Source organism: Channa argus, chromosome 3 (assembly GCF_033026475.1).
Source record: "Channa argus isolate prfri chromosome 3, Channa argus male v1.0, whole genome shotgun sequence".
Lineage (NCBI taxonomy): Eukaryota > Metazoa > Chordata > Actinopteri > Anabantiformes > Channidae > Channa > Channa argus.
This window is the reverse complement of record NC_090199.1, coordinates 15441784-15513872: the sequence shown is the minus strand read 5'-3', so window position 1 is coordinate 15513872 and position 72089 is coordinate 15441784. Positions and strand designations below refer to the sequence as shown.

At 39.9% G+C, this 72089-nt stretch overlaps 2 protein-coding genes across 6 annotated transcripts in view; one reads left to right on the top strand and one right to left on the bottom strand.

The window, feature by feature from the left end:
* Window positions 1-2221, top strand: part of melk (maternal embryonic leucine zipper kinase) — an 8300-nt gene extending 6079 nt beyond the window's left edge. The window contains exons 15-18 of the mRNA XM_067499313.1: window positions 595-691; window positions 932-1088; window positions 1267-1370; window positions 1467-2221. Of these exons, the coding sequence (XP_067355414.1) occupies window positions 595-691; window positions 932-1088; window positions 1267-1370; window positions 1467-1644 (536 nt within the window). The 3' untranslated portion in view covers window positions 1645-2221. The remainder of the gene's footprint in view (window positions 1-594; window positions 692-931; window positions 1089-1266; window positions 1371-1466) is intronic.
* Window positions 2222-11958: 9737 nt separating this feature from the next.
* On the bottom strand, window positions 11959-63576 carry pax5 (paired box 5). Of its 5 annotated transcripts, XR_010913918.1 has the most exons (12): window positions 56681-57785; window positions 49250-49415; window positions 46561-46758; window positions 45865-45929; window positions 43690-43815; window positions 37550-37734; window positions 29648-29780; window positions 25261-25362; window positions 22429-22515; window positions 20605-20691; window positions 18758-18969; window positions 11959-13837 (listed from the first exon to the last, which is right to left on the bottom strand). XR_010913918.1 is itself a non-coding variant. In XM_067498810.1 (11 exons), the coding sequence occupies exons 1-11, from the start codon at window positions 63163-63165 to the stop codon at window positions 18887-18889; spliced, it is 1278 nt and encodes a 425-aa protein (XP_067354911.1). In that variant the 5' UTR covers window positions 63166-63576; the 3' UTR covers window positions 11959-18886. The 5 variants fall into 5 exon arrangements, 4 of the variants coding, with proteins under 4 accessions (XP_067354911.1, XP_067354912.1, XP_067354910.1 ...); XM_067498810.1 differs by lacking the exon at window positions 56681-57785 and adding an exon at window positions 63120-63576 and having other exon boundaries at window positions 11959-18969; XM_067498811.1 differs by lacking the exon at window positions 56681-57785 and adding an exon at window positions 57792-57927 and having other exon boundaries at window positions 11959-18969.
* Between the last annotated feature and the right edge of the window lie 8513 nt (window positions 63577-72089).

Sequence of the window (72089 nt, the reverse complement as noted above, 5' to 3'; positions counted from 1 at the left end):
CTCTTGTGTGTCTGCACGTGTGTGTGTCTTTGTGTACACCAAAGGCTTGTTAACAACTTCAATGTCAGAACCAGGGCTTTTTGCATTTGATCTCATCCCATTCTATTCTTCCTTTTTTTATATTCTCATCAAATGTGATACAATATTATTATTACAGCTGTAACTTGCTGAGTAAAATATTCAAACCCATTTTCAAACCCATTTTTTTGTTTGTTTTAGTGGTTGAACCATTCTGTCAATTAAAATATTAGAGAAAGATATATCAGACATGATGCAAAGTTATTTGCTGGCAGCCAGTGTTTTTTTGTTTTTTATTGATTAACTTAATTGTTTTTTAATAAATTTAGTGTATAAGGTCAAAGTGTGAATTGATCAAGTGAAAGTCAACACTTTTACCAAAATATGGCAGAAATTACTTAAACAGTGAATTGAACAAATTTGTGCATACTTGGTTACGTTTGGATATTTTAAATAAATTAGTCATTGTTGGACTCCAATTCACAATTTTGTAATATTGCTGGCTGTGTGATGGGTCAGTGGGGTTTAACTAAATTGACTAAATGTGGTGTTTTGTGTCTGTTTCTTGTGTTGTAGGTGGAGGCAGTGCCTCTAAAGAGCCCAGTAAAAACAGGGGAGCAGATAACAGGGAGTCTGCAAACATGGGAATACTTACTTTCAGTCCTGAGAGAAGGTGAGCACCCTGCAGGATCGGTGAAAGCTCTGGATTAATGTTTGTCCAGAAGCCCACTCTCTGCAATTTATCTGGGCGATGATGATGATAATAATAATAATAATAATAATAATAGTTGATTAAATTATTGGACAGAAGTGCTACACAGACTGGCCCCTTTGGTTTCTGTGGTTTGGTAGTAGCTGTTTAACCCACTGACCTCCTTGTGTGTTTGAATGTGAGTATCTGTTTACTTTCCAGGTCTCGGTCTTTGGACATGGCTGTTACTGGAGACAGCGGGAAGAAAAAGAGAAGTGGGAAGATGTTTGGCTCCCTGGAGAGGGGCCTGGACAAGGTGATCACTATGCTCACCCCTAGTAAGAGACGAGCCCTGCGTGACGGCCCACGCAAGATCAAGGTACGAGCATGTAGAAATCACAGACCTCACATTCTGTTCTATATCACACAAAAACATGCTGTCTTTAAAATGTTAATTTTGTCTGTTCTCTCTCGTCTCTGTTGATGACTAATGGTTTTAGCAATACACAAATACAGTGTTTAGGTAGCATTTGTGATTGCTGTCTGTCTTCCTCTAGGCACAATACAATGTGACACTAACTAGTCAGACCAACCCAGACCAGGTGCTTAACCAGATCCTCTCCGTCCTACCAGAGAAAAACATAGACTTTACACAAAAAGGGTAGGAACACGTTAAATTAAGTCTATTTTCCAACTTTTTTGTCCAGACAACTTTGATTAAGTCTCGTATGTGTCATATTTATCACTCTTCATTCAGATATACCCTTAAGTGTCGGACGTGGGGTGATTTTGGCAAAGTTACCATGGCGTTCGAGCTGGAGGTGTGTCTGCTCCAGAGGCCTGAGGTCGTTGCGGTCCGCCGCCAGAGGCTAAAGGGAGACGCTTGGGTCTACAAGCACCTGGTTGAAGACCTTCTGTCTACATCCAGTATCTAAATACTGCACTTTTTGTGTCTGCAATATGACACCTCTCTGCATTCAAGAGTAAATGGTGATTGATTAGTAAGTGATGCGGAGATTCTTAGTGAACAGTCTTTTATTCTACTTTATGAATATTTAAAATTGTCCTTAGGCCAGCCTGCAATCCCACATGTTACATTACATTTATAAGCATTACATTTCAGGACTTTGTACTCTGTATCTTGTCTTATGTAGAATACTTTATTATCTTCCTTTTCATAATTATTAAGCTTAATAAAATCTCTGTCAGTCCTCATGAGATGAATGTGCACACAGCATACCTTCTGGCTGCTTATTATCGTGTTTGTTTTGATATTATTCTCCGCTGTAGGTGCAAAATGCAATTGAATAACACAAATAAGCAGAACATTTGTAGTTTTCTAGTTTGCTTGTTTTTTTAAATGTCTGTTTAAAATGCTTCCATCATAATGTTTTACATGGTTACATGAAGTGTCTTTTTATTTCTTAATGGTGCTTTTCCGGTTTTCTGTCTGTCACACAGCGTCTAAACTGACGATGTAAAAGGAACAAAATAAATGATTTATGCTAAGAACCATGACTGTGTTTATGGAGACAGATGATTCACGTGGAAGTTGGAACTTTTTGACATCAGATTCTCTTTAGTCCTCAGCAGTTTGATGGAGCAGTGGTGTGTTTACTCTCTGTCATCATCCTTCTGTTCATCTTCTAATCTAGTACAGAGATTGACAGTTTAGTTAAGTGACAGTGATTCAAAGTGGTTACCACTGAAACATGAGCATTGAAAAGTGTAAACTATGAATGTTTGTCACTTTAGATACTTTGAGTTTGTAAATAAAAGCAAACATCCTGCACTTGCATGTTGAATGCAGTTTTAATGGGTATAAAACAATAACATGTTTTTGTCCGTGAAAATTAAAAGGTATGTTGATTGAACAACAGAGTGTTCTACAGTAAAAGATTATTAATTAGCTTTGTTGCTGAAAAGTTTGATCATCGCTATTTTAAAAATGGCTGTGTGAGTGTGGTTGCTATGACTTGGTGACTAATTGATGATAATTACCTAAGAGTTGTGGGATTCTCTCTTTGATAAACCAGCACAGGATTCCATTTAGTCATGAAAGTGCTGCAGTCGATGGGCATTTATTTGTGGCAGGTTCTCTTTGGCATCTCAGCAGGGAGGAGAAGGGTAATGGTGGGTTGAAGTGGTGATAAGGGCATTTTAACCTTAATGAAGTCTGAGAGAGGGTGGGGGTGGGTGGGATGATAATTTAAGACAGAGGTGAAGGTTGAAGTTATAAGGGTATAAATATCCTCTCTGTCCCACATCATCTGTATTATTCCAGTGGTGGTAATGTCTCCTGCTGGGCTGAGGTTGAAGGATCAGGGCTGGACTAAAAGCCAGCTGTCACCAGCCTCACAAAGAAGTAAGACTGTCTTTTCTGGCCATTCCTGGCTCCACTTCTCTCCTCTTTAAAAAATGTTTTGATTCTGTGTTATAAAGATGGTCAACCTGACCTCTAAGAGTGTGCAACATTACCAATGGCCGTGTAACTTATGGTTTACATTTCAAAGTAAGACATTCTTAAACTCCTGAATAATGTGAATATTATGTAAATCATGTAATACTCCACCTGTAATGATTGTTTTCATTCTTCCTCCATTCAAACAGGGGGCACTGCACCCTAATCTCAAACTGGCTTAGGCCATGCCTGTTGGAACACTGAAGCTAACAGGCATGGCCTTGCACAATGTCCTGAAATGTGGATTAATGAATTGAAGCTGGAAAACATAACAGAATATAAAGCAGTGCTAACCTGAAGGTGGGGGCTTTTTGGACTCACGGTGCATCCAGTTTAGTAGCTTTGTTGGGTGAGTAGAGAGGTAATTCTCTGATTACTGTTGTCATCCAAGTTAAAATGTACAGATACGACCGTAGAATCGTGTGCATGCTGGAACCGATTAGAGCAGATTTGTGTTTTTCTTGTTTGTTGTTTTCAGTGTGTGAGTGGAGGTGTGTTGGAGAAATGAGGCTTCTGCTGGCAATCACTCTGATTCTCCTTTTCCTATGTGAGTTTATGTTTCTTGAAAAGTGCTATTATACTGATACGGTCCAACAGTTTTGCTTGCTGTTTTTTTGTGAGACAGTTGCAGGACACATCCGTTTATTTGTTTTCTTCTGTCGGCATATATCTGTACTTTGCTTCTTTTTCTAGGGCTTCACAAGGCTCAGATGTCTGGTGACAACTTGCATGGATATCCTTGTGAAGTAAGTAGGCCTAAATATGTACAGTGTCTAAAAACGTGGTATTAGGAGCACAGGAGTCCCAATGCAAAGTTCAGTCATCAAAAGACCAGTAAAAACAGTACAGTTACACACAAATGTCGTAACTGTTCTCAAAATTCTGTGTCAAATGTTAAAGGGAGTTTTTCCTCTCCACTGTTGCCTATGGCTTGCTCCAAGGGGAATTGTTGGGTTCTCTTTATACATCTTTATACTCTTGACCTTATTCTGTAAAGTGCCCTGAGATGACTTTGTTGTGAATTGGCGCTATATAAATAAAGTTGAATTGAAAATTGAATTAAATCCGTTGACATCTTTTTGGCTAAAATGAAAAATGTCAGTAAAATGTTATTTTAAAGCAGCTGCAATTCATTTAAAATGCTGTTTTTTAAATATTAACATGACACACTTGCTTGGGTTTTCTGGCCCACAATTTACTGTTTTGGTGACTTTCACGGCTGTGCTGTTTTTGGCTGCAGCAGGCAGCTCTAGGTTACTTACCCCACATTAAATGGCAGACAGACACATTTCTAGGATCTAGGTGGTATGAAGCAAAAGTGACAGAGGTGGAGGGGTTAGCGCTGCCACCGCACAGCAAGTACAAACACCTATTGCTTTTCATCACTATCATCAATTGCATGTTCTTTCTGCATTTGCTTTTTTAGGCTGTGTCCATGAGCAAGGCAGCAGTGTCTCTCCTCTTGTCTCCCCTTTCACTGTACTCCTGGCTGTCCGCCACACTGCTCAGGCTCATCCTGTCCTCCCCGGCTCTTGTCCTCAGCTCCTTCTATCACTCCCTCCTGCTTCTCCTGGCCTGGCCTTGGTGCATTGCCATCGTCTGCATCTCCGCGCTGCTCACTTGTCTCCATGTAGCTGTGTACCTGTTTCATCTGGCTCTGGGAGTTGGAGTGTTTGCCATTTTGATCCTCACACGTCATAAAATGGCTGACAGTGACAGTGCCAGTGTAAAAGGAATCTACCAGCAGAAGAAACTGGAGCACCGTCAGACCAAAACTGATGATAATTGGTTGGCTGTGCACCAAGGCTGAGTTCTGCACCAAGATGATGATATGGTGTGTTTCTCTAAGTAAAAATTAATCTCAATTTGTTTGGACCTGCTTTTACCTTCATTTATTGAATGAATGTGCAACTGCAATATTTTTATATAGATTCTGTGGTTAAATTAGCTTTGGGACACTTTGTAGGGAACACACAATTGGTGTGCATCCTCGCAACCTAAATGAGGGAGAAAATATTTCTGCTAACAAACAGCTAGCAGTTGTCCACTTATCTATCTCTTTCTCATTTTCTCTCTCCTAGATTTTAAACGTGGTCCCAATTATCTGTGGATTGTTGTGCTGTTTTCTTCCTATCTGCAAATGTTATCATTAGACATGTCTGTCAAGTGGAGATGAGTGGATAAGAGTAGCAGAAAGAGAAAATTTTCTGCACTCCTTGCATCTGTTTTTAAATTTGTGTTTATACAGTGCAGCTCAGCAGCAAGCCATACTCTTGGAAAAACACTAATAAAGGGAGTTAACAGTGAGAAAAACTACATGGGGGTATAGGCAGTGAGGCAAGTCAGCGAATGCTCATCCAACCAGTAAACAGTTGTCCTCACATGCTGTGGCTCTCAGCTCAAGAAAAAACAATTTTTTATGTAACTCCAGCCAAAGGGTGTAGCCATAAAGAGTAATGGGAACTTTCTATGCTGGTGTGTGTGAAAGAGACGGAGACTCAGAAGGGAAATGAGGCTGGATCATAGAGATTTATTACGTGGCCGTGGTATCCTAATTAGCATAAAGACTGGACCGGCCCACTCAAGCAGAGAATTAAAAACCTTAATTGTGCTGTCAGCCTTCCTCTCTCTTTCTCACTGTTGACTCTACATCAGTCTGCTCTCGTTCATCTCCTCTCCTGCTCTTCGCCCTCTCCTCTCTGCTTATGAAGTAGCCTGCGTCCATGCTGTTTAATTGTTGGTGATAAATGGGAAGCGGGATGTTTGTAATTGTCTCGGAGATGGGGGGGAAAAGAATGACAGAGACTATCTAGAGGAAGTTGAAGAGGACAGGCCCGAGTTTTTCTATTTTCAAAGTGGAGAGTGAGGCAGCAATTTATCAAATGTTTATTTGAATGAAGAAAATTAACTTGGCAGTCATCAGCGAAGAAGTGTTATTGGGATTTGATCCCAAGCCAGACTGAAGCGACATTTGCAGTTAAACGTTTGGTATATATCAGGGTTCATGTCGTACTGGATGAATAATAGTCATAGCAAAGGGTTTATGTTTAGTGCTTGAAACTATTTATGTGTTCAGATATCTTAACTTTTCAGGCATTTATATATCAATAAGTGGCAAGTTTGACTTATCTGGGCTTTGGGAAAGTACAGAAAACTTGAAAATGAATGTGTACAAAGTTGTAGAACTGTAAAAAAAAAAAAAAAAATCAAACTTTCTTCTCTTTATTGTGTATTTAGATTTGATCAGACTTGTAGCCTGGTATTTGAATACACACTCCAACACAAGTTTTGTCACCGCTCAATGCCTACATTATATCAGCCAAGTGGATGTGGCATATTGATTCAGTATTACTGTGTCCACATGACCTAGTTAAGTCCAGTATCCTCTGTCTTTGGATACATGACAGGGAGAGATTAGAAAAGATGTAATACTGACAAACTCCTCGAGACTATGGTAAATGCCACCACAAAATTATTTCTTTTCAAATAAATAAGCTAGATTAAGGCTGCATGGTGGTGGAGTGGTCAGCTTTGCTGCCTCACAACTTAAAAGTCCCCAGTTTGAATCTCCTCACTGACTGTGGCCTTTCCATGCTTGTGTATGTTTCCTCCCACAGTGGGAAGACATTCATGCTAGGTTTTGGTTAGGAATTGGTGACTTTAAATTGCCCAAAGGCATGCATTTCTCTCTGACTCGACCCTGAGACAGGCTTGTGACCTGTCCACGATGTATCCAGCCCTCACCCAATAACAGCTGGGATAGGCTTCAAGCCCGGACTGGATAAGTGATTATAGGTAATGGGTGCATGGTGTATTTACCAGTTATAACCTGTAAAGCAAAGCAGTGTGCATTTATTTTACATTTACTTTGGCATGTGCTGCTAACAATAACCTACCTGGTTTTTCTTCAATTGACAAACCCGCTGCTGATGCTGCCAGAACCATAAAATTTCACTTGTTTACCAGCAAAGCGTGTTTAGGATACCACTCATACATTATTCTCTGCATAGTAAAACTCTTAATGGTTTTCTCTATGAGCAGAAAAGGGCTATTTTATGCATTTAGGAATAGTAGGTAAACAGTTATAGAACATCATCACGCAAATTTAACTTATAAGCATGTCACTGTATCCTAATGTGCCTTCTCTGCTTTGAGAAAAGAGCTCAGCTTAAAGTATTAGGGGCTGAAGAAATAATCAGCAGGAGGAGGGAGGTAGGGAGGGCAGACCATGTGGAACAAGGAGCACAGAAGTGAAAGGTTTCTCTGGAGGAGGAGGAAGTGTTTTTGCAGGGGCCAGTCCTTTTTGTGATTCTCTGCTGTCAAAACCTCGTCTGCAGCAGCAGACGAGGTTACGACTTAAGAAGCCCGGCTCCTCTCACACAGTTGCTCCCTCAGCACTGACAGCTTGTCCACACACACACACACACACACACACACACACACACACACACACACACACACACACACACACACACACACACACACACACACACATACACACACAGAGACACACAGAGACACACAAAGACAACAGTACTTGCAACATGCTTTGTCTTAAACTTTCCACTTTACCCCAGTCCTCCTACCTTCTTTTTTACCTATCAGACCTCCCTCTCCAATTCTTCCTCCCTCTCTATATCTCGATTTCCCTTTGCATCAGTTTCTTTTACTGTTTTCTAGTTCTATCCTTTTTCTTCTTTCTCTTTTTCTCTAATTGGCCTCCGCTAGGTTAGCTTAGACAGGCCTATTCATCATAGCACTATCTGCAGAGACAAACCCTTAGGGAGTGAGCGGGAGATGGACAGAGTCAGACGGGAGGGCCAGAGGGTCCACCGCTTGTCAAACCACTTCTCTCCTCTTTTTCCTTTCTTTCTCTCTTTTCTCTGTCCCTCGTCTCTCTGCTCAGTACATAGATGTCAGTTTGGAGAGGGAAGAGGGGGCGAGGAAGGTAATGTGGGGAGAGGGAATGTAGACACATTAGTTAGGCTATTAGTTCAACAAGCTGCTTCCATGCCCGTCAATAGTGCAACGTCCACACAGAGACACACACACTGTGCTCGCGCTTGACATTTGTTATATGTAGTATCTGTGTGAGAGAGTGATTGTGAGTGATGGGCCGAGGAGGAAAAAACTTCACATGGAACTACGTGTCCTGTCATTTGTTGTGCCTGGTCTTAATGACTGAAACACAGCACATAAGCACTCTGTACAAGTCTCGCTCATCTTTACTACTGTCACTGAGTAATGTGTGTGTTTGTGTGTGTGTGTGTGTGTGTGTGTGTGTGTGTGTGTGTGTGTGTGTGTGTGAGAGATAGAGAACATTGACACTGCTGTAAAGGGCAATGAGAAGCATGTAAGGGCTCATTCTGCGAGGTCCAAATGTCTTCTGTGATAAGGTCAAACAACTTTTTTTTCCCACTGTAAGTGTGTCACAGAGTTTCTTATTGTTTGATGAGCCAACAGTCAGTCCACCAGAGGGCTGGTTTGCTTCTATTGAGCAAAAAATATTTGCTCAAGCACCAGTGCTTTGCAATCTTTATTATGGCCACTTAAAATGAAGCAATGTCAGCTTGCAGCCCCTCGCCACAGGGTAAATGTGTCACTGACTTATAAATATTTTTCTGCTTCTAGCTGAAAAATCCTCCAGATGACATCACCCGCATGAGTTTTTCATCATTAGGAGTTATAATATATAATAATAATAATAATAATAATAATAATAATAATAATAATAATAATAATAATAATAATAATAATAATAATAATAATAATAAAGCAGGATGGCCATGATTACAAACCCTATAGTAAGAGCAGTAAGATAAAATAATCTGAACTGAAGGTCCCTTTCAAGTGATGTCATCTGGAGGCGTTTATCGGCTAGAAGTAGAGAGATATTTTAAAGGAGGTAAGTTATGTACATGTACTACCCAAACTAGAACCAAAAGAAACAAGTTCAAAACGAGCGGAGGCGTCCTTTAAGGTTTAAAATGATCTTTTGTGTTATAATCATAAAGCAGTGATTAGACACAATGAGATAATGTTGAACTCCACTGTATAACATCATAACTTCACCTCAAAACAATAAAACACTGCCCTTCAATAGGAGTTTACCATATCTGTCATCCATGCTCATCAGTTCTATTAGCAGTGAGAGAAATGGGACTCTTGCAAGTATTTCTCAGCTTTTTCATTCTCTTTTACATATGTTTGACACACCTGTAGGCTTAGAAAAAATATATTCTCTCTGTGCATGTTTTCCCCACATGGGGGTAACATTAAGTGACATGAGGAGTTTCTATTTAATTTTTTAGAAGCTGGAAGGGTGCTTTTACACTCTCCTGCTGTTTAAGAATTGTAGCAGCAGTATGTGCTTTTGATATTGCTGCTTTATTAGAAAGACCAACAGAAGTCAAATATTCTTCCTACAACATGATGTGATCCATCTTATTGTTTTTTTATTGAATGAACTCTGAAAGCTGGAAAAAAAAATTCACCTGACTGAATGCATGTTTTTTGCATGTTGAAAAAGTTATTTGCTGATTAAATGTTTAGACCATTACAGGTCGGTAAATAACATATATAATCAACACTGCTTGTCTTTTTCCCATATTTGATATCTTTTAACTAAATGCAACACCATTACCTATTCTCAGGAATATTATTTGAAGATAGGACTCAAGCTGTAATAAACCCACTAAAAGCTTAAAATACGAGCTGGGTGTATGCACCTGTTTCACATCTTTCTTCATTTAGAATATATTTGATTCCAGCACAGATGCACTTGGGATAAAACAGTAAATAGAGCAAACACAGCAGCATTCATGAATATGCAACACATATATTAGTACTCTGCTCAATCCTTTGCTTCGGTAAGTTTTGTCAGTTTCTCTATTCACGCTCTCTCACTACTTATATCTCTTCAGTATCTCTTTTTCTCATCCCCCCTTCTGTAAGAGCCCCTCTTCACTAATCAACTGAGGCCCAATTAGACTCAGTTGGCCCCACATCTCCCCCCTACAGGGGCTCTGGAGGGCCAAAAAAATACCGATGCTGACTGACGTTAATTTGCATGACTTCTTGGCCTCCATAAGTACCACTGTTGTCTGTCTTCTGCTTTTGTATAGGAAGCCAGAGGAGGAGGAAGAGAAGAGGGGAGGTAGAGCATGTCAGTACCTAGTCATGTTATGTAATCTGGAGCAATAGGAGAGTAAAGAGGGCAGATGGTGTCACACTGCTTTCTAACTAACTAAGCACTGTCAAACCTTTATTTTCAACCAGACATTAATCTGACATATCATACACCTATTTTGCATCTGTCAGACAAGCATTGTTACTGTGACAGTTTTATGGTGACTTCTGGTATAGTTCAGCTTTTTAAACTGTGGCAGTGCAAAAACAAACTTCCCTTACACCCAGTTTCAATGCTACTTTGAAGATAAATGTCAATTTACATTATGGTACCTGGCATACAGGTCATCTGTCAAACTGAACTTTAGACTTAGGGAGCAAACCAAAATTGCACTGAGATAGCCATAAGAATCTAAGACTTTCTCTATCACATCCTCATCAAAACTGATTTCTGTAAAAGCAAAATAAAAATATATCATTCCTGTTTGTTTATCCATTCTTAACACTTTCAACAATTTCAGACTGGTCGTGTTAAACTGTGTAATATTTAGCTGTCACTGAAATCAGAAAGAAGAAATCAAGGCAGAAACAATGGCCAACACCAAAGTTGAAGATATCCTGACTTTGAAGTCCTATGAGTTCAGCTGTAAATTAGTAGCTGTAATTAAATAATTACCACAAGGCAACTATGTCAGAATGTATGAAGTTTCTACAGTGCCTTTGATGAAAACTGTAACTCTGTAAACCTCAGGAAAATTCCAGCATGGGAACACTATATTTCTGGAATTCTGGGAAAAATGGGTTTGTGGAAGATGTGTGTGTTTTTTTTAGGATAGACCCAATGTGGTTCTGCAGCTATTCTTGTTTCAAACTCGACTTATTTCCAGCTATCATTTCTAAAACAAAAAAGTGGAAGTTAACTCTCTCTTATGTGTTTGTCCTTTAGCAGATATTACGTTCTGAGACAATCCTACAGAATTTACTTGGCAAGTTGACAAGGAACCAAAATGAGCATGGATGCACACACAACGCACACACTGTGCAGTTATGGTGTCTTGGGCAGACACCCAAGCTGCGGACAGCCAAGTCTGTGTCTCAAGCTGGGTATGTGCTGTTTTCTGAGTGTGGCATGTTGTTGCCATGTCGTAGCTTTTGTCCTATTATCACCCCGCTCTCCATGCCTCCTCCTCCTTCCTCCTAATATATACACACACACACACACACACACACACACACACACACACACACACACACACACACACACACACACACACACACACACACACACACACACACACACACACACACACACCTCTGCTCCTCCTGGGCTCGGCTAGCAGCCAAGATTGCATCACTGGGATGCTCCATTCACTCAGATTGGTGGGGTGAAACAAGGGTTTAACTCTGCCCCCTACTTGCTTTCAGAGAGACACCCTGAGATGAGATCTGTCTCCCCAAGATGGGCGCAGTGCTGTGGGGTCACACTGAGACACAAACAACCTCCAGCTCTGGAAGTATCTGACTGACCAGGCTGAGGCTGTATGTCAAGAAATATGGCATTTATTCTTGAAGAATAAATATATGCATGCATAAGTGTGTATGTGTCATGTATGCATGAAATACAATCCACAAATGTGCAGCTAGGCACTCACGCAGAACATTAAATTCCAAAAATTATTTTTATTCTGAAGGACCAATAAAATTATGGCAAATATTTACAAATAATTACTTCTTAGCTTCACATTACAGGTACATAAATGGAATAATTCACCAACAACAGTCACTCAGGTGGACAGATGGACAGGTACACAGACTGAGTATGAAGGGATGCAAACAAGCATCAAGCAAACCGCAAATTTTATTTTTCACAGTAAACTTAAACTCATGAAATAAAATAGCAATAATATTAACAATAGAAATATTAAAACATAACATAATATCAAATTCACCATTTATTTCCAGTTTTCTAAACATAATTGGTCACAATTCAGAAAAAAAAAAGAAAGTAAAGAAAACAAATCAAGAGATATGATATCTTTGGCAAATTCCCACTGCAGTAAAATACATTCAAATATTAAGACAACACACAACACACAAAGAGAAAAACACCAAGTTTTGTTTGCAACTACTAGAAAATTGAATAAAAAACATACACATTTTCTTAAAGAAGCATATCTTTTACTTTTTTAAAATCCTCCCCTCCAGAATATTTGAAGGCATTTCTTATCTTCATTTTGTGTTTGTATCTGTAAGTCTTTTCTGCTATTTTATATGTTTTTGTACAAGAATCTATCATTTAAAACAGGCATCACAGGCTTTGGTGAATGTTACAGATATGTTTTCTTTTTGTTGCGTTTGAGTTTGAAGATGATTTTGAAACTAAACCCATAAAACCTAATTCCATATTTGCATCTGTCTTTGCATTCTGTTGTTTTTCATACTGTTTGTTCTTTTTTCTTTTTTTTTTCTTACCAAAATGTCACTGATATAAATATCCGTTAAACACCCCAGATAGGAAGCTATGGACGCACACACAAAAAAACCTCCAGATTGTTACACGAAAGGCCACAGTAAGGTGAAAAACCATGTTATCTATTTTTTATTGAACATCTGCTTAAAAAGCACAATCAATTTTTGTAGGCTGAGTCCTGTGTACTTCTCCTCTTCCACAGTTGAATAATATTAAGACATACAGAACACTGTAACACCTCAGTATGAGATCTGTCCAGAGCCTAGTTATATTAGCAAGCATGAAACAGATTGTGCCACTAATTGCTGTCAAGATGTGATACTGAAATCCCCTCAGGTTTACGAAGGCAGTAGCCATTTTGATGGATTCATATTGAGATACAGTCAGGCGGTGCACACTCTGTGAGAAATCATAATAAAGAAAAACACTAATTTGCATTTATTTCAGTTTCCTATTTGACTTAGAGCTGGGATAAAGATTCAGATGTGATTGTGTTTTCATGGACAGCAAACTGAAGCAGTGCTGCAAATAAAATGCCTTTAAACCTTTGCCTTTGTGTTTTCTTTTCTGTTTGTTTTACATGCTCCAAAGCTACAAGAAGAGAAAACAGAACATGAGAGGATGTGATCTCATGGAACATTCTTGGGCAAATAAAGATAAATAAAGATACCAGCAGCCATATTGCCATTGAAATGACCTCGCTGCGGCTCAAAACACCCTGCTTCATTCCTATGCAGAATTTCTGACAGGACAGTGAGCATCACGTCTGAATAGTCAGAGAGAAAAGTAAGAAAAAAGGATTAATAGGGCTGTCTGAAGTAAAAAGGATGACTTTTTGAGGAAGGTCACAGGTCTGAAATCAACAGAATAGTTTTAATACTCTTAATCTCAGTGGTATGCCAGTGGTACAGGAGAGGAGAGGATAGAGGGGGAAAGACAAGTGCATGAGATATGATGAGATTAGGGCTGAGGGAGGAGGAGAAAGAAGACAGGATGAGCTTCTGATGGCACAGCAGGTTTGGCCTCCCCTGGGGAACACAGTGGCATGAGAGGAGGGGCGATCACCACACTGCAAAGGACAAAGGGAGGGAGAGAGTGTATGTGTCTGTACTTATTTAAGTGTATGTGTGTGTGTGTGTGTGTGTGTGTGTGGCCTCTGCCCAATGTGCTTCTTACAGTACCACCCACAATGACAGTTCCCCCTCATCGCTGCAGTCAATGTCACGCCTGCCAATTGAAATGACTGTGGGCCAATCAGAACACATTCTCTCCATGTGTGAACCAATTAGGTCAAAGCAATGGCAAGGCAAGCTGTGTCACTATGACATGCATAGTCAACAAATAATGTATCGCTGGAGTCTCAGCTCCACCAAAGAATGGGTATCGAGGTTGGCCTGTTTGGCTTTGCACAAAGCGATAGAGGAGTAGCGGACTCTCCGCCTCAAGGAGAACAACTTGAAGTCAATATTTTACCAAGTTTACAGTAGTATGTGTGTATGTGTGTATATGTGTTTCTTTGTGTGTCTAAATAAGACACAAAGATGTACATTATTTTTAAGTTACTCTTGTAATAGACTTGTAATATGTCTATTGAGCCATTTTTCATTGGTCACTCCTTGTCATGCCAGTGGGTCTTATTCTCCCTGTTCCACAACCCTGTACCATATAGCAGCAGGAATGTTGAAAATCTCAACTCAGTGAATGACATTTCTTCAGGGGCTTTAAAGCTGGAGAAATCAACAGCAAGCTGTAAAGTAGCAAGACTAAGAGTGTGATCCTATGTGCCTCTATGAAGATGTACTTAGGTACACTGATGGTTCAAGAACAATGCTATAACAATATGCTCACAATGTAACATGGTAATGTTTATATATACAGTACAATGTTCACCATGTTTTTCATCTCAGCCTGGCAAAAATAAAAGTACCTGACAAATGGGAGAGGTGGAAGTATGCAAACACAATACTCAAATGAAAGAGTAAGTACTTGAAAATACTCCACTACAAGTAAAGTACCACTCAAAATTACTCATGTTGAAGTACTTAGTAATTGCTCTAAAATGTAGGCTACATAAAGTATAAGAAAACTAAGAAATCAGTGTAATTTATTATATAGAATTTGATGCTCCGGATAACATAAAAGTACAAGTCTAGCTCAGATGTATTTAGACAAACTTAAATAAATAAATAATTTGGCAAAGAAACATTTCTAATAAAGATTTAAAGACAACTTTTACAGTTTATTATAATTTAATCAGAGTTATACAGGCAAAATGTCCCTAAAGTTCTCAAATAAATGTAGTGTACAGTGTCCCCCCTTGATTATTAGTAGAGTAAAAATAAAAGTAACACAAAAGGGAAATATAACTGTAAAGTACAAGTACTTCAAAATTGTACTTGAGTGCAGTACTTGTAAATGTAGTAGATCACTTACCACCTCTGACAAAGTGAAAACTGACTACTAGATTTACATAGCCAAGGGATCATGAAATTGATTGTTCAATCTCTGAATAAACATTCATGCTGATCCACTGAATAGTTGTAAAAATATTTCTCCATAAGCTCAAAAAGTCAACCTGTTGTGAAAAGGTTTGGAATAACCAACGTCAGTATGATTTAACTTTTCGGGGCCATGAATGTTTGTGCCAAAGTACACAGCACTCCATCCAACAGGTGTTGAGAATTTTACATGGTGTTTATTAAATAAACTAAGATAAAATAAAGATTTAAATAAACAGGCTAATACTGGACATATTCTTTTGGTTTTTGCTACTATACAGCTAAGTGGCGTTGTTTTTGTCCAGCCTTTTAGACTAGAGACTTTACATCCAGCAGGAAAATATTTTCAATATTATCCCTGATACAAATTCTATAAACCATCCATGTGATGTGTGAAATCATTTAGGACTGTGATGTGTTAAGCATGGTTTTGGTTCACACAAATATCTTAATGTTTTTTGAAAATTATTATTTGTGTTTGATGTTCGTATAGAAATGAGTAGCTGTTACTTATTTATGGAAGGTTTTGTATGATCTACAACCTTGTGTTCACATGGGCAGACAGGCAAAGAGTTTTTTAAGGAACTGCCGGAAGGGACACTGAATCTTGTTTTAGTGACTCATGGTCAGTCAGGGGGGAGTTGACATATAAAACTAAAGGCACTGTCCTTGTTTTCAGCTGGTGTGGTTCAGGTTTAATAATGCCTCAGAAAGGTTTAGAGTGAGAGACAGAAATAAGGAACGGCTCCTGCTGCGGCGCATGACGGAAGCACAGCGGGTTAGCTGCGGTAAGAATCTTCTTTAGAGTTGCGTACACACAACTTTTAAGGTCTACAAAATGTAAAATGGTCCACGCTATCGCTATTCCAAGAACCAAAAGCAACAGATTGATTGACAAAATAACAGCTTCATCCAGTGTTTATACAGTAGGTAAATGTTTATATAGCTATATTTTATTTCTTACGCTGCAGATTTGGTGCGGTCAATCTGTTAGCAAGTAAAACTACACAGTAGCAATAAGCGCTACAATCAGTCACACATACCCAAAACGAACATATGTAAACACTCGCAGACGATGGCTATAACCACACACCTCTGAATCTTTTTATTTTCAAGAAAGCTTCATCACTAAAATCTAAAAAGTCAAATGTGAATAATTGAAATTGCTACTGACATTGTGACTTCTCTTTCACAGATTACTGTACAAGTCTTAAATGGACAGAAATGAGACAGGAAGATACGTACATACAGTATTTAGAAGGATATTGCCCTCTCACAAGATCAACATTGTGAGCCCTGGAACATTTGGGAGGGATAACACTGATTTCAGATCAGTGTCAAAGGGCAAACCTGTCCTACTCTGTCTGTACACTGAGTGAGTAAGGCCTCGACCCTGGTGTCATGCATTGTCACAGCGCAGAACTGATGTACGAGGCAAACAAACAGAAAACAGTTTCACTTGTTTTATCACAGAAGGAATGCTTTTATAGGAACCGTTTTCAGGATGTCAAACAGCACAAGGACAAGCACTGAAGAAGGGGAGCAGATGTAAACGAAAACAGTACTTCGTGGTTCAAAAGGAGCCACAAAACAAAAATTGCGCCTTTGATTGATGATTGAGTCTCTTTGTGCTTTTGTAGTTAGTCAGCCGATCCACTAGGGGGGGCCAATCTTTGGGGAGTTTAAAGAGAGAAATAGAAAGAGAACGACAGAGAAAGAGAGGCTGCCGCTGCTTCCCAATTCTTCTTTTGAATATACAAGAAGCAGATAAAAATGGTGTCATATTAAATGGCCCCTTTGTCAACTGATACCAGGCAACAAACTATAAACAAGAAAACTGCAATCGGATCACAATAATAAACAAAGACTTCTTTTCATATTGTACGATTTTAAGATTTCATATTTCACTGCATCGTCATCATCATCATCATCATCATCATCACTAGTCTAGCACAACAGCGTGACACATATTATAAATCATTACAGGCATTCACTCTCATCACGGAGTGCAGCGCAGAAAAGCTTCTTAATATATTACTCTGTGTCTCCTCCATTATAAATAGCTCTTGAAAATGAAAGTAAATCTTGGCTGGGGAGGTTGGATAGCACCTTCCTGTACAATAACGCTCCCTGGGTGATTTCATTTTGGTCTGATCTGAACACCTCTTTTTACAGTGGAGTGGTCAGATTTTGGGCTGTGCTTTGTCGGCTGTCCGGTGAAATTATTTTGAATGCAAATGTAGATGTTATGATACGGTTTTCATTATTTGAATACTGAAAGCATGCTGGGATCTGGCTACAACGACAAACCAAATTTGTTTGCTAAACACTGTCACAGAACAGCTACAGTATTATCAAATCATGGCTTAGCAACCATAGCAGACCGGTCAAGCTTTAGATTTCTCCCAGTGCCAAATGGATGTGCATGGGGCTGTTATTAAAGCAATACTCTGCATTTAAAGAGTGCAGAGAGTGCACTTTCCTAGTATCTCCAAAACAAAAAACCTGCATTAGTTTGTGAAGTTATAAATTACATTAGAAAACTTCCATGGTCCCCAATAAGATGAGGCTGATCCTAATACTGTGAGTGTTTAAATTGAACATTGTAGTTCAGTGTTGCTCGTTATTGAATTGAAAAATATGAACCATTACAACTCCAGCTAATGTAACCCAAGGTAAAATTACATTAATTTCAATTACTTTCATTCGTAAGATTAAACATAAAAAACACTGTTTGAAAATCTTAACGAGTATGGGTTAAAAGCTAAATTGGCTTAGGTTGTTTACATCTTTAAATATTTTTGCCTGAAATCAAGTAGCCATTTTTTTCAAATTGACTGCAATTTAAGTGGTTAATCTGACGCCATTATTACTTTAAACTAGACAAATGGCATTTTAGCACAGAAAACTTGACAGGCACTGCAATAGTGACTCGGGCAGCAGGGGATAGTGAACACTTGTGAAACTGAATACTCCCATTGGAAATGAACGTATCCCATTTAGTAAGCATTGTGATCCCAGGGGAAATCTGTTGAATCAACAGCAATGGCACAAGAAAGAATGATCATGATAATATGGATGATTTTGGTCTTTCAAAATTATGAGAATTGGATTGTCTTTACTTGACCGTATCATGGCATAGAAAATTGATTGATTGGTGTTGGGTCATAAAAAGACAGTTTGAAAAAGTGATTTTGTTCTAATCAGCAAAAATAATATATTGAAAAATATTCCCAATTAGAAAACTTTTTACCCAGAAGATCACAATACGGTACAGTCACAGCTGCACGTACTCCACTAATGTCTTGGATTTGTACATGATTGGTTAAAAACAAGATCAGGATACCAAGGCTTTATATAGTAAAGGAGGGTCTAAATTTACGTGCTTAAAAAAACACTGTCATGCCTGTGATCATCACAGTAATGCAATATCCTCACAATTTGTCTGTCTCAGCCCAGCAGTGGGTCAATCAAAGAAAAACTTCACTGACGTCAGAAACTGGAAATCTCCTCATTGTAGTCTGTGCGTAGGCAGGCTTGCACTGTGCGATGCTGGTGCTATCCGTCCCTCCCTCCTCCGTCTCTTCCTCTTCCTCCTCCTCTGCTCTCAGTAGAAGGGGTCAGTGGCGGTCATAAGCGGAGGCTGTTGCAGTGGCAGCAGGACCCGCCCCCCGTGATGTCGCACTGTAGTAATACGGTGATCCTGATAAGAAATATGTATGCATATATTTATTTCAATTTAGTTCAACTTGAATGGAATATGATGCAGAATTTAACTATTGCAGATTGGGACTTGTTTTTATAGTTTTTATAGTTAGCTTTATTTCTGTTGGGTATGACTACAGGGTACCAAGCAAAACTGCTCTGATTTGGGAATGTAGTGATATTGTTACAACAAGGCCCTGACCCTTTAACCAGACTGTCACCCTTCACAACCCTGTGTACATATAGTTGACTCCTGCCTACTAAATCACTAATTACAACTTTGTTTTTGTTTCTACCAACTCCTGAAAGAAATTATCTGGGTTCTTAATGGGTCAATGCTCCACATTGTGAAAGTGCAGGACGAAAAACCAAAACAGCCATATGAAAGACACTAAACTGCACCACGGAGCTAATGAGACCTGAAAACAGGTTGCTGTAGTAGATTTAGCCAATATTAGGAGGCCAGGAGTGAAACGCTAACATGGGAACACAATGAATTGTGAAACTGCTGAAAGAACTTACCTTCTACAAGTTTAGTTAATCAGTGTTTAACAATTGTCTCACTCTCCTGTTCCCGTTTCTGTTCCAATTGGACATCGTGTTCACAGATCTCAGCAATTAACTCGGTGTGTGCAATTTTTATTATAGATAGAAATGATGGTTAAAATGACAAAAATAAGGCCTAAGTTGTAATGAATCGTAATTATACTCCTGCCTGGAGTTACTGAAATGCAGTGTAAATGTAGAATGAGCAGCTTCAATTTTCTGTCAAGATTATATTTTTCTGTGAACGTGGGTAGTGAAATGAAGGGATGAGATGACATGAGTTGATGAATTAATGACAAAAAAATTAGTCTCTCTTTCATCTAAAACCAATAAAATGAACTCTGTCTACTTCATTTTAAATATTACCCTCTCACTCGCTCTTTCTCTCCCTGTCTCTCTCTCTCACACACACACACACACACACACATAATATCTAAGTGACAGTCTAGCTGACACACTGAGCTCTGCTACTACTGATCCCCTGAGTCTATTCTCTCCTCAGGGAAGAGGTCAATTCAATACTCTAACCCCACAGACGCACAGAAGCCCACACTCACACAGAAAGAAAACACCTCTACATACACACACACACCTTTCTCTGTCACTTCCATCAATCAGCCCAGCTGTGTGTTGACAGGTTATGTCTGTCCACAGTCCAGGTAATCTCAGGGGGCTTTTTGGGGAAGTGAGGCATTAAGCCGGCCTGACAAACTATTTAGTCTCACTCAGGACTTCAGACACCCTCTCTCCCCTTGTGCCTCTTTATTTAACTTCCCTTTCTTCCATTTGTCACCTTTTCTCTCATCCTTTCCCATCTTTCCTTTGTTGCACAGCCTCTCTCTTTTCTTCTACCATCAATCTAAAACCTTTCAGTTTCTCCTAATGTGCATCTTGTCCTCATATTATGTGGTCACTCATCCGTTATCATACTAAAGTCTCTTACAGTTTGTCCGTCTTGGCTCTGCCATCATCTTTCCTCATTGCTGCACCATTTCCTGTACAAACACTCAGTCCCCACACACATTTAATTTGCCTTGACTGCTTTTATTTGCTTCCTCTCTCGCTTTTGCTCTCTCTCACAACCTACCTTGCATCTGTCCTGCCTGGCTGGTGAAGAGACTGGAGGAGCAGCCGATTTCCGTCCCCAGGAGAGACCCATAATCCTGCTGAAACACTGGGGACAGAGGGATAGAGGGGAAAGGAGAGGTAAGGAGAGGAAAGGGTGGGAGGTACACTATAGGTCAGCACCATACTGACCCTTCTCACCTATTGACCTTTTACTCGTCACCCCTTGACTGTTTCACCCTTAAACATGACCCCTAAAATCGCTCCCTAAACAATGATTTTGACACTGATTGGTTTTTGCCTCTGGGCTAATTGTTCCTGTTGTGATGTTATTTTCTAGTTTGTATTTGTTTCTCATTGGGTTTTTGGTGGTTCAGTGTAAAGCTATTGATACACTGACATTATGAATATTGTCCATACTTCATAACATGTAAATCTATAAAATTTGTATGGCATAATTTAATTTAAAATAAAACGAGGCTAGGTACTTACCTAACTCAACTGCTGTTGTAACCAAACTCAGGTCTAAAAGGACTACATAATGCATTTATATGGGACTACATGTGGCAGAGACTCAAAACAAACCTATTGCCTATTGCTGTGAAGGAACAGCCAGTTAAACATTATGGCTCAGTGATATGAGATGAAGCTTTGTGACACCAAGTTATACCGTACATTTAGCTCTGGCTGCAAAGGAAATACTTTACCGAACACTCTACAGTATGTTGACAGTAAGAATAAGTATATCACCAGCTTAATCTTTGAGCTTAGAGTGTGAGTCATGTAAATCATATATTTTCAAGCTGGCACTGTGGCACAATGAAGAGAACACACAGGGTGAAGCTATAATACAGTTTAGAAGCATCAATACAAGTGGAAAATCGCTTAGAACATTCATATCCAAAGATATAGTTTTTGGTACTCCTGATTATTTTTCTCAGTCCTAATGTGATGCAGTGTAATGTATCCTCGCAGTGTGAATTAGCTCATGGGATTTAACCTAATGTTGCCTGCTGCTCATTGTTGTCCCACATGCCACTGCTGGTGGCAGCTTGAGACCGAACGAGCAGCATCCTGCCAAACAAATAAAGCAGCATTTATCTTTCTTGTTTGTTAGAGCTATTGTGACTTAAAGCGGCTCATCTGATTTTATTGTTGCTCACTTTTGTTGTTCTGTATGAGAGATCAAATTTATAAAATCAAATTCAAATCACTTTGTTTGTACAATATGAACACAGTTAAATGCAGTCATGCTAATGTAGGTTTTTTTAAGGTTTGCAATCAAAGTATACACAGAGAAGAAGAGAAACAAATGTTACTCAGTTGTACACTGTAAAACATAAACTTCCAATGACTGCTTCCTTGTCTGGCCACCACTGATAAACATGAGGATTAACATGAGGTTGATTGCATGAATAATGAACAATAAGTGGTACACTTCTTTCACAGTAACTACAAAACATCAAATCCTACAAATCCCAAAATGCAATACTGATAAAATGCAGATAAATTGCTCCTAATCTTTTCCTTCCTCTCTTTCTCTCTAGCGCTCTGACACAAATTCCTTCCAATCCATTCACACCTCATATTGCCAGTCTTTTTAAAAAAATTCTTCCACAGCACCATTAGTACGTCTATGATGTATTGTACTGTACGGTACAATACAGAATGAAATGTAATGCAATGAGAAAATGAACAGTGGAGCATGGAAGATACAGCCTATTACCAGAGAGTTTTAGAAAGGCTGGAACTGGGTGCGAGGTAAAATGAAATGAAATTCATTGATACAATTATTGATCCAGTTCTGGTAATCAAAACGGGCTGGGGAGATATAGGATTCACCTACCTAATAAACTGGGGTTAGGAAATCTCCACGATTCATTGTATGTGGAATACTGAGGATGGGTATATGGACTTCCAGAAAAATCTCCACCTTGGGGAGAAAAATAAGAAAAAACAGACATAGTGTTTAAAACAGCAGAGAATAGGATTAGGGTCGAATGGATTTTAAACATGATTGGTTCAACAATGACTGCTTCAACACTTTTCAGGTGTCTGATCATTATTGTTAATGCAGGCCCATATTTGAGCTTCTTGCTTTATCAATGGATCATGGAGCAACTAAACAGGAATCAGCTTCAAATTCATATCCTAATGATTATAAGATGGTTTGTTTAACTTAAGTGTAAATAGAGTTTACACTTTAACAGCACAGTCTCATGACGTTTCGCCTCCTGAACATAACTGGAACAATTCAAAAACATAATCATATTTGGCGCACTAATATTACATAATTGCACTTCTATTTTTATGACTGTCGTTGAACCAACAACTAAACCAACAGCATTAGTTTTGTAAAGGAAATGGGATGCTGCTGTTTACTGTTCCATATTTTATACTAACAGTAGATCTATTTCAATAATGAGTGAGCTCTTATCCTAAATCAAATCCATTGTGTCCACACTGAATCAAATGCCAACCATAGAAGTTGTTGGTGTGTTGTTTTCCAAAGAAATGATGAGCATCTGCTGCATTCTTTGCTACAGAATGGTTTGCAGGCTCATTGAGTGGGACTGAAGAGCTCAGTGAGGCTGTAGTGGTCCTGCCATACTGTGGATAACAGCGTAGCTTTTCTCCCTCATTTATTACTTACTGTCTGGGGTCTACGCTTCTTCTCGCCTTCCTCTTCCCCCCTTCCCCATACCTCTTTTTATTTTTCTCTCTCATGCTCCTGCCTTCCGGACTACAATCAGCTACTCACCCTTCACATCAAAACAACATTCTTCCCCATTTCTTCGCCTCTTTTTTCTATCTCTCTGCTGTCTTGCTCTCTTTTTCCCCACTCTTTTGGTCTTTCTTTCTTTTCTTCTGAACCTTCACTCCTCCCGGGGGATCCCTCTCCCATAGCTGACAGTCACAGACCCTGATGCCCCCTCCCTCCAACCTCCCCCGACCCATTCCTCCTCTCTCCCTCTCGTTCTGTCGGTTCTGCCTCACTGCTTTCCTACACCCCCTCTGAGTGTCAGCCCCCCTGCTGCAGAGAGAAAGACAGAGAGAGAGAAAAACAGCAGAAGAGAGTTGCTTGCTTAATGAAGGTATGATATTAGACAGAGCGGACAAAAAGGAGGATAATTTGCCAGAGAAGTGCTGAGATAAAACATGGCAAAGCCAGAGAAGCCAAGTTGGGAGATTATCTCCTCCACTCATTCTAGTCAGCTTGTGGATTCAGGCAGCTTTGAATATTCACTGAGAAGAATTTAAATGTCAAAACTGTTTATGTGTGGATTTGGATGTACAAGCTTTCTCTCCCACACGACCCTTCCTGCAAGTTTGTGTGTGGGTTTAGGAGTGTGTATATTTAGCTCTGTCTGTCAGGTGGGGTCGGGATGCGGTCTCCATGGCATCCTTGGGTGCGAACATCCTCCCCTTGTCATCACCGTAGTGACGGCAACGTGTCAGGTTGTTTAGGAGACGAGGAGGGGAGTGGAAGGAGGGGAGAGGAGAGCCCTGGGTCTCTCTTGTGTAGCTCAGTGTCAAGGTCACACAAACACACACACACATACACACATTGTCAAAAACAAACACACATGTATATAAAAAATTGCATACCACCACACACACAAAAACATACCCAAATACACACATGCACAAATATGCTGTCAAACCTGAGGACAGGACGGGGTGAGCGCAGGGGGACAGGGCGACAGGGTTACCCATCTTTAGACGTGCTGTTCCTACATGTCCACTGAGAGTGTGTGTGTTTATGCATGTGTGTGACAAACTGAATGATTGGGAATACACCAGACCAGAACTTGTAAATAGCATTGTTTTGACTTTGTTTCGCTGTTTTCGTTGCTTTTGTGTTTGTCCATCTATTTCTCTGCAGTATACCCCTCACTGACCAGGAGCACCACTGCAGGACCAAAAGAAAAGGGGAGAGAGACAGAGAGAGAGAGAGAGAGAGAGAGAGAGAGAGAGAGCGAGAGAGAGCGAGAGAGAGAGAGAGAGAGAGAGAGAGAGAGAGAGAGAGAGAGAGAGAGAGAGAGAACAAGAATGGCGGTCCAGGATTGAAACACAAAAGCGGCATAGAAGGCGAAGTGGAAGGGAATGAATGAATTAGTCGTGGGTCACTGGTGATTCTCATTAAAAACAAATTACTAATGTTGAGGAGGGACAGCTGTGCTACTGTGGCTGGTTTCTAATGATACACACACACATAAGGACAAAAACACACACCTAAAGATGTACACAAATCACACCCACCCCCATACACACAATAGCACAAACACACACACGTGCACACACACACATACAGCCCCTACGGGAGCATTGTCAGCTATAGCATAGAGAGATGTAGAAATGGGACGTAGCAAAGCTAAGTACATCCCCTAAAGACAGATACACACAGACACACACACTCCAATACACAAACACACACACGCGCACACACACACATACAGGATGTAGATGCTCATGCAATAGGGACATAAACAGATAAAAAGGTACAGTCTGCTGAGAAGATGATGAGAAATCACTGACTTACCATGCAGGAGTCTGGTGGCATTATTTTATTTTACTTTATTGAATTCCCTTTGCTTTATAGTGAATAATCATCTCCTGTTCGCTCTCTTTCTTCCTATGTGTGTGTGTGTGTGTGTGTGTGTGTGTGCATACTCACCAGGTACCATGCCAGTAAGTGAAGGGGTGGAGTAGCTGCCCTGTCCAGTAGGAGGAACATGAGGGGGGTAACCTGGCAGAGTGGTGCTGGCTAGGTCTCGACCTGTTATCACAAACACATATACACACAATGATTTGCTATTGTTCCACATTTAATTTTTTTTAATTAATAATAAAACAGCTGACCAGAACCAGTGAACTAGTGTTACTTATTGGCATTAAGATAGATTTCTCAATTTCAATATTGTTTAAAAAGGTACATATGGCATTAGTACAATGTTGCTTTGACAGGCACACAGTAAAGATACAATATAGCAGATTAGATTTTATAGTATTTTACTATCACTGACTATTTGGCACAATATCCATAAATGATGGACTATAGAGGGGGCAGTGGTAGAACATTGGGTTGGGATGCAGAAGGCAGTGGGTTAAAATCCCACCCCACCAGTTGTGGCCCCACCCAGATGCCGGTCACAAGCCTGGATAAAATGGTAGGATTGCGGCAGGAAGGTCACCCGGCGTAAAAACTCATGCCAAATCAATGTGCGGAACATGTTCCGACCCCCTGAAGGGACAAGCCATCATCTATTAAATTCTATTGTATTATGAGTCTAATAAAGGAAAAAGATTCACATAAATCCCCTCTTATGCAGTTTTTAAAGGTTTTAGTAATTGACAACACAGCAGGCGTGGCGTTGAAATAGTACAAAAAAAGTACAGCCACTAATATCATCAACAGTGCCTCCATTCCACTGAGTCATTTCAATGAGACAATCTTTACAACACCAGGGCACTGGCTGGGCTGCAGCCATCATTTATGTTATTAGTTCAACATGTGTTTTTCGATGCTATTAAAATGTCCTTTTACAGTTACTTGCCACTAATGACAGTCTTCACAGGGATAATTCAGAATTACATTAGTGGTTTGTGTTAAAAAGTTCCAATTACCACTTTAAAAATGCTTCACTTTATGCAGGATCTTCATTGAAAAATGCATGTCAGAGCACATTTAGGATTTTCTTTTGTTTCCTTGTTTTCCATCCTCTGGCATCTATTAATTTATCAGTTCCCCATTTCCTCAGTATCACCACCTTCCCCCCCCTTCCTCTGCCTGTCACCGGGTGGATAGGATATATAACTGCATTAGACTACATGACAGTGTGTCGGCCCAAATCATTTCTCTATGTTTGCTCGCAGAAGACACTGGGAGTGTATGTGAAGGAGCTCTCCATTCATCATCATACTCACATACACACAGACACGCACACACACAGGCACTGACGGCGTCTCCCACGCCCTGCACACACACATTTATCATCATCATAAACAGCTCAGACTCTAACACCATCAATCTCATTCACTTCCCCTCCACTTAACTACCACTAACTAAGTGAGAAGAGGAGGAGGAGGAGGAGGAGGCAAAAACGGAGGAAAATTGAGAAGAAAACATAAAAGACATAGAGAAGGGAAAAACTGTGTCTAAACAAAAAAAAACCAGGACCGCCAGGAGGAGATGGTTTAAGTGGAGGAGGCGAACAACAGCACTGGTGGAAGTAGTATTTCTTCAGTATTCTGAAAGTAATACTGCAATGAAAAATTAGAAATAAAAGTTTTACATTCAGAATTGTAACCTGACCCAATTGTGAAAAGTATTCATTATATGAACTGGCCAGTTTCAGACCGACTTTCAGTACCTACACTTAACTTTTGGCCTGTTATTACTGATTGAATAAAATTTCTATCAGTTAATTACTTCATGTTAGGTAGTATAATACTATGTTTTGTAGCTATCTTGAATGTAGAATCTTGCACAATATGAATAGTTATTATAGTTGGAAAATGGATAAAGTAGGATAAAAATGTATATACTTTATTGAATCCAAAACAGATTTTAGTACATGTACATGTATTTAGTTACTTTTCAATATATGAGAATAGAACTGAACCAACTGTTAATATATCAGTCAGTACTGTAGCTTTATCTTCGAAACCTAAAGAAAGGACTGCAGTACAGATGATTTTAAAGGTATTTGAATGTAGAAACCTCATTGTTTATCCAGACAAGTGAAGTAATATAATTTACTGCCTCTTACAAATTGTGAATACATGTCAGCATGTTAGCATGATCACAGTGACAACCAACAGAATGATGTGAATGTTTTTTGTTTATCTAATCAATACAAATATGTGAAAAATAAATTCTGACAAGATGGCACAGATTATTGTAAGTAATCATGACTTGTAATACTCTAACATGTTCATGGTGGTGCTGCAGTTAAATTTCCAGGGACCACAAAAGTTGTAAGGGTACATTATGTGGGGAACATGAATATCAGCACAAAATAGAGATACTGCAGTCTGGAATAAAACAAAGAAACAACCAGTCAAAATTGCCTTCCTTAGAACCACGGTGCAGCTAACAATTTAAATTGAGCGATCCTTATCAAAACTTCAACCTTTAATTAAAAAAACAATCAAAGGGAAACATTTTAGCAGAAGAAATTGAATTGATATAAGGGGACAAAATCAAAACGTGCTTACAAATTAACCCAAGGCTCTAACATCTCATATTTCTTTCTTCTTCATTTAACATTTGCTTCCCTCCCTCCCTACTTGTGTTTATCTCTCACAGATGCTTTCTCTACTCCAGCCTCCTCTGTCCCTTTCCGCCTCCTTTCTCCTGTCTCGGTGTAGTAAAGTTTTCCTCTGTGTTTGACGCGACAGCGAGGCATTAGTGCAGACGGGCTACTCATCCGCTCTGGGTCAGTGCACAGGGCAAATAGGAGAGGGAGGAAAAGGTGTAAGAGAGGAGAGATGGACTCTCTACAGCCTAGCTTAGAGGGGGCAGACAGGGCCAGATCCTCTGAGGTGTGTCTTTGTCTGTGTGTGTGTTTTTCTGTGTCTGCGCATGCTGTGTATTTGTGCATATGTATGCCAGTTGTGTTGATGTATCTGTTCTCCATAGCTTTGCCGTAGAGGTCAACGAACAAGTACAAGTCTCCTCCGTGCTCAGCTGCAGCTACAGATGAACACACATCCTCTGCCTCTCTTTCCCCCTTACTGTCTCCCCATCCTGCCCTTCTATATCAAACAGCCATCAGAGCAACACATGTCAAACCTGGAGGGACTGTGGGTTTACAGTGTGTCCCTTCGCGTGTTTGCAGTCAAACAGAATCTGTGGGAAAATGAACATGCCCTACAGATTTGGAAAGGCCTCAGAAAGAAACATTGTGTGTGTAAATGTTTCTTTCAGTGAGTGTCCAGAGTATCAACATTTAGAAGATGCCATTACATTCTATCAAACACACAGACGGCTGATCCCCTAGAGGGAGCCATATTCTGAGGGAAAAGACAAGCAAGGAAATGCATGCATAATATTCAGAAGAGGTGTGTGTGTGTGTGTGTGCGTGTGTGTGTTTGTGTGTGTGTGTGTGTGTGAATGCACGTGTTTGCATGCATAAGCAGAAATGGAAATGTTCTCTCTCTCTCTCTCAGTGTGAGCAGGTAATATTCCTCAGTGGTTTCAGAGGAGAAGAAGGAGGCCATTTCCAGATATCCCCAAATCCCAGCTCTATGATTTCCTTCATTATAGATGGGAAGATCGAGGCCTTGTCCAAGTACTCCCTGGTCTACTCTTAATTAACCACTCCTTCTCCTGGTGCCCCAAAATGGAGACAGAGAAAGAGAGAGACGAAGTCCTCACTTTTTTCTCTAAGCTTGCATCTTTCTTTTCCTACTTACCTCTGGGCTTCTCACCTCTCCTGAGATCCAAAGCACTGAGCTCTTTAAACAGGTTAAATCACACTGAATCCATGTAGCTCCCTGCACTGCTGAGCTAGGCCTTTTAAAACATCTGGTGTACAATGTATGGAAAATAAATTAATGTTTTTTCTTTCTTTTGGACAATAACTTAGGCATGCACAGGTTTTGAATGTAACTTTCCTTTGAAAATATTATGATGTGATGTGCCAGTGCTGCCAAAAACATTTTTTAATCAATTTCCAAATGATAATAAGAGAAACAAAATGTCTATCTTTAATTGTCTCAGAGGTTTAGTTTTATCAATCATTTTTTGCCAAGAGTGACTACTAAGAGGGATAGTGATCTCCCAACTTTTTTAGATTTGAAATGTAATGAATGTTTATAAAATAAAAACTTTGCTTTCTTTTCTATTTCTTTTAATCTCTTCACTATATAAAAATTGGACTGAGGGTTTAATAGCTACATCAGATTGTCTGATGAAGATGTGATGGTGCTGTCCTTAATAAAACACTTTTGAATCTATTACATTTGCATATGCATTTTTGTTGGTAATTATTGAAAAAATGAATCCATAAAGTCTATTTCAAAGCAGCAGTGTAGTATAAGTTGGACATCTTTCTTACCTGGAACTAGTGAATAGGACTGTGGACCGGAAACACTGGCTCCTAACTCCGCCCCTGTACCAGGATTTGCCAAACTGTTCTTCATCTCATCCAGACCACTGGCTAGTGAGGCCATGGCTGAATAATCTGATGTCTGGGTAAACACAGGATGTGGAGGCAGAATTTTAACAAATCAAAAAACCTAGAAGAAATCATGACATTTTCAGATCTGCCATCAATATACAGTATTGTAGCATGTTGTGATCAATATGTTTGCCAAACTCCTGTCACGCTGCCCATTCCTCAGAGCAGCATGATGAGAAGCTTTAGTATAGACAGACGCACACATACAGAATCACACCTACAGCTGAGAGTTTATTGATCTGTTTACAAAGACAGGGATTTACTGTACAACCAAGTCCAACAGTCTATAACTGCAGGATCAGCTTGCTCTTTCTCTTCATCTCCCTCACGCTCGCACACACACACACACACACACACACACACACAAATATACAGTATATACACATAGACACAGTGGCAAGACCATGGCTAACACAAAGCCTCTTGTCTCCCCAGACACCAACAACAATAAGAACTTTGATCATCTCAGCACACGTACACGGAGACTCCCAGTGCCATTAACCCACACATACACAAACACAGTCTACAGATGTTAAAACCCATAGAGAGAAGATGGAAATGACAAAGTGATTTCTGGTTTTTGTGAAGTTATACTGTTTTCATTCTCGGTGCATCTTCTGAGAATCATTACGTTGAAAGGTAAAAAAATAAAAATTAATAATAGTTTAGCCTATGTCAAAAAGAAACCCTGACTCTAACATACTGTCATGGATGAACCTGCACTTACCTGGACCTTAAACTACTTTTGAAGAAATTATATTCTATAAAGTACTAGAGATGCGGTTCATGCAGAAAATACACAAATATTTTATTCTTGACATTCATTATGATATTTGGATCGCCCCCAAGTAATCCAGAAAAATAATAGTTGCTTTTGACGCAGCTTCTATCTATATAAGCCTGATTAAGAATGGTCTCTCACTCCCGCCACAATGCAGACAGGTGGATGGATGATGGAAACGGTCCCCTCACCTGTTTCTGACCCCAGCCAAAAGCCTTGAGCCATCCATCTTCATATCTCTGCAGGTCTGTGTTTGTGTGTGAGATTGTGTGTGATGATTTACAGTGATGACACTGACCCCTGATAAACAACTATATATAGATTAACCACCATATGCTCATAATGAGCAAATGTCCTGTCTGCTGGCTGTACAGTGCATCTGAAAAGTATTCACAGTGCTCAACGTTACAGCCTTATTCTGAAATAGATCCAATTCATTATTTTCCTTAAAAGTCTACAAACAATACCTCATATTGACAACATGAAAGAAGTTTGTTTGAAATCTTTGCAAATTTATTAAAAATAAAAAATAAAAAAACGACAAAAATCACATGTACATGTACATAAGCATTCAACGCCTTGCCATGACACTCAAAATTGAGCTCTGGTGCATTCTGTTTCCACGGATCATCCTTGAGATGTTTCTACAACTTGTTTGGAGTCCACCTGTGGGAAATTCAGTTGATTTGACAGGATTTGGAAAGGTTCACACCTGTCTATATAAAGTCCCAAAGCTAACAGTGCATGTCAGAGCACAAACCAAGCCATGAAGTCAAAGGAATTGTCATTAGACCTCTGAGTTGAGGCACAGATCTAGGGACAAGTACAGAAAAATTTCTGCAGCTTTGAAGATCCCAATGAGCACAGTGGCCTCTATCATCTGTAACTGAAAAAAGTTTGGGACCACCAGGGCTCTTCCTAAACTGAGTGATCGAGAGAGAAGAGCCTTATTAAGGGAGGTGACTAAGAACCCGATGGTCACTCTGAAAAGGCTCCAGCATTTCTCTGTGGAGAGAAGAGAAACTTCCAGAAGAACAGCTTGTAGCGTCATATCAAAAAGACTGAGGCTGTAGTTGGTGGTGCTTCAAAGTATTAAGCAAAGGTGATGAATACTTATCTACATGTGATAAAGAATTTTTAAAGAGTTCAAACACACTTCTTTCACATTGTCATTATGGGTATTGTTTGTAGACCCTCGAGGAAAATAATACATTTAAAAAATTTTGAAATAAGGCTTAATAATAAAATGTAGAAAAAGTTAAGCACTGTGAATGCTTTCTGCATGCACGGTATGTGTGTGCTACTGAATTCTGTACAAGGGCTGTGAGGGTTAAACTAAGATCTCTTAGTGTTTTATTTTGCCATGTCTAGAAGTAAACAGCTATGAGCAGTTGACATTAAAAAAGTCACAGCCAAACAACTTTTGAAACTGTTAAACCAAATAAACTTGGATGTTTATGCTAGAGGCGAAAATTACAAATGACATTTCTGATTTTAATGTTTTGTTCAATTCCAATCAAGTCAAAGCTTCATGGCAAAGACTCCACAGCAGCTCTGCAGTGGCTGCTGATTCAGTCAGTGATTGTGGTGATTTAGTAAAAGATTATGGTAGAGATACTAAATATTTTTAGCTAACACTGCAGGAGTTTTTCTCTGTAGCCAAATATATACATACTGTACATGAAAAAAATTGATTCATTAGTGGTGGCTGTAGCTTGGCTACAGAACGTTGAGTGGATCAGTCATTTTGTACATTCTAGTAACTATGTTAAGACATGATCAATGTGAACAACAACAAGTATTTAAGAAAAAAATTTAATGAATGTAAAAAATGTTGTAATAGTTAAATAGTTAAAAGTGCAAAGTCATTAAACAATTTCTAGGGCTTATTTAAATATGTGTGAATATTCTACTACTTGAGAAATGTGGACGTTCCATACTTTAGTCATCTCATCTCAAGCCTGGTTTTTGATCATTGTGTCCCTTTGTGACTGCATTTTTGTACAAATAGATTACATTTATCACTTTTATGAATTAAATGGCGTCCTTACTTCTTCTAGTGTGTTTGGGTTTGTGTGTGTATGTGCCACTATGTGTCTGTTTGTGTGTATATTTGCGTGTGTGTGTGTTTGTTTGTGTGTACACTAATGACAGCAATCAGAATTTCCTTTAGGTGATGAGGTGAGAGCTTTGCACTGACCCTTTTAATGCCTCTGCATCCCCGTGTTCATATATGTGTGTGTGGCGTGTGTTTGTGCTCACTGACCTCTTAAACACCCCTGTGCTCGTCAACACACAACACAACCACTGGACTGTGACCTGCCAAATAAGAGCTTACCCTGTACACTACACACATCTCCCTCTCTGTCTCTCTCTTTAGGCTTCAGACACAGTTTTAAGACCTCCTTTCTTCTTAATACCCCCACCTCCCCCCACCCTCACACATCACACCTGTAGTATTTTTCATCCAATCATACACACTGTCCCTGCACCCTCTTATAGACCCTTGGCCACTCTCTGTCTTATTATAATAGTGTCTAATGTGTCCATGTATCCATGTAGATAGGGGCCAGACAGCAGCGGCAGCAATGAAGAAGGGGTCTGCCTTGGTAATTGGCCATGATGAAGTTTGGCCAGTAGGGTGACAGGCCCGCTAAGGAAGATGGATCATTCTCATTCGCCCCTGTAAATGTTGTCAATTCGAACACTCATACGGCGCCATCAGCCCTCATCAAAGGCGAAGGACGCAGCTGCAGGGCCATGGAGGGGTTGGGGTTTGGGTGGTGAAGGTGCTGGTAGAAGAGGTGGGGTGAGAAAAGGTGTCTGAGAGTTGGGCTGGATCTGAAAGCATGTAAGTAAAAATGTGCAGAAGAAAAAAAATAAGCTGAAATGATTGCACAAATTGGAAAGATGGGAGCTAGTGAACAAATTAATGTGTTGGACAAAAGAGTGTGTTTAAGAAACTCTGACAGGATATGTGAGCACAGTGCAGCACCCTCATTCATTTTGCAAAAGACGTCCCCACAAAGACATTGGCTGATTGATTACATTGCTGGTAGATTAACGTGGATACAGTAACTTCATTGCTTTGGTTAAAAATGTCAAAAGAAAGGGTACACAATGATTGTAACTATGTTAATATTCAAGTTACTTGTAAAATCTTCCTAAAAGTGTCATAAACCTGGTTAAATAAATGATGTGTTGATTTGTTAAAGTAATAGGCAAATTAGCTAAAACTGAAGGTTTGATATTTGATATTTCCATCATATCATATCATCTTCTTGGGGCCTGGTGAATCAGTGGGTAGAGCACTGGGTTGGAAAGCCAAAGGCCACAGGATCGAAACTCACCCCACCAGGTGTGGCCCAGCCCAGCTACCAAGGCTCGAGACCCTGGTGCCGGTCTCGAGCCCTGATAAAATGGGAAGGTTGCGGCAGGAAGGGCATGCCAAGGGACACACCAAAAGCGGTTAATCATATCATCTTTTCTATAATATCATGAAATCTATCTCTTCCGTGATATGTGTACCTGGTATTCTGACCATTATGATTTTCAATAAGCTTAAGCAAAAAACTGCAATAGGCCATGTGTGAAATTTGAAAAATACTAAATGGGAGAAAATACTAACCTCCCACTAGATCATTATTAAAAACAACAACAACAACAGTCTAGATAACAAACTATATGCTAATAATGGAAATGACTCTACACCTGTGAGGTCCTTTAAAAGAGTTTGTTTTCTGTGCCCTCCCTCACACTCAGCAGGTTGGTCTACTAACTCACATTTGGGAAGCTAATGGTTTGATCCAAATCTCACATCAATAACAGATGAGCCCTAATCGGCCCTCTGCCAGTACCCCCCCCCCCCCCCCACACACACACACACACACACACACACATAGACTGGGCCTGTCTGCTTCCACTATTTGCATAATAGCATTTCCCCTTTTCGCCGTTCCCCAAATAGCACTAGATTTCTCTATCTCCGACTCTCTTTTCCTCTCTCCTTACTGTCTTATATACTCCTGATGGAAGAAAGGCGTGACTATAAACAAATACAATTCCCTCAGAGGTCCACAGACTGAGACAGAGATTGTGAGGAAGAAATATATCTGCAGTCAAACTGAGCATTGGAGCTGTAAGAAAGACATTTTCAGAAGGGCTAGACCTCAACTTTGAATTAAAAAGCTGACAAAAATTATAAACTTATGAATTACTTTTTGATTTATTGATTCATTGAGTTGATGAGCTGGATAGAAATGTGGGCCTTAAAATCTGTTTATAGGGGAGTTATCAAAAGTGCTGGTGTGCATTATGAATCTGTGAGCCTCTTTTGACCAGTTAAACCATCCCATGCCCTTTGACCCCTGCTTCTTTTTAAGCTGTCTAGATGGGGAAAATGAGAATGTATTTTTCCTTTTATATCCAAGTGTGGGCATGGGGTGGGTATTTGGACCCCGTGTAGCAGGGATGGGTGGGGGGTGCCGTCAGCCCTGCTGATTTATCACCTGGGTAATAAGAGGTGATTGAAGAGAAATTCAAATGAACTCTCTCTGACAGGCACACATGCAGGCACACACTTGAGCACTCACACACAAATTAATAGAGGGGCTTAATAGACTACAGGGAAAGGGGGAAAAGAGCAGGAGGGTGAGATGAGATAAAAGGATGGCTTGTTAGAGGGGACAGATAAATAGAAGGTCTGAGACAAACACGATAAAAGAGTAACTACTGGCAACTGATAAAATAAGATTTGCTTATGGGAAACGTGAGCAATTTTATTTTTTATCTCTTCACGTTGTATGAAGAGGAACAAATAATAAGTGAGGTTTGTGTTTCAGAGCAAGAAAGCCAAAAGATAATTAGAAACTTGAAATAATCGCTGAACTTACAGTATATTGGTGTACTGCTATAATATGCCGCAGGCACATGAAATTGAGATTGAACCTCTCTTTCTATCTTACTTGCTTAACCTTTTGCTTTTGAGTGTGTTTTTGAAACACACACTCTAAGTCACATTCCCACACAGCAAGGAAGTAGGCATTTTTTAGTCACAACACAACATGACCCTCCTTGGCCATAACCTTAGTACCGCCTCAAACACAGGCGCACACCTCAGTCAGCACACATACCAAAGAGGCTGAGCTGTCAGTGTGTCAGTGTTACGGGTATGACTGTCAATCATTCCCTCAGGGAAATGCAAGCTGGGAAAAGGATGACTGGTCAACTAGACAGGGTGAGAGAAGGGAGCAAGAGACAGCGACTGATAGTGATGCAGATTTGTGCGTGCTCGCATCTCTTTGTAATGCAGCTCCCAAAGCCACTTTGACCCCAGTGAGACCCAGACTTTAAAGCTCCTATTCCTGGCTGACCCCAGTGACTTGACTGGGCTCAGAGAGGACACTGACCTATGAATTATGGGCCTTATAGTCTTGAGACATAGTCTATAGAGCTACTACAGCCAATCCCTGTCGACCTCTCGCCCTGTACCTCTCTACTCCTCATGTTGCTCAGAGAGAAGTGAATAGGCTAAACAGCTAAACTCTGCCCTATAGGTCTAAGGCTGCAGCCTCTCTGTGGTTCCATTTACTACTAGTTCACCATTAAGTGTTTGTCCTTTTGCCCTTGACTTTGACTAAGTAAATAAAGATGAAGTAAGGAGCTTTTAAGGGTTGTGAAAACTAATGTGTCATTTTGAGACATTGGCAAAATTTTCCTTAATATTGACTGGAGGGCTGCAGATTACAAGATGTTAGAGCAAAGGTAGAAAGAATACAAATTGTATCCTGCTGTCATTTTGTTATTCAGCGCATCACATACACCTGTCTATTCCACTCAGATTTACATTAACTTACTGCTGGGAGAGGGCGGGAGATTTAGATGCACCATTAAGACACACAGAAACACCCTTTGTCGCTGTTGTTTTCTCATCTTTTTCTCTCACATGCAAACAACACACATGTATGCAGTGCATTCCCAACATGTATCAGCATTTGTGGAGCTCCATCACTGTCCCTGAGCAGCAGGAAGTGAGGTAATAATGAGAGCTAGGTCAATATGATCATTAACCCCTGCAGTGTGCCTAGATTATAGGAACATCAATAGGCCAGGCCTGACTGGGTCCCTGTTACAGCCATTAAATTGTCAGACCATCAGACCACAGAAACACACAGTTTGTGAGACAAAAAGAGAAAACACAATTTGATGCTGACATTTTCAGATCAGTCAGTGAGCAATGGAAAAGGGAAGGTGAGGAAAAACTACCGTAGTGAATGGAATTGATTAAGAAATATACTATCAATTAGGATTTTATTGTGCAATAGGATTGCATAAAAACCAAAATGGCGTGGCAAGGCATAGCAGGCAGGACAGGCTTTTAGCTTAAAGCAGAGACAAACATTTCATTTAACAATTTAGTACATCACCAAACACTAATGTTAACATGGTAGCTAGTTTGCCAGCTGTACATCTGAGGTTAATAGTTTTTTTGAAGCTTATATTGTTCACTGTAATAGGACATGCCTAAACTTATCGCCTCTGAAAGCTCACTACCCAGTCTACTACGGTTATGTTCTGGTTCTGGTTAAAAATGTACTTGTTAAAAAGTTATTAACACTTTATTGGACAACATTCTCTTTGTTATTCTTAACAGAGCAAAAACCAACACCATTTAGGAAACTATTAGGCATCATAATTTTGCTATGACTAACTAACAAGCTAAATTCAGAGAAATGAGAAAGAGATGGGGGAAGCAGAACTAGATTAATGCATGACTAAAAACATTCCCATTAGTGCTGCCAGTGGGGTGGCAAGGCTTTAGTTTATTGTGGCCATCATTGGCTGGACCTCCACCTCTGCTTCTATCAGGCTGTGTACACTTTTAATAAGCAGTTTTCTTCACATCAGCCCCACTTTTAACATCCTAGAGTTAGTTTTAACCCTTAACCTGTTCCCAAACTCAGTCTCAGCCCAGAGCCTGCATGGTGCCACGCCCTTACCTTGCCAGGGTCAGGGCTCACATAGAGGTCAGAGCTGGATTGGATTGGACAGGATGGCTGTCTGTCAAACAGGCGGTCCAATACCTCGATCTGCTGCGGTGAGAACAGCTCCCCTCTCATCTGCTTCCTGAGGAAGTCCCGCCCACTGTGGCCGTGCCCATTGGCCAGCGGTGACTCCTGCAAACCTACAGAAGGTAGGAGTAAAGGTTAGTCGCTTGTGAATGGAGGAAATATTAAAGAATTACAGCATGACACGACAAAAACGAGGCATTTAAAGTGGTGCATAAAGAGGTGATTGTGAATCCGGTGTGAACACCACTGAGAGAGAAACAGAGAGACAGTGATGAGAGGAATGAAGAAAGGAGTGAAGGCATCAGTTGATTTAATAAATCACTGAGACAGATGTGGAGAAAGAAGTCAAAGTATGGACTCAAATGAACTCTGGTGAGCTTATTTAGGACTGAGTGACTTCATAGATTGTGGAGACTCAGAGAAAATGCTATACAAATGCAACCCATTACCAAGCACAGTCTGTGTCTTCTTTTTGATCTCTCCAAAGTACACTCTTGCCTCTCATATATACACACTTTTCCGTTTCTCTTGTCGTATCACCCATACACATACAGACACACAAATATATATTGCTGTGGTATCAGTATTAGACTGTGAGCTCTCGTATCCTCCAGTTATTGCAAGGCTGAGGGACTGAACGAGACAATTATAAGAACTCTGAAGAGTCGCGGCCCACAAATGATTAGAAAGGAGAGAACGAGAAAAAAAGATAAAGAGAAAAGGGGACGAGGGGTGAAAATCCCCCACTATAGAGCCAATTCATCGCTCCAAACTGCTCCTGAGAGCCTATTTTAGTCCTGGGGGTCACTGTGTGTTTGGTGTGTGTGAGTGTGTGTCCAGTGGAAGAGGTAGTGATATGACAGAGAGGTTGAGAGGGGGATGGGGCTTCAACTATATATTTTTTTCCATTTGGACTGAAAATACAGATCCATTTACACCAGACTGTGGTCCTAAAGAAGGAAAACAAAGAATGATGTAGCAGGGAAACAAAAAAACTAAGAAGAAGTATAAAGCACTAACAGATTAAAGTGCATTTGTAAAAATGTTAGTTACCTTCTTTTATGCCAACAATAATATGGTAAACTTTGGTTCCCAACTGGATGGGACTGGGGTAAAAGTTTAGTTAACGTTAAGATGAGTTGATAACGAAATAGACTTCTTTAACCCAAACCAGGTTACAATATATACAGCACTAATGATCACTGTCATGGCAGTAGGTAGTTGACTCCTTACAGCAAGCAGAGAAAATTAGGTTGTGAAGATCAAGGTGATGATGGGTGGCATAGCATGTCTGACTAGTATGATTTACATGAACACCAAAATTTACCTTTCAGTCACAATATGAATTAACAATTGCTTTTATAGTATTCATAACAATAATCATTATTATTATATATTAAATTATTAAACAATTCCATTAATCAATTTCCATTTATGTGAATGAGTAAAATCTACCTCTACTTCGAACAATGTAATTATATATATTAATGAATTTAGACTGTCGAATTGGCTGTGAAATACTGAGAGTATTTTCTAGTAAACCCCAAGTAAACAAAGAGATAAGAAAATAAAAACTCTTCACCCTTACACAGTGCTCCGTAACTCACAAAACCTCTCTATACCTTTTCTAGTACATAAAACCTCTTTTAACCAGTGAACACACTCCTTGATCATAATCTCTCTTTCTCTCCTATAGTTGCGCACACATATAAAGATGCTGGGAGCAGTGTGAGTGTATGGTCCAGGTCTCCAGTGCCAGACCAATCAGGAGGGAGATAAAGCCGGTATGATGCTTTAACCTGGTAACCCACGGCGACCCATTTAATCCCACCGGCCAGTCCGCATGATGGAATTCAATTGATCAATCATGTAGCTCTGATGGCACCATTTCAGCCAGCTTATTGCTTTCTGCTTTCTCTCTGTTGCCCACACACACACACACACATATACACACACACACGCACACACACAAATACACCCTGAAAGACTGACCCAAACCGATAGAGGACCCACAAAAGACCATAAAAAAGAGTGAAGAAAGCTCAAAGCACTGTAATCAGGCAAAAGCTTTTACTTATGATAATCAATGTTTTCCATTCATTTGTATGAATGAGTGTGTAGGTGTGTGTAAGTTCATATGTGTGAGTGTATCTTGGTGTTGACGTGGGTGTGGGTGGGTGGTTAGTTTGATATCCGGCTGGTGTCATTGTATCCAAGGATGGGTAAAGAAACTCATTGCCGTGACGGGTTAAATCCTATTCACTGTCGGACACGCACACACACACACACACGCGCGCGCAGAGCGGCCTCTATCTCTGTGAGTCAGTCTCAGAAGGGAAGCGCTTCTCTTCCCTCTTTTTCAGAGCAGAACAAAACAAACAATGAGCCCTTATTGTTCTCTCCTCTCTGCCTTTTTCCTCTCTCTTCCGCCTTCTCTTTCACTCTCTTTTACACTCTCACTCTCTCCCTCCCTCGTGGTCCTTTCTCTCTCTCCATCATTCTTTCCCTCTGACTCTGCCTGCTGTTGCCATTTTTTGACAACCCAGGAATAGTCGAATTATTCAATCCAAATACCTCAGAGAATTGGGTGGGTTGTCACCTGTTGGTGAGTTTTGGTGCCTATTTTTTGTGTGTGTGCCTGGAGGGTGTATCATACTGATAGGACATCACATCCCCAGCCTGTACACCAGCGTCTGTGTGTATCTATGCATGCATGTCTGTGTGAGTGTGAGTGTGTGCATGTGTGTGTGTGTGTGTGTGTGTGTGTGTGTGTGTGTGTGTGTGTGTGTGTGTGTGTGTGTGTGTCCCATCAAACTCCAGAGATCAAAGTTTTCTGAGTGGGGGGCACTAAGAGGAACTCAGAGTAAAGGGCGGAGAGTCATCCCCCTCCTCTCCTTCGTCCTCCATGCTCCCAGCGTCTTTTATCTCATAAGCTGCTGCATGTCACAGTGGATGCACATAGGGGTGAGAGGTCAGCGTGGCATTCTGGGTAAATGCCAATAACACTATTTCTCCTTCATTTTAACAATGACAATCTATGATTTTCCACCATATGTATTGACAGTATTTTTCACCAACACATTTGAAGATCAGATACATTTTGTTCAGTGCTTTGCCCACCTGTCCTGCACTTCATATCAAATGAATGAATGTGCAAACACACACACACACACACACACATACTCCTCTGTGTGTCCCCTTTTGGCCCCACAAGTCAAGTTCTTCTATTCACAGCTATTAATCTACAATCTGCTCTCAGTCACCCCCCCACTTCCCCTTGCTTTGGCTGGGGACACAGGTCACCACAGTTCTTTACCCCTACACACTCCTGCTGCTAATACACACACAAACACACACTTGCTACCGATCCTGCCTTCCTGTGTTCCCAACACTTGCACATCTGCTGTTGTTTCTATGCTTAATAGTTACAGCAGAAATAAAATGTTTCCTGCAAACATGGGTCGGGCTTGCACAGCAGCTTCATATCACAGTGAGATGATGATCCAAAAGTTTACATGAACCTTATGAGTCTTCCCTTCCCTCCTGTTGCACCACAACAACACTGACTCGCCTTAGACCCTCCAATCAGGTCAGGGAAGCTCCTCCAAATAACACTTTAACCTCAAAAACTGAAAAGCAACAGAGAAGGCATCCTTCCATCCTGACCTTTTTATAGCAAGAAAAACTGTTACAAATTAACAATAGCTCAGTTCCACGTTTATTGTAGATGAACTGTTATGCACTATAATGTACCAATGTCAGCAAGCCAAACTAAATTTAGCCATCCTTAAACTACTGTGGAAGACAAATTCATGCCCAAAACCTCCACTGGTTGAAAATCAAATCAATCATAACATGGCATGATTCCTTTTTCCCAATTTTGTTTTGGGAATCTGAAACATTGTTTGCTCTTTATTATCAGACTATTAAATTCTTTGATTCATACACAGACGATTTAGTGCACTGTGGCACATGAAAGACAGTGAATTTCACTGTAACTCTCATTACCATATTCACCTTTACAGAGACATAGACACATTTACAAAGTCAACAAGAGAATTGCTGTGATTGTTAGTCTTATATGTGGGACTTTTGGCATGTTAATGTGTTTTTTAATTTTGCATGTGTACGAATGTCTGTACAGAGAGGCATATGGATGACTGCATGTGAGAAGCTTACATTACTGTGTGTTAGTGTTTGTGTTTGTTCGTCCATGTCTTTGCATGCTGTTTCCCCTGTCATCTCTTGCTGTTGTGTGTGTGTCATTATTCAACGGGGGGCTGGTCTAATGGAAGCTGTGATTAGCAATGCTGTTAATTAGACCACAGAGCCATATGCGCAGACCTCTGCCACAGAACCACTGCAGATAAAGCACACAACCAAAACATGATGCTGAGCGACACAAAGCTTGAATGACACCTTCTGGGTGCTTCAGTGGAACGTGAAGTGATACAGTACAATGTTTTTGATGGGAATTATGAAAGACAAGGTCCAGGCATAGTAAAACAGCAGATCACACAGGTAGCACATGGGATAACACATCATGCACATAAAAAACAAAGTCAACCAATAATGCTGCTAATTAGATAATTAGAGTTTCTAGCCACAGACATTAGGACACACATAATAGTATGGAAAACATTTGTACAACCATGTAATAAATCTTACTTGTCATAGTGGCTTTGGGTGAAAACTTAATGCCTGAAAAATTTATTTTACAGAGGATATTTTAACTGTTACAGAACTGAAACAATGAATCCACTCCAGGAAAGCCAATGAACAACAACAAGTAAGGCATGGCCTACCAGAACTATCATTAGTGTTGCAGAATAATTGGGTGCATTGAAATAAACAAGTGGCAGGCAATGACAATAAACTGTTGCAGAGAAACAAATGGACAGCCAAATGATTTGATAACATAATGTATCGTAAGCCAAGGTCTACAAAAAAATTATCATTAGTCATCTCTGCTGTGTTTTTGTGTGTGTGTGTGTGTGTGTGTGTGTGTGTGTGTGTGTGTGTGTGCGTCTGTGTTGGGTCTAAAGTCTTTGTGCTCTGCTGACGGGGAAGTTGGCCATATCTAAACATATCAGAACACTCAGGGTGCACCTGGGATTTATCCTGGGACCTGCTGGAATGTTTTGGAAATTCATCAGCAGTGGGAAAAGGACCTCATGCTGTATCTGTGTGTGTGTGTGTGTGTGTGTGTGTGTGTGTGTGTGTGTGTGTGTGTGTGTTTGTGTGTGTGTGTGTGTGTGTGTGTGTGTGTGTGTGTTTGAGAGAGAGCAAGTAAGGAAGTAAGAAAGAAATAGCCCCCAGTGGCGTTCTGTCACCCCCCCTTGCTGCGACATCTGGTCCTGTCTTATTTACCGTAGGAGACTGTATGATGGCTTTTTAATGCCACTGACACTGACACATACACACTCACAATCATGCACATGTGAATACACACTCACATACAAAGACATATACATACAGATGATGTGAGAACCTCCTTATAAGCACCCCACACACATATGCAACAGCTCACAAAACTGATCCAGTATAATAATGCATTTGAATAGTGCAATGTACTGTATATATGCACATGTACACGCACACACACACACACACACATCTATAATGACCATGATGTGCTGGAATGTGTCTATCACTATACACTGCATTAATGTATTATGTGTGTGAATATGTCTAGGAATTTTTGGATATTTCCAAACATGCTAAACAAACACTACATATTACAATACACTGCTCAAAAAAAGATATTGAACTTTCGTGTGAAATTTCAGAATGTACCTAAAATGCACCATAACCCAAACTTCATTTGACCTTCTTTGCACCACTGTTGTTAGGTTTTGTTTCAATAAATTGTTTGAGATGAAGAAATGACCATTGCATGCTTCTACTTAAATTACCTACTTTCATGATATAATATCACTGTAGCATCAACTTTTTACATTTTCCAAATATTTCACCTAAATTATAAATAAATATTCCTAACTTTTTGAGAGTAGTGTAGATTCCAAGGAAATGCAAATATAATCTGACAGAAACATTCTTATGCTTACCTTCATCCCTCTTCCTTTTCCCCACATCAGCAGCTGAACTGATACCCAGAATGCCACTGATGGAGTACGAGGAGCCGGCCGAGTCGCTGGTCACTGCTGAGACCTGTGTGGCAGCTGCTGATGTTGCTGCAGACAGATAGCATGACAACACAAGCAGTTTAAAGGATGACCAGGATTCATTGAGTCACATATTTACTGTAAGTTTTATTATCTCAATAAAATATAGAAATTTAAACTTTTAGGTAAAGTATATGACAGCTGAATAACACACAAATGAATGTTCCTCCAACTTTCTTTTGCCTCAGTAAAAATTAAATCCTTACAAATTTACATCAAAGTCAGCAAAAGTGATTATAATTGTTCAAATAATACTAAATTGTTGTAAATAATAGTACTTAAAAACTCCAAACTACCGACTTTTGTTTAGTGTGATTTAAAAGACCTCAGGTTACATTTTAAACTAAAAGGACTTTATGCTGGGTTCATGTAAAATAAAACAGGTGACTTTTATAGGAGTATAACAAAACTAATATGTTTAGTATGTTATGTCCGTTTAAAAGAACTGCTTTATGGTATAAATGTTATAATATTTTGAAGACAGAATCTTTCTGCTTAACATACTTTAAACATAATGACATAATATGACCTAAACAATAAAAGTACTTATCATCCACTGACAAAGAATTAGATGTTGAATGAGTAATGTAGAGTCATCTAATAGCATATACATATATGGCTGATTAATAAATTAAAACTCATTTTCCACCAATGTCTTTGTTGATCTGCAGCTTTTACTTCATGACACCTTTAGTTGCAAAAATCAAGAACAAAAAGCCCCTGAATGAAAGCTCCATAATTTAAATCCAATCCTATTTATTCTCTCCGTAAACTCCACCTAGATGCACGTTAATCCTTTCAAACTTTACTGTGCTATACACACAAAACTCAAGTTAGAAAAAAAGCCTCTAAGGACAAGAGTCTGTCTGTGTTTTGCACCTCGTTGTCTCTCTCTCTAATCTTCCCCCTGGAGGAGACAAGTTCCTCACTGGGCGACACAGCGACATACTTGTCACTGATTCAGTGACACACACACAACCTCCTGACACACACCCCGAGACATACAGTCACTCACTCCTCCTTGGTGCCTTATCTGTGCCCCTGTAAGCGGACGTGGGGCTGAGTGACAGTATGGTATCCCAAGAGGGACAGAAAGGTGTGGAGACAGACATCGTAATCCCCTTTCCCAGCAGACCCCCAAACACAGAAACACAAGACAGAAAAGAGAATAAAAAAACCCAAAATAACAAACCAAGGGATCAAAGTCCGCTCCAGCCGTTACTCCTTCGCTAACGACAAGGAGAGTATAATGAATGCATATCCCTCCTTTTCCCATCACTTGATTTAGCAGTTCAATTATCTGATTTTCCTTTCTCTTTCTTTTCACTCTTTTTTTATCAGGACGTAACGCTTTTATTCAGCAAATCCAAATGTTCAATTTTCCGCCTGGGAGTGGGACCCATTTATCTGTGTAATCTGTAAATGTGCATGTGTGTCTGTCTTTGTGTGTGTGTGTGTGTGTGTGTGTGTGTGTGTGTGTGTGTCTGGCTGCATCTAGGTGTGTATGCATGCTGGTGCATGAGTGTGTTTGCTAAATGTGTTTAAAAGGCAGGAGTCAGGGAGCAGTGTGTGTGAAATTAATTTAGATTAATAGACAAAGTGAGATTATGAAGATATGAGAGACACCAAAACACAATCCACTGCAGAGCAAAGCGGGGAGGAGAGGGAGTGAGAGAGACTGGCTCTCATGTTTATTTGTAGATATTCATCAAATAAAAAGTAATAATCTTTCAGTCATAGCTTTAATAGGTATATTTTTCAGTCTGTAACAGGATTAGAAATTACAAATGAACAACCCGCCCTTCTTAATCTGAAAAAGGATTACATCCTTCTTGATGCTCGTTTTAATGGTTTTCATTGGTTGGAATGTCATTATTGTGACATCTATACAGTTATTGTGTACAATGCCACTTAAATCCTCCCAAAGGCAGAATCACACAGAATAGGTGCAGAATTTCACTTGGTTTCTTCTCCACTCCTGAGAGAGTCGTACTAAAACGTCTCTTCTGTAAAATTTGCTTTGACAGGTTGAGACAGGATTTTATAGCAGTGACGTACCTAAGTTGTGAGCTGACACTGAGCCTGTTTGGCCAGGCTGCTGCTGAACCTTAGTCCGAATGATCCTGCAGGAGAAGAGGAGAGATATTAGTGTGTAAAGTTGTTCGTGTGTGTGTATGAAAAAGAGAGGGAGAGAGAGAGAGACAATGGATACTGAGTGACAGAAAGAACATGACCATCGTGGGAGCAAAGCTGTGTGTGTGTGTGTGTGTGAAGTGGCTGAGGCAGGCTGACATGGCAGAGGGGCCTCATACTTCCTGCTTGGCTGCTCATGCAAGCCTTTTCTTCCTCTTTCCTTTGCTTTCTTTCCTTACCTTTCCTCTCCTTTCCTTTCCTTCCTTTCTCTTTCTTTCCTTTCCTTTTGTGTCTATTACTTTCCATACCCCTGCACACCTTCCTTCCCTTTTGTCTGCCTCTTTTGCTCACTCCTTCTTTCACTTATTTTGCTATCCCTCCCTCTATGTGTGCCTCTATGCTCAGGGGAAAGGGTTGTCATTGTACCATCGTGTTGAACCACTGAGCTGCAGCTACTTCATACATATGGAGTCTAGGGCCTCTTTGCTATTCTTTTTCCTACTCCTATACACACACACACACACACAATATCATATTGCTCTGTGCTCTGTCCGTGCTCAGTACCTGTTGCTATAAGTTGATACTCAAACACATACTATCAAACAGTCTGTACAGACTTACCTGTTGATGGAGCTGACGCTTGGGACACTGTCATTGTCACACACTCTCTCAGCCAGAAGCCGATCCCGGATCTCCCAGGCAAACATGGTGGGGTTTTGGCGTTTGTAATCAGCGATCTTGTCGACCACTTTGGGTGTAGCAACCTTTGGTTTGGATCCCCCAATCACTCCAGGGCGGATACTCCCAGTTTCATAGTACCTGCAAATCAAAGATTTGAGAAGTTGCTTGTGTCGGTCACAAGGAGCAAAACTCACTTCCAGTTCCACAAAGTGTTTAGAAATAAAAATTAAAATGGTAAAAAATGAAAACAAATAAATAAAAAATATTTTTACAACAACATCTGAACTTCTTTCTCTCATAGCTTTACAGAGAAGCCATCAGTTCATGTTGCACTGGCTTATCTGTTACCCTGCTCCACTCACACTTGATCTTAAAAAAAGGTCCCTTTGTCTTATTAAAGTCAGTCTTAAACTAATAGTCACTAAAAAAAGGTACTGTGGGCTGTGAATATTGCTGTCCTTACCAACAAAGGTAAAGTTTAAGGAATTCAAAGAAAAAAACTGCAAGCCAAATATAAACCTGAATCTGACCAATTTTGCTGCTTTGTTCGACAGTGTTTTGAGTACAAAATTCCCTATGTCCCATCACCAAAGCTCAGCAAGGAAACACCTCTGTATGGGCATGTGAATATTTTATTACGATAGATGGATGGGACGTAAGGTTTTTTTTTCTCTGTAGTAGTTACTGAAGTAAATGTTTTAGTATTTGTCAAGTTTTTTGGGGGGAGGGGTCTTTTTACTCTTTTGTCTGTTTGACTGTTGGTTTGCCTGCAACTTTCTTTGTTACTATTTGGCCAGAACAGGACGACTTGTTGTGATGCACTCATCACATGTTACTGTAGATGACTGACTAATGCATTTAAACACCTACAGTACCAAAACTATTTATAATACCTAACTCAACCTGTGAATAGCTGTTGAGGCTTGGCTGTTTCACATTCTGACAGAGGTAAGAAAACAGTGGCACTGATACACACACACACACCAAAGCAAATATACACTCCATTGCAGATTCTGGCATTTCATGTCCACCATGGCTATTTCATGAATGTATTTGCATGCAGAAGGGCCATGGGGGTAGGGGGTGGGAGGACAGCAAATGCGCTACACAGCTTGCAGAAAAGGGGGGATGCTGTGTGTGGATGCAAGCTGTCAGTCAGTCTTAAACCTGTTCTCTCTGTCTTTTTCTCTCTCTCTCTTTCTCTCTCTCCTCTGCTGTACGGTAGAGTAATCCCTTCCGTGAAGATGTGTGCTTCTGTAAATGTGTGTTTCATGTCTTTCCTTTTGTGTGTGTGTGTGGTGTGTGTGTGTGTGTGTGTGTGTGTGTGTGAGTGTTGCACACGTGGGGTGTGTTGCCTATTTTGACTACTCACAGCTGGAGTATAAACACAGCTAAAGGAAAAACAATCTATTTTCAAATGGAAAACTATTTAAATTATTCACAGCTGAATCATTGGTGAATAAACGAGCGTGGTTATGATATCCACAATAAACACACACACACACACACACACAGAGTGGTAGAGTTAGTGTTTTTGTTCTGCTGGCACCAGAGAGACAGAGAGGAGAGGATAAAACAACCCTCCCTCCCTCCTCCTATCCCTCGACCCCCCCCATCACAGTAACGCTTCAGTGAGTTGAACGGCCAGGACAGGGGGGAAAGAGAGAAAGAGAGAGAGAGAGGAAAACAGAAAGAGAGGGAGAGAGTAGGAGAGGCAAGGGAGAACAATGAGCGACACATTTTTTTGATATAGCTGAGGGTCGCTGTAGCTAATCCTTCCCCTCCGTCCCTACAAATGGTGTCTCTTTCATTTTTTCTTTCTCCTGCACTCTTCTTCTTTAAAACGCCTTTTCCCTTTTGATTGTGTTCCTTGTTCTTGTCTTTCTTCCATCAGCCCTCTCCCTCTCTCTCTCCTTTTTTTTGAAGGGGGGGGGGGGCTGCAGAAATATAGTGCCACTTTCATTTTGATGCTAATACCAAAAAGTGATGAATCTTTTCGCTTTTGTCCCCCTTACTTCTGTAGGGGACGGAACGAGCAGGGATTTACTCTTGAATTTAGCTTTGAAAAGGTAAAAAAAGAGGGAGAGTCAGACAGAGAGAGAAAAGATGGGAAGTGTAGGAACACAGGAGTCATGAGAAATACAGGAAGCAGAGAGGGATTTTTTAAAAACAAAAAAAAGTAAAAATAATTGTCAGAGAAACAAGACAGATACATTAGGGGCAAAGGGAAAATATATGGTGGCTGGTACTGAAAGGCCTCTATTGCCTTTATGCAATAGAGAGATTTGTAGGCAATAGAAGATTTGACACTATATATGAGTCAATATATGTGGTCTCATGATACATGTCATTACAAAAAATTAAACAGAAATTAATGTGTGGAAAGTTGGCAACATTTTAAGCTGTCCTGTTTCATGCTTTAATATCTCGCAATGCTAAGATTTCAATTTGAAGGATGATGTCTATCAAGGGGGCTTAAATGTTTATACATCTTTGCCAACTGTTCAAGCCGAGACATGTCAAGTCAAACCATGTCACACTCTGCTGGACACTGTGTGTATAAAGGGGTCAACTGTGAATATTTCCAGGAGTGTCACCATGTGATCCTTGGTGGTAGTGTGCCGTTTACCTCCCCAGTATCTTGCTGACACATCCATGGCTGACTCGTAGCTGGCGTGAGATGTCGCAGGGCCGAACACCTTGATGGGCGAGCTCAACTATTCGCTGTCGCACTACATCTGGGAGGGGCCTGCCGTTTACAAACACACCTCCCAGCTGGTTCACTCCACCATGCCCTTAAAAACAGGGAAAATGATACAGGTTGAAATGAATCCGCATAAATGTATAGATCTATGGTTAATGGTCAGTGAAAAGAGACACAAATATTGAAATCATAGTTGATGAGACTAAATTACTGACTTTATCTTCATCTAGTTCCGAGGACATACAATTGTGACAAATGTCACTAATTTTGCACAGGACTACATCTCTGCTGCTTTGGCGGTATATGGGCAACAGCTACAGTCTCCCATTGCAACTCAAGGTAAGACGCCTTGCTAAAAGGCTGCTCAGGTACTGCATTACACATAAGCATCACTGTTCACAGGGATGTACTTAATTCAAGGGGCTACACACTCTAGTCTGCAGATCAGCACGCATATCCCATCAGCTTTGTTAAATGCCACTTTTTCTTCTTCTCACCCTAATGGATTTCTCTTGTTCCGAGGACAAAACTGACCACTGCTCACTAAGGCCTTCAGCCAAAACCTGCTTCAACACGATTGTGCAATGACAAATGTTGAGGTTGTGTCATTCATTGTGTGATTCTTTTGGCCAGTGGTTGGTTTGGTTGAAGCTTATTTATAGATGTTCATCCATGTTAATCAAAGAAAATAAGAACAGAATCTCAACTGACCTGAGTCCTTACCATTCACCAGTATATTTACTGGTGTTTCTTTGCATTTTGTTTAAGTTTGGTTGGGAAATATAGCAATTTCACTTTCTGTATTAAGATTCCACAACTGCTGGCCCCTGACTGGAGTTAATGTATGATTGTGAACAGATATGATTCCTTTGCTTCCACTGATTGAGCTTGGGTAATGGTACCAGTTGCACTACTGGAAAGTCCAAACTTTGCCCATTTTCACTCGGGGCAAAGAATGCTAAGATCTCAAGTAAATGAAGGGATTTCAATTAATTATTGACCGGGACCAGGCCCCTCACTGAAAGATACCACTAATATTCCCCCTGAGGGATGAAAGTTTATGAGAAAACAAATGAAAGAGCAGCACACTAAAATAGAATATAAAACAATGGAACTGGAGGAGAGAGTATTGATTTGTAGCAGTAATTGATCTGACCATGGGATCATTTTACAACAGAGAAAGGCATAGCTGCCATAACTTGCACGCTGGATAATCACATTTAAACAGTAATGTAGCATGGAGAACAGGTGGAAAACAGGTTTATTTGTGGGGATTTAGGCTGCATCCACTTTCTATTTTTTAGACCAGATGTCCTGTTCTGGGGAATATATTTGGTGCTGATGACCACAATTGAACATTTGCAAACACACTGAAAGTCTGCACTGAGTCCGTGCAGGCCAGACCGCTGGCACTTCTTCTTCTTTCACTGTTTCACTAACACTTTCTGTACTGTTTGGGAAACACACTCTCTCCTGCTACCGACAATATGTATATAATATCTATCTATCTATCTATCTATCTATCTATCTATCTATCTATCTATCTATATATATATATATATATATATATATATATATATATATATATATATATATATATATCTCCAAAGGCAGGCTATAAATCAACTAGAATGTCTCCACCACATAATCCACGGGCTTTTGTATTACCATAGTGATTACGTCTTTAGGGGAAACGCACACCCACTAATCTTAGCTGCAGGGGTAATAGATTTTAAACACATTACCCAGTGCAGGGATACCCCCTAAAACACAAAGCTTTACCCTGAACCTGTCCCCCTGTCCTCTTCTATTCACCATCAGGATAAACACACACACACACAAACACACACACGCACACTCCCCGAACCCAAGTATAAATGGATGCACATATGGGGAATGAAGTCAGCAATGTGGCATCTAGAAAGTCTCATTCTGTGAAATCAAACAAAGCCATTTCCAAATGGCTGATGCGTACGGTCACTCTCTTCCATACTACTTTATTTTTTAAGATAGAGCAAGCCTCATTATGCAGATGTCTTCTGCAGACAGCACAATTTGAGAAGCAATCACTCTTTACAAAAGACAGCAATATACAGAAAGCCGTATGCATTTATGCCCATGTCAACTGGGCTCATCCAGTACTCAAAGATTAATTGGCATGAAATGTAGCAACCAGTATGAACTTTAAAATGTTATGCCATCACCCTTGTGAACACATTCCAATTATTTTCAGACTTGATGATGAATGTTATCAAAGTCATTCCCAGACTGAAGAAAATTCCATAAAAGTAAAGCAGATTGAAGTCCGTATCGGAAGTTTCACTCAGCTTGTGTGATGGCTTTTGTTGCTCAGACGAACCTCAGCTGGGGTTTAGTGACAACAAAACAGACTCATTCACTGGAAACTGAGAAAGTGAAAACTGATACAAAATATTTAGATGATATGATATATAGGAGGCCACCATTTATACAGTATAACAGCTGGATAGTGGGTTCAAGGGCACCTGCACTCTGATTATCATTTGACTCTAAATACATAATTTAGAGTCTCACTGTCAAAGCTCACTCTAGTACTGATACCATACATGCAGAAAGCCCTTTTTACCTTAGAACTTGCTAATGACTGTTGACGTCTGTAAATACATTGAAGAATTGATTCAAGTCATTTTCATCTGTAGAGCTCACAATCAAAATCCTCCAGGGGTCTTACAGTACGCTGATTCACTGGGAATACTGGAAACAATCCCTTTCTAACACTGCTGAACCCTTCTGTCTTCTTTGAGAAGAGACATGATCAGTTCACCTGCTTGAACTGGATATGTTCATTGTCATCACCTTGCACCTTACAGGCCCCAACAGTGCACACCACACTCCTGAACCCTACTCTCTATGTCAGGTTTGAGTGTGCCTGTCTTTAAGTTTGTAAGAAGTAGCAATTCGCTGATTTGCACAGATTGATTCTTGTGATTGTACTGGAAATCCTGACCGTATTATTCAACTGGGTGCTGGCATTTTCAGATATTCCTCAAAGCATGAAGAGGCCTCTTGACCTACATGTACAAATTCAAGTCGTCAACACACACTCAACACACTCTCACTCACTGTAAACACATTTTATGGTTGTAAAAAGGCGGTGTTCCTTGTTCCTCGCTTTATTATTCCCTTAAACCTTTCCTGCTAGTTTCGATGAATAAGAGCAGAGTTTTTGCAGGGTTGTTTATGGAAGCCTACTGTGCTAGGTGCTCTTCACCACAGGTATCTGCAGAGAAGTCTTTCCCTCTGTCTCTCTCTCTCTCCCCCTCTTTCTCAGATAAGAGTAAATGAAATGGTTCCTTTCACCTTTCCTATCTGGGCCAAGCCATGAAATACGCCTTGCTTTGTAAAGAGATGGAGAGGAATGACTTGTGACCTACAAAAACCTCCAGATAACTATTTATTCACTTATCTGTGCATTTACTGTTGGTATTAGACGTTCAGACTCTCACCATTCTTTAGGTAGGGAAAGGGGATTATGTGTTTAAAATTTATTCTCCAAGCCTATAAACACTGATAGAAACAAACGCAAAGACATACACATTCTATAAAGACATTTGTTTATCAACCACTGTAGCATAATTCTCTCAATAAGTGATATAATTCTCATTTTAAATGCTGTGGGGCATGTTTTTGCACACTTTCATGCATTAGGGAACCAGTAATGGCCTTAGAGTCTGATGTGAGTGTTTGATGTGGAAGTTTTTGACACTGTAAAAGGTTCAAAATAAATTTCTTTCCATTTTTGGATGAATATTCACTTTTTTATGGAATAATGCCTATAAAGATCCAGAAGAATTTAGGATTGATGTTCTCTCACAGCTGTGTGGTTTAAGGGTGTGAGGTCCAGCAATTCATCACACTGATCAAACAAATTAACCACTTGTTTCCAGAAATTCAATCAACGTGGCCAGCTTGGGAGGTTTTGTTGCAAATTACATACAAAGATTCTGCCAAATTAGTGGTCGTGGCATTTTAGGATCTTTCTATGAAAGACGGACTTAGAGTCTCTAGAGGGGGACAGAGCTGGCAGAGGCAGCACTTTCATTTTCAGAATGAGAGAAGGACAGAGACAGCCAGGGAACCAGGGGTCATTATGCATCCCTGTTGTATTTTATTTATTTACCCTTTATAGGAGCTGACTTAAGAGCCCAGAACCTCCCCAGAAATGTTTGATTGATTCACTGTTTCCAGGAAGAACAAAATACAGCGATAAAGCAGAATATATTCGAGCTCCCCCATCCAGAAAATAAGGTCCATTAGGCTCCCTGTCTCTATACATTCCTCTGTCTCTCTCTCACTTTCATCCTCGACACCAACACCACCACCCCTCCCTCCTCCTCTCCCATTTCTCATACCTCTTCACGGCCTGACGACTCAAAAATAAAGCAAAAGGGAAATCTAAACAAAAAATCCACCGGTTCTCCCTTCTCCCTTCTCTATTAACAAAAAAGTGTGTGTGTGAATGTTGGGGGGACAAGAAATTATTTTTGGATGAAAACTTCTTTGGAAAGTTGCCTGTGGCAATGGAGATGAAGCATATTTCCTTGAGCAAACACAGTGAATAGATCTGTGAGATGTGCCAGACAGGCATTTTGGATGAAGCTATAGTTATTTTTCCTTATGAAAGGTAAAATAATTATATGGACTCAGGGAAGCCTGTTAGCTGATAAACCATTACATTTATCAATAGTTATTTTGTGTTTTTAAAAAAATCACTTCACCCTAGGCTATTCATATTTCAGGGGACGTACGGTCAAGATAAAGTTTGATTTAGAGTAGATTAATTTGTATTTTCGTGTCCTATTTCACCACCATTTATTTAATTTTGACAGATATATTTTTTACTTCTTTAAGCTCATGAGCTGATCACTAAGGTAGGCCAAAGCCTCGACTACTTAATATTCAGCATACCACTATTACCATTACAATACGTGATTATGAAATCCGGCTCATTATCATCACAATTACCTGGTATAGATTTTAAAAACATCACTGCTACGTTGTTCGTTATAAGACAAAACTTGACTCAAAGTTAGGAAGGTTTTAGGAATTGTGAGCCTTTCATTTTTGTTTATTGTCAATGCAGAAGTCTGTTGACCGAAAATTGAATTTAACATAGGGGATTATTCTTCTAAAAATACATAAATAAATTTAATAAAATAACATAAAATAAGGTAGTAAATCTGTAGGTTAAAAATGTTATTAAATAAATGTTGTCAAATAATGGTCAGGTTTTCTGGGACACTAAAACCCCTGACTGTAAAACTTGTAAGACTTTTACTGCATAAAAAGTAAAAGATGAAAAGTTAGTACAGAGCTTTACACTCACTAACACACACACAAGAATACATTTACAAGCTACTAGAATCGATTTCAATGGTTTAAATTTTAGGTTGTTGTAATGTTTAATACGGACACACATTGTAACCGACACTGAAACACACCCACAGAGACACACACACAGCGCGCACATCCACGCTCTCTTAACATTTCCACGCGTCACAGTCGATCCAACCCAACCTCTCTCTCTCTACCTTTGACATTTTTTAGGTGTAATCGTTTTAAAGCGTCTCAAGCTTTGACACATATAACTTTAGCTGCACTGTTACCGTCAGCACCGCGGATCATTGGCTTTGGTGAAACAGCTAGGAAGAGGAAGCATGATTCGTTCTAGCTTTCAATCGCGCGTGCGTGAGTGTGTGTGTGTTAAATCCTGCAGCAAAACGTGTGGAACCTTTGTCGGTCACAAAACACGGGTTTTTTCCGGGACTAACTAACTGAAGTATAGTCGCATAATGCAGAATCTGTTTGTTCAGCTTTATAGTGCAGGAGGAAAATATTACATGAAGAACTGCCATGCAACCTGTAAATACGCATATTGCAATCACTTTTAGATATTATAAAGTGTGAGTGTGTGTGTGTGTGTGTGAGTGTGTGTGTGTGTGTATAAAAAACTAATAATCATTGAGCTTACTGAAAGTTCATGTAACGTTCATAATTATTTAATATTATTTGGGCCTGTGTTTAAGCCTGTCTTTGCAGTTGATTATAACTAAAAACATCAAATTAATTTCAGATTTCTATATTGACCCTCTGTGATTTTTCTTTAAAGCTCTGCGTTTTTTTATGCTGAGACTGAATGATTAAATTAACAGCTTTAACTTTTTTATATAATATTAAAGCAATGAAAGGTTGCTCCAGCTCATATGAAATAAATTTGGGAAGGAAAGTAGACTGAAAAAAGAAAACAAACAGAAAAACAAAAAAGCGCCCGCCTTGTCACGACTGAGTGACCAAGTTGTGTCCCCCTGTTTATATGATCTTCGCATAGCTACGTCCCCAAACACCTGCTCATCTGAACTGTCCTTGAACAAGACACGGAGCCTGCTGCACGCTACTAGGCTGAACCTGTACGTGCTCTGACCTGAAAGGAGACTTTCCCTGCGGGGGATCAACACAGTCTCACATCGTTATTATTATAAGACCTGGACCACTCTCCGCCTGCAGTGTGTGTCTGTCTAACCCGGTTATGTGCAGAAACACTGTTACTGGTTGTGGATCAAGTTCAGCTTTTAGTCATGCTTTGTTACCCAGCTCTCTCTTCCCCTCTCTCTCTCTCTTCCTCCCTTTCTTTCTAACCCCTGCACCCCCTCTTCCTCTATTCCCATCTTCCCAGGCACCAACAAACACAACAAAATAGTCCTTTGTAGCCTGCATTACAATGGATTTCACAGTTCAGAAAAAAAACCTTCACATTCCTCAGGTTTTTCGTAAACCTACACCTGTTTGATGTGTACATTCAGAACAATCTGGAATAAATAATCAAGTCGTAGGGTGAAGAACAAATGCAGGACCCAAAATTAAAAGAGAAGAAAGCAATTCCTGAATTTTGGCATAATATATGTGCATGTATTGTGCAAAATAATATTTGTGCAAAAAATTCTATTTCTTAATAAATAATAAAATAAGACACTCCGCATTTTTTAAAAGAGATATTCAGGGTGCACAATACATCTTTAAAAAGCTACATCAAAATCTATTAGATAATAGGTGGCAGCGTCTTAAATTAATTATTCCGATATTAAAATTGCGCTCGTATTACTTTAACACTGTTGCTGACTTTTTAATGTAGCTTCAGCAATAAAAAAAATAGTGGACTTTAGCAATGAAAACAAGGATGTTTTTGCAGTGCATGGCACAGCTGGAAACGACACTGCTCTGCTGTTATTACTCTACATGCTCACCGACTTGGTGGGTGGCTCTGGTAAGGGCAGATGGGAACATGCAGATGAAGGAAATTAGAAACGCATAAAAACTTACTGTGCATTGCCGCAAACGGGTCGTGCTTACAGTGAATCTCCATCGGTGAAGTGGGACTAAACGGCCCCGGTACCATATGACGGTTATCAAAGATTCCACCGGACACCCCGCTTCACTTGGCCACTATAACTACTGACAGACCGTGACCCAATAAACGGAAAGGGGTACCAGTTCCCTTTAAACAAACTTTTCGTTTGTCGGATTAATAAAAAAGAGATTTGGATGACAAGGGGACACACGCACCTTGTCTATATTAAAATATCAAAAATGGGAGAGCTGCAGGTGGACGGGAGGAAAGAAACAGCGTCAAAATATGAATCAGAGACGGGCTCCCTCCTCATGGGGACGGGACACCACAGCCGGTCTGTTCTGGCGTCTCCAAAACCAGAGGAGGGAAACAACAGCGATACTAGCGCTCATTCCTTATGTCTGCTCGTCAACACCGAGATGCACCAGTGCAAGGGTGCAAAAATGTCAAACTTTTGCAAAAACATACGGAGAACAAAAAAAGTGTAGCCTCTCTCCCTTTCTTTTCTTCTCGGTTCACCGGCCGTGACCCCTGAACTGCGACTGCACCGGTTGGGGGGCTGAAGTTTCTCCTCTACGTTTATTAAAATGTTTAAACATGTACAAATAGAAAAAGACCCGGTTTAAAGAACCAAAATGTTCATTACAGATCCACGTTAAGAGTGACTTTTTTCTTCCAGGTTATTTAGTGCGAATCGTCCTCGGCAGTTGCTTTCACAATTACATTTGGTAATCTCCCTTAAATAAAGCCAGTGTGTGCGCGTGAGTGCTCACATCTTGATGTCTCGTATCCATCGTGTCAAAAAAAAGAGCAAAATACAACAAATTACGCACCAAGAAAAAACAAACAAAAACCAAAACCAGCACTCTCTGCTCTCAGCAAAAGCCACTGATGCTATAACTTTAGAGTTGCTGTCCTGTTTGCATGAACGAAATGCAGCTCTTGGTCCCTCAACTGTCCCTCTCTGTTGACCAGGACCCACTGCACGAACGTAGCTCTAGGACTCCCGGTTTATGTGTGAGTTTGGAGGAAATTTCTTCGCGCCCGAAAAGAAACCAGTCCTACAGACACTCAAACATGTACCTGTTTCCGCGCTCATGCCAGAAAAGCCTAAACAGGTTTCTTTAAGTACGCAGAGAGAAAATCTGCCTGCGCCCAGCGTCCACGGTGGCGCACGGCGCGTTTCAGTACCAGCTCTAGTGCGGACAGCGCCCGCGCTCCCAACCCCCGGAACCCTAACCTACACGCGCCGGCCAGCTGCACGTCACTCACAGCAAATCCAGCCAATTGCAAGCCGGTCGCTGCCCCCACGTCACAGGCAAACCCAGCTACTCTCGGGAGGGGGAAGATAGTGATTGGCTGGGGAGAATCCCGTGGGCCAATGACGCCGCCTATTTATTGGGCTTCCACCAATTAGGAGGCTCGGTGAGGCGACGCAGCAGGGCTCCGGGAGTAGGTGATCATATGTTTAATTTCAATTAACGAAGTAAAAAACCTAATGCCTTTATACCCATTTGCGCTCAATTTATTCATGTCAATATTAAATGGCTAATTAATTGAGTATTACTAAAAACCAGGCTTAGTTGCAGCAAGGATTTATAAATGACGGAGAGCTCAAGAACTTAAAAAGCAATTGCCATTCTCTCCTTGATATAGTATAACTTTAAACAATAAATCTAATACATATAAAGAATTAATATTCTCAACGGGAAAATGTGAATTTCTTGGCCTATAGATTCCTATCAAACACATTTAACTGTAAAACATTATTATATTTCTGTTCCATCTGTTTCCATTTCCATTTGTAGGCCTGAAGGAGTGAGAGTTGTCAAGTGCTATGACAACACCCTGGTCAACCCCCTTTTTCAGCACGCTGTTATAAACCTTTGTCTTGGGGAAAACTGAGAGAAAACATATGAAACATGCATTCCCTCTCATTACCTAATTGATTGCGGATCCAAACGGATGTCGTTTTTAATGAAATGCAATTGGCGAGCTCCGAGCTGAGAGAGGAGGATTCAATACTATGTTCGTCCCAACTGATTTGAGAGGGCCTATCTGAACCTCGCCCCTGTAATATTAACCACACAAATAGCCTAAAGCGTGAGCCATATTAAAAAGTGTTATTTCCCTTCTTCCTGCTTCTAGACATTTAATTATTTCTGTTTCTCGGTGTTTAAACTGTGAGTAAATGAGACACATTTGGAGCTACATTGGGCAGAAATAATCATTTGATTCTAGTATCAATAAAGATAAAAGACATCACAGATGATATCGTTTGGCTTTTTACTGTGGCACAATAATAAACATTAATAATAGCTATGTTCGTGTTGTTCTGTTTACTTTATCCTGAAACGGTTGCTACGATTGCGACCCATTCTATCTGATCCTAGCATGGCTATATTGTAGTAATATTAGGTTTATTTAATTTTATTTTTGAAATGCTACCTTTATTTTTTAGCTTTGCATTATCGTTTCCCGCCTTTCTAAAAAATATACAGTTCCACATATGAGAACTGGCTCATGAGTCTGTCAAATCCCCAAGTGCCTAAAACCCAAATATAGCAGAACTAGTCATACTGCCATATCGACCCCACTGAAGCAATTATTGATTTTTCAGTTTATCTGTTTATAGTTATGTCAGAAAAGTGTGAGGTTTAAGTTTTATTTGCACTTTCTCTGTCAGTGGCTTTTTTGATTGTTGATGTTTGCAGGATGAACCACAAGGGGGCGTGACACCATGTTCAAAATGCCCGTGTACGCGCATACTGGCACACACGCGCGCAAATATAATGTGTAAAGAAACTTTACCATCAACATAATTTAAGAGTATTTCGGCAGCCCAGTTAAGAGACTGTGAACTACGCAAAAATGTAAAGCTATAGGCCCACATAGGCTTATACAGGAAACATGTCACCATTTTTTGGCTGTTAAATAAGATATATATTTTTCTCACCCAGATCTTCAACACTAAATATTGTTTCATGAAACTTCATTGATTCCACGTCCCTGCTCTTTAATCCACTGAGGGTGAAGTCGCTACACCCCGAAACATTCACACTAATCCTCATTCATATTTCACATCTGTTTCTTCAGTATTCATGAATTTAGGCCTCATACAAATCTGACAGACAGCAACCCAGATTGTTTTTTGTTTTTAATACAAAAATGACAAAAAAAGACACCGATGAAGTTAAGAAAAAGAAACCTGGTTATTGTGCATCTGAGAATTTGGCCTATAGGTCACATGTGACAGAAAGAACCAAAAGCAGGTGCGACACCTGTGAGGGAAAACATCCTGCAAAGTGTAAAATCTTGGCTCTTTAGTGTTGTTATACGCATGTTGCAGTGTAATTATTTTACGTTTACAGTTTCATTTACTTTGTGCCTTTCCATTTCAAAATAAATAAATAAATATGTTTTAATGGCCTGGAGGTCTCTGAACAAGGACTATAAATCAAACGTATAGCGATATCGCATTCTGTTTTTCCCATTTCGTTCTGTTTTCCTCGTGCAGTTAGTCTGTTTTTATTTATTGAGATAGAGCACAGCGCTCCACACAGAAATGCCGCCGTGGCCTTGTCTCTCTGATTTGCAAATTAAATACATAAGCAATTAAAAAATCCAAACACAATCAATCATGTATACAAATTGTTGTTGCTTTAGGGTTGGAAATTTGGAGAAAACTTCCATCAGGGTAGGACGACTTTAATCCGGGGGTCCAAATCCATTACCATATTTCATTACCTCTCCAGTGCTGGAAGTGGGTGGATGTGAGGGTGGAGGGGGGAAGGCAGGAGGGTGTGTATACTTTTTTAAGCATTAGTAAGAATGTGGTTGAGTCGTGATAATCATTTGGAGGCAAATTGGTGGCAGTGTTGTTGTTTAACTGTTCCCCTTTCTCTCCTTCTTTCCCTTCCCCTTCCTCCATCCACCATGAAAGCTTCGGCTGTTTTGCTTTTTTGCACCCGAACCTCGAAACGAAAAAGCAATGAAAAATTAATAGCGCATGTTAACTCCACCAGCTCGTTTATTACATGGCCGCTGACTGTAAACATAATGAGAAAGCTCCCGTATCTCTTCTTAAGTTTTCATTCGCTTATAAAATATGAAAGTCATAAGTAATAAATAAAATATATGGAGTGAGCCGCCCTGGACTTGTGTACGGAGCAGGTGAAACAGTCCTTTTTGTCAGCATTTGGCTATTGATATTGCAAGTATCTGTTTTTACCAGACCCGCCTGTCATCAGTCTGAGAGAATACAATCTGCTGGCCATAATATCAGGCCATGGGCTGTGTTGTGATGAGGCACTTTAGGTCAAAACAAAAGTAGGTTATGCCATGTGAGGTCAGGTCTCTCTCTCTCTCCTCCTTCCTCTGTTTCTCGCTCTGCTCCATTTCTTTCTATCGTAGAATTCTTTGCTTGTAAAGCTTATGCGCACAAACCTTAATGCATGTCTATTACGCATTTTGACAAGGCTATTTACTTAGAGAATAAATTATTCTCTAGTGAAAAAAAAACTCTGTGACGTCTAAAAGTCGATGGGAACAACTACCAGGGTTTATTAGCCTATTGCTGAAAGTGACATATTGTGTGAAATCTAAATGGTTTGTCTTAGTTTCATTCTGTCCATGTCTTGGCGTCAGGAAACCCAGTTTAGCATGTGCAGAGTGTTTATTGCCATTATAAAGAGATGGTAGGATTTGGAAGGCATTGATCAAAATTACGAGTTAAACGTTAACGATTTCTAAGAGTCAAAGTGATAAGTGGTCTTGTTGTATATTTATTATTGATAAAATAAAGATTTATCGTCAGCCACAGACCCACTTGTCGTCAGACAGTGACTGAAATGGCGGCCATGCTTACTGGAAGAAACCGGCACGGAGTTTACGGCCAACCTGCATGGCGGGAAGAGAGGGGGGGTGGGGGGTCTCATTAGATCCACTTTCATTCTCACAGATTCTCCTTTATACCCCAAGCACGTATTTCAAAGTGAGAGGAAATGAAGAGGCTCTAGGTATAGGCCCTGGGCCCTAAGACTTTACACATCAACAAGGGAGGGCCTCCTTTAAACTCTGATTTCCTCAGTGGCTAAAAGGTTATTATCCAACCGCTACACATTTAGTGCTTTCACCGTTTATCAGGGGGTAAGGCCCACTCCACAAAAGACCGCAAAAGAGGTATTATTTGATGACACGTTCCCATAGAAAGCCGGGCACAAGCTAATTTATTTCTATTATGAGAGAACGTGTGGCAATCGGGATGCACTTCCTACCACAATATTTTGAAAATGAATGTGAATGACACCACTAAATTCCGCATGTAGCCAAATAAAATGCTGTTCAGAAGTGTCTTACACTGAATGGCCATTTCATGTTCTTACTAACGGGCAAGCAGGGGGAGATTAGGAGATTAAAGCAGATGTTGGGAGAGAGGGCTTTTCACGAAGAATATTGCCCTTTCAGAGAGGCTGATCACCTGCCCACAGTTTCTTAATGACAAACGACGTTTTATCAATGCAGACGCAGCAGGCAGCAATATGAAATGATGTAATATCCATTGGGTGCCATAACGAGGTCGATGGCCTGATCCACTGCTGTACCAGTCCCTGCTGTTTTTGAATAGGCCTATATGAGATGAACCTGTTGAATAAAGTGATGCAGACACACTGGAAAGTGTCAATCCTTGAAATTAGAAGCAATTTTTTGACTGAACTGGTGAGAACCTAAACAATTTCTTCAACAGGAAAGAAAGAACACAAGTCGCCTCTACTGGTTTAACATTACCTCATCATCTTACATTGGAAAAATTCGTCCATTCATTAAATTAAAAAATGCAGTGGATGAAAAACATCTGAATCTGCCTTGTCCTGTGCCACACAATCCTGCACAAATCCACCAATCACCTCTTCCAGGTGATGGGGCACGTGGAGCTGACCTAAACCACAATGTGGTGCCAACTTAAACAGCATGTTTAAGTTGGCACCACATACAGCACCACATACAGCACCGCAGACTTAAAAGTAACGATAAAACGGTGAAACTAAAAACTAGCTAACAAATATGCAGCCATACATTTTCATTGTCATCTTATAGACAGAGAGGTATCCTAAAGACAAGAAAAAAGTTTCATTTCGCTATAGTGTGTGGGCAGGTAAATAAGATCATGCTCCAGCTTCTGGTATTTTTAGCCCCAAAGAACAACTTCAGAAAACTTTGTTATACAACTTGATGCATCAAAATGAAAAAATAAATGTAAATTACCTTCCACAAATGAACACATTAAAACTCATCCAAAGTTTCTCACAAGGACAACCGATCAACCAATTAACTAATGTTAAACTCGTTAAAATAATACGTTTACCGATTATAAAGGTGAAAGGAAGCTCAAATGAGCGGGTGCGACCCTACCTGCTCTTCCCAGCCGCAGTGCTGGACTTTTGGGGCCCTGGTCCATGTTACCCTGTAAGAACAAGGGAGGCGATGGAGGGAGAAAAAAAAGAAAAAGGACAAAAACTTTTTTCCAGTGTCCCCCTCTCTTTCCCCTTTTTCTTTCCCTCAATCTCTGGCGCTGTTTTCTTCCCTCCCTTCCTCCCCCTCTCTCACTCTCTCACTCTCTCGCTCCCTCTTTTTTTTTTTTTCTTTCGTTCTGTAGTACTTTTTGGGGCAAGTTGTAGGTTGAAATAATTCGACCCTTCCGCTCCCTATTGCACTCCCTGCAAGTGCTCAGTCAGCTGCAACTAAACGCTTTAGGTGGAAAAAGGGCTTCGGGGGGAAGCGTGAAATGATCACGCCGAGTAAAAGAGCCGCTCTCTCAATGTGTGCTCATGTCCTGTCCTTTTCCTGCGCGAGCTGCACACACAAATGCAGTAGCCTGCGCGTACACGCAAACGTGCACGTACTAAACACACACGCGCGTGGACGCATACATACACCCAGGATACAACCCCCCCCCCCCCCCCCCCCCCCGTAGGGCTGCGCCCCCCTAACTCGCATCTGTTACCAAGTTCCACTTTACTAAACTTTCCCGCCCCCGCTTCTCTCTCCCTCTTCTTTTCTTACCCTCCCTCTCTCCTCGTCTTCTACGTTAGATTCATTTTCTCAGGGACACACCCTGTAAATAGCTATGCAAGTTGTAGGTACTTTCAATTATGTGCGTAATGCCAGTGCAAGCTTTGGCTTGATTTGGCTGATTTTGTAAGTGATTTTGTGGCTGATTTTGTAAGTGAATATATGTCTACCGTCCTTTTAGCAGCTTCTGAAAACACCTTAGCGAGAGTTTCTCCAAACTTCTCTCTCTTCCTACGGCGAACACCTGTTACGCATGGTGTTCTTCGTACATTACGCACGGGCCCAAAATAAATAGTGGAGCAGGTGCACAAGCTGGGCTACAACTTCAGCTTCACGCATTTGGAGAGTGCAGCCTTCTCTTGGTGCTTGCGCTGCGTGCACAGTGTTAGCTACAACACGGATAGTTACGGTCTTTAGCTCTGATTGTTCGACGACACACACCTGTGCACGCATAACATTTAATTTAAATATTAATTTGCCAACTGAAAATTTCCACTCATAGCGATACCGCTTAGTTTAGCTCACACCGGCAACTTTAATATCTGGCGGAAAAATGACATTAAGATTTCCTGTACATGTGCGAGCTGTTGGCTTCATATTAAAGCAAACATCAAGTAAAAATGTTGCATTTAGTGATTAAAAATCGACTCAGGATTTACTCACTTTACTACAGAGTTATAGTCTCTCTCTTTTGGTTTATCGCAGCACAATCAAAGCCGTTCGAATTACAGTTAGCTAAAAACAAACGTCCATTATAAGTTCGTCATCTTGAGTTCACACTGAAAAAAATACGTTTTTTTCTATAGTCGTTTCATTTTTGTTCACACTTTAATTTTACAATTGTTTTAACAATATACAGATGCTCCCACAAAAACCTAAAATGAAAAAAATGTTTTAAATATATTTTTTTTAAACATAAAAATACAACCTATGTCAAATGACTATTTATATTTTGTGCGTTTATTTTAAAGACAAAAGCTGAATGTTGTGTATCAAGAGCGGAAGTGTTTCTTTGGGGGAGAAATTAGGCTGCTAGACTTCAGCCAGTAAAGGTTGAGCCGGAAGTAAGGCGCTCTGACAAAAACTAAAAATAGCTTACTTTTTACGCATAATTCTTCTTCACAAAAGGTTTCAAATATTTAAAAAGGGCTAAATAAATTCAATGTAATAAATCGCAGAGCTAAAACGGAGGGAATGAGGGTTGATAATGGGGCCTCTTCCATCACAACAATCTAACTGTGATAAAACACCAACAGGACAAAACATCAAAGGTCTCCAATCTTCCAGTGAAAACTGGAAATTTAGAATTAGAGGAAACATCTTACAGTTGTTTTATTGTCTTTTTATGTCTAACTTCTCCTTCTTCACTCCGTTCCTCCAGACAGCTGCAGGTCTCAGGGTTCACTCGCAGCCCCGAGACAATTGAGTGAGGAACAAAGCGCGAGACAGCGACCCATTCTGCCCTGCTTGTCGACTCGCGCTGCAACACTGCGACCCTGACCTTCGCCTCGCGCCCTCAACATCAAAGCATAAATGTTTTCAAGTGATTCAAAATGAGGCCCAACTCTGACCTTCAGGTGGAGGAACAGTCACCTGTAAATCGATTACGCAGTTATTATGTGGAAATATAAAACCGGCTGTAGAGGATGAAATTAAAACTAAACTGAGAAAAATGTTGCAACAATATTTCAGAGTTAGAAAGGGGGATAAACTCCTTAAAAATCTGCTCTCTCCCTAAAATGTAACGTACAGACACTGTTGTCACTTTTTCGATTCTCAAAGATTATTAAATATGTTCCCAGTTTTCAGAGCTGTATCGTGGCTGTATTAACAATGGAGTTCTCTATTGCAGTCACAAAATCTGGAATTCTCTGCAGACTTATCTAATTTTTATCTTTTTATCGGAACATTTGAATGCAAGACCATTTCTTTAACGTGTGAGTTTGCAGGTATAAGGCTGCACAATTAACTGCTATTGAGCTGTTTAAAGATTAATTATATCACACATTGGTCTGAATTTTGTTATTTTGTGTGTAGTGACATAGCAGGATGATTAAATAGGCATTCATATATAACATATACATATCTATATATAGATATACAGTATATACACAGGCAAGCATGGTTAGACATCATTAGCCTATTTGCTATTTTCGTGACAATTATTGTGTTTTTTATATCACGAAAACATGACATTTCCTATTACATTTTCTAAAGTTATAAATATATTATTAACTTTATGGTAATTTATTATTGCTAATACAATTACCAGTGCCATCTCTATTTTTAGTCACCACATCAATTTGGACGCTTTTTATGTGTACTTAAAAGACTAAAACACAAAATTATAATTAGCTGTGTAAGATACAAAAACAATGTCTTAAACATTGCTCTGAAGCTACATTTGTGTTTACTACTTATTGTCAGTACTTAATACCGAGTGTGCGATAGTGGCGCTGGGGGTAGAGCGGTCGTCCACAAATCCCCCAGTTGCTGGCTCAATCCCCGGCTCCTCCGGTCACATATGAAAGTGTCCTTGAGCAAGACACTGAAACCTAACTTAGTTGCTACCGGTGAGCGTTGGCCAGCTGCATAGCAGCTCCCCCATAGTTGCGTGTGTGAGTGCGAATGGATGGATGAGAAGCAGTGTAAAGCGCTTTGAGTACCAAAAGGTAGAAAAGCTCTATATAAGTGCAGATCATTTGTTTTACTAAGTTACTCGTTTGTCTCCTGCAGCCTCAGCGTCTCGCTTACAGGATCTCTTCGAATAATTCACCATAGTTTAGATATTCATCATCACTTGTTTGTTTTTCATCCCTCTGCTAATTAATGTAATTAATATGAGGGGAGTAGTTGGATCGGTGACCCGAGCTCTGACCGAGCGGAACCGGAAAGAATCGCATTAAAGCGCGAGACAGAAGAACTAAAGGGGCGATTTGAACAATAAGTAAACACATAAACACAGGAGGTGAGGCTCCCGGGCTCTGTGGGACTTTTGACTTTCACCAGACCGTTTAAATGTAATGTAAACTACAGGGAAAGACAAAGATTTAAAAAGACCAAGGAAGAGAACAGAAAATATGGGTATTTCACAGATTTTGCCTATCTGATGTATTAAACCAAAAGTGATCAAAATAAGCCTAATTTCAGCTACTTCATGCAGTTATTTTTAATCTATAACAGTTTTCTTTATAAGTGCTCATCATATGTTTTGTATATGAAATCCCTTACTCCAAAGTAACTATAGCTGTCATATATTTAATAATAAAAACATTCCCTCATTTCCCTCTAAACACAGGGTTAACATTTTAATAAAAGTTATGTTTAGAAATTTGCTTTAATACACACATTTCACATTTTCCCAGAACCTGACTGAAAAAAGGTAGATATTTTATTGCTCATGCGTTGCAGTTATCCTGCCTACTTTGTATTCTTCTTTTAATGTCAAGCACTTGCATATGTTGAATCATGCTATGAGAATAAACCTTTACTTCCTAAATTACAGACTTACCCAGAGGGTCAAAATACTGTTTTAAGGTTTCTTTTTATTCTTTTACCTAAAGTAAATATTAATGGTGTGACATAATACTACTTTTTATCCAACTCTGTTTCACATTTCTGTACATAAGGACAGGAAAACCTGTACTAAGACGTAGATAAACACTTGCCTCTGGTGTGCACGTATTTGCCTTTGCTTTCCTTGAAACATTTAGAGCCACAGTACTGATTGAGCTTACTTCTATATCCCTGGGATTTAATTCAAAGTGGCACTTCACTGTGGCGATACAAGGTTCCCTTTTTGCAGCCATGGTGCCTGGGTGTTGCTGTGACTAGAGACTAGAAGAGGACTTAAGAGCTCCAGGGTGGATTGAGAAATGGGACACATTATTTGTCCATGAAACATTATGTGACACAACATGACACATGGCCATTTGTATGTAAAGGTAAACATTTCAGCGTGACGATTCGACAAGAGCGGACAAGGCTCCTGTCAATGTGGTTTTATACTCGCAGTTGAGTAAGAGGTGTTGATGCATCGTGTAGAGATGGAGAGTGAGTGTGTGTGTGTGTGTGTGTGTGTGTGTGTGTGTGTGTGTGTGTGTGTGTGTGAGTGTGTGTGAGTGAGAGAGAGAAAGCAAGAGAGAGGGAGAGAGAGAAACTATGCATGCATGTGTGTGAGTGTATAGAGCTTCTGTTCACAAAATGAATCGACACAAGTCACTTGGTCCAGTCTGAAAAGGTTTTTTCAGGCTTGTTTTCTTGTTCTAGATCTCTCCTGCTGAAAGCACTGACAGAATGTTGATCACAGGCCTTCACAAAATGTGTTTCTTGCGGAGTGTGAAAGTATTTACCTGTACTGGTAATTTTTTTAATTTGCAAATATGTGATTGTCAGACACTACCAGCTGAACCTTTTAAAATTCACTGACCACAAAGTAATGAACCTCAAAGTACCCCACGAACACCACTGGTAATTTTTGCTTGAAACCCCTCATCACAAGTGAACATTGCCTCAATGTGAGCTGAGAGCATTTTAGGCATTTAGGCATTTTTATTTCTCTGAATTAAAGTGTTGAATTTAAAGTAGGTTTGGGGAATATAAGGACACATGGAAACAAGAAAAGAAGGAAAAATAAACAAATAAACCAAATGAAGTTAAAAGGATTGATTGTTTTTTCTTTTTTTAATTATTTTTTCTATTGTTACCCTTCATGAACTGTCGACCTCCAGGTTGAGAACCATTGGCCTGAGTTAGGAATCATATAAAAATCCTTAGGTCTTTCAGGATTGCATTGGTCATGTCAAACAAATTGATATCAATATTGTAAGAGCCCACATGTATCCAATGTCTGAAAAAGGCTCTAGATAGTGAGCCCATTAAAATTTCACTTGAAACTCCAAAAATACTTTTATATGGCCACTGTGACAATCTACCTCATCCAAGTGAGTCTTATCATTTGTTTCCTTCTGCATGAGCTTTGCCACTGATTAGTGCATGCTCTACTTGTCATATTAACTTCAGGATCTATTGAATCTCTCTACTACACTGTTAGTTTTCTATCCTGCAAAGCTACTTGATGCTGTGACATCTAATAAAATTACTGAAAATATAACACTTATGTTAATATGATTGTAGACACTGTCACTACACTAATAAAACAAGGCCTGTGTGGTGCAGTGAAAAAATGTATAAGTGAATGGACTTTAGGTTCTGTACATATGATATATGTGAATGGCTCCACCACAGTGAACACCATATGGGTGATGCATGGAAGCCATTTTTGTTCATAAGTGCTGACCCAAGGCAAGTCTTTATTTTCAGAGGGAACTCCTTCTGCCTGGCTGCTTTGGTAAAAAGTATGTGGTTGTATTCACAGTCATGGGGACTGCACCAACAACAGAATAGGAAGAAGAACTGAAACAAGCAAATGCAACAATTTATAGTTGGGAGTTGGTATGTTTTTCAGACACCTAACCATTACTTTTAGGGTTTTGGCTGCTGTTTTCATTCTTGGCTAGTAATCAACAAAATGTCTTGTTTTTCTGACCAACATCCATAATATTGTATAATTGAAAACTAAGGACATCAGAAAATATTCATATGTGAGCAGATGAAATCAGCGATTATGTAAAGGATTTGTTTTCTGGAGCTTAAGTAGCACATTCATTAATTGTTTATTGTTTCACTTGCAGATACATCCCATTGATTAATTGCACTAAAAGGGCTTTACAGTCGCTGCAAAGCAGATGCAAAACAAATTGTTTTTAGCCCTATTTTGTGTACAGTTTTTGAAAAATACTAGAACCTCTGTTTTATCACACTGGCTATGCTGAAGTAACAGAGGTGTAAAGGCCACAGTTGGAGCTAATTTAAAGTCTTAAAGACTAAAGCCTAAACATAAGATCATGAGTTTGAAAATATTGCCAATACACCACAGTGGCTGAAGAGAATCCTGTTTTGATAAAAAACTCCATCACAACTGTTTGGTGCCAAATGAAAGTGGGAGCTGCCATCGCACATACAAACACCTTCAAATGAGAGCAATGACATGCTTCTTTTAACTTTTTCTCCTCAATAAAGATCATTCATCAGGCAGAACCATCCCTCTAAAATGTGTGATTGGAAACCAGGGGACTTTAAATCCCTGTATTGGACACTTCATCCATCTTCAACACGCCATTGGTTGGGACACTAGGAGATGAATGGCTGAACCACATGGCTCCATTCAGTCAGTATCTTCAACCATTTTTAAAATAATAATGGTAAATACCAGGAAATTCATGGAACCCAAAATCAGGCAGCCACATCACAATTTCACTGAGGCAGTGAGGCATCCCAAACCTGCATCCAATTTAGAAAGATATGGGGAGCAGTGGAGGCAGAGGGCCCCCATATGCACTTTTCCAAAACAAAAGAGATGCAGGATATTAAGTGTGTGTACGGTATGTGTGTGTTAGATGTATACATGGGCTGAAGAAGGTGATAGCATTGGGATACGAGGTGCACCCTAACCTTTGGAAGGAAAAATTTAGCTCTATGATGGCCTTTCCTGTGTTTTCACGCATGGAGAAACCTCTGGAATCAGATGACATTCACCCTCTGATTCTCTATCATAATGCCATTTGCTCATTGCTTTTATAAAGGTGATGCCTATAGCTGGAGTTTACAATTACTCTCATGATGTGGAGGGGAGAAAAAGATGGATGTCAACGTTATAGAGTCAGCATGAGAGCCAGGATGGCATAATTTTGCTGTAAAGTGTGTGTTATAAGTATGACTGATGGGGACAGCCAGTTTGCTGAATTACATTTACATATAGATTTACATTCCCATCAACTTGTAATAATGGCACAGGCCTGATGGTCCATACTAGTCATTCAGACGTCCAAACACACACAGTGTGCACATGCACATATGTTGACGTTTCAAAAAAACTGGAAAAAACTGAGGAATGTCAAAAGTCCTAGTTTCCATCAGACTGACAATAGTCTCTACGTAGTCCTGGCAGATGTTTGGTTTACAATTCAAAAAGGTAAAGCATGCCAGGTTACTATTCCAAGTGCACTTTAAAAATCACATTTGATGCATGTTTTAGTTAATTTTATGAGGGTACCTCAATAAAAACAAGTTTTTAGATTATTCTCCCACAATATCCATATTTATCAAAAGTCTTTAAGTGTGAATTCCTCTACAAATTAATTTTTATCAGATTATAGGTTTGGAAATTGATCATCAAGAACAAGTTACACATATTTTAGGATTGTCCAACATAGTTGCATAATTTCGATTGACCCAGTTTCTTTTATATTTATCTTCAATTTCTCCATCTAGTAAACACCCAGAAAAGCTTTATCTAGACTACACTAACAAATCAACATAAAGGTAGCTCACACAAAATGTCAACAAGAACAGAACAAATAGCCAATATGGAAAGTACAGCAGCTAATTATAGACCTAACGTTAATTTAGATAGTATGAATGAATGGGGCCTGATCACACAGTCACTTGCATTTAGAGAGTTAATTATTTTTTATCATTGGTACAGTGCATTTTCCAATATGACACACGACTAACCCCACTCTATAAAAAACTCATACATTAGAAGTACATTTCTATGGGCTTTATGCTCTGGAAAGTTACTTTCAACACAGCACAAGTCCATATTTCTGGCTCTGCTGTTTTCTCTGCTGAATTGGGAGCAACTGTGGTTCAGCATGTAGAGCGGTTGTCCACCAATCCCACAGTTGTTGGTTCAATCCCCTGCTCCTTCGGTCAAATATCAAAGTGTACTTGAGCAAGACACTGAACACCAACTTAGTTGCTCCCGGTGAGTGTTGGCCCCATCAGTGTGTGAGTGTCTGTGTGATTGTGAGTGCGAATGGGTTAATATACAGCAGTGTAAAGTGAAGACCATTTACCATTGAGTGTTTATCCAGTCCTTCTTGCCCCATGCTAAAAGTTAACAACTACACTGACTTCTGGAGCTAGATGGCAGGGGTGAGTAAGCCAATGTTAGCCTCCGCATATCAACATTGCTAATGTTAGCTAGTATTTGATAAGCTTGGATTAAATGAAAAATCTGGTTTAGCACACTTTCAATTTTAATTAGTTAACCTTATTTCAAAGCATTGCAAGTAAACTGAAATATGAATATGTCAGTATTTTTTACCTGAAAAAGCTTAGTGTTGCTCACGTATAATTTATTTTACAGAAATAAACACTTTTGGGTGAACTCTTTACTGAGAACTCAGTGCTCAGAAAACAAAACTCAGAATTTCAAACAACAAATTTTATTTATTTACATGACTT

What these genes read in the sequence shown, in the direction of transcription:
- pax5 (XM_067498809.1), bottom strand. Translation starts at nt 56,756, where the DNA reads ATGGTACCGGGGCCGTTTAGTCCCACTTCACCGATGGAGATTCACTGT. An exon ending in CCCGTTTGCGGCAATGCACA is followed by an intron (nt 49,416 to 56,680) that starts GTAAGTTTTTAT and finishes CCTGTTTTTAAG; the next exon opens with GGCATGGTGGAGTGAACCAG. An exon ending in ACTTACTGGCATGGTACCTG is followed by an intron (nt 22,516 to 25,260) that starts GTGAGTATGCAC and finishes TTTCTCCCCAAG; the next exon opens with GTGGAGATTTTTCTGGAAGT.